The sequence below is a fragment of the Physella acuta genome, unplaced genomic scaffold (assembly GCF_028476545.2).
Source record: "Physella acuta isolate Inbredline_101_S28 unplaced genomic scaffold, ASM2847654v3 ptg002509l, whole genome shotgun sequence".
In the NCBI taxonomy this organism is placed as follows: Eukaryota; Metazoa; Mollusca; class Gastropoda; family Physidae; genus Physella; species Physella acuta.
This window is the reverse complement of record NW_026733980.1, coordinates 1-63,968: the sequence shown is the minus strand read 5'-3', so window position 1 is coordinate 63,968 and position 63,968 is coordinate 1. Positions and strand designations below refer to the sequence as shown.

At 35.2% G+C, this 63,968-nt stretch overlaps 4 protein-coding genes across 8 annotated transcripts; 1 reads left to right on the top strand and 3 right to left on the bottom strand.

Moving 5' to 3' along the window:
* Positions 1-23,441: 23,441 nt before the first annotated feature.
* Positions 23,442-30,257, bottom strand: LOC131933445 (RNA-binding protein 34). Of its 2 annotated transcripts, none has more exons than XM_059290215.1 (12): positions 30,239-30,257; positions 28,003-28,177; positions 27,607-27,779; positions 26,141-26,309; positions 25,863-25,922; positions 25,599-25,642; positions 25,350-25,433; positions 25,148-25,208; positions 24,992-25,034; positions 24,718-24,836; positions 24,114-24,248; positions 23,442-23,803 (listed from the first exon to the last, which is right to left on the bottom strand). In XM_059290215.1, exons 2-12 carry the CDS (start codon positions 28,156-28,158, stop codon positions 23,477-23,479), a joined length of 1,371 nt encoding a protein of 456 aa, XP_059146198.1. In that variant the 5' UTR covers positions 28,159-28,177; positions 30,239-30,257; the 3' UTR covers positions 23,442-23,476. The 2 variants fall into 2 exon arrangements, with proteins under 2 accessions (XP_059146198.1, XP_059146197.1); XM_059290214.1 differs by lacking the exon at positions 30,239-30,257 and adding an exon at positions 30,091-30,229.
* A 1,199-nt stretch (positions 30,258-31,456) lies between these two features.
* On the top strand, positions 31,457-45,786 carry LOC131933444 (fibrous sheath-interacting protein 1). 4 transcript variants are annotated; one of them, XM_059290210.1, is made up of 14 exons: positions 31,457-31,511; positions 33,128-33,229; positions 33,739-34,045; positions 34,617-34,705; positions 35,027-35,271; positions 35,446-35,555; positions 37,202-37,330; positions 38,006-38,130; positions 38,373-38,492; positions 40,169-40,342; positions 41,582-41,740; positions 42,661-42,770; positions 43,366-43,511; positions 44,293-45,786. In XM_059290210.1, exons 2-14 carry the CDS (start codon positions 33,191-33,193, stop codon positions 45,093-45,095), a joined length of 2,556 nt encoding a protein of 851 aa, XP_059146193.1. In that variant the 5' UTR covers positions 31,457-31,511; positions 33,128-33,190; the 3' UTR covers positions 45,096-45,786. The 4 variants fall into 4 exon arrangements, with proteins under 4 accessions (XP_059146193.1, XP_059146194.1, XP_059146196.1 ...); XM_059290211.1 differs by having other exon boundaries at positions 31,465-31,506; XM_059290213.1 differs by lacking the exon at positions 31,457-31,511 and adding an exon at positions 31,527-31,659.
* A 2,509-nt stretch (positions 45,787-48,295) lies between these two features.
* Positions 48,296-51,961, bottom strand: LOC131933442 (uncharacterized). The gene is made up of 2 exons (XM_059290207.1): positions 51,916-51,961; positions 48,296-50,237 (listed from the first exon to the last, which is right to left on the bottom strand). Exon 2 carries the CDS (start codon positions 50,218-50,220, stop codon positions 48,511-48,513), a length of 1,710 nt encoding a protein of 569 aa, XP_059146190.1. The 5' UTR covers positions 50,221-50,237; positions 51,916-51,961; the 3' UTR covers positions 48,296-48,510.
* A 3,302-nt stretch (positions 51,962-55,263) lies between these two features.
* LOC131933443 (uncharacterized) lies at positions 55,264-61,560 on the bottom strand. Its single transcript, XM_059290209.1, has 3 exons — positions 61,111-61,560; positions 58,677-58,778; positions 55,264-58,179 (listed from the first exon to the last, which is right to left on the bottom strand). The coding sequence occupies exons 1-3, from the start codon at positions 61,354-61,356 to the stop codon at positions 57,316-57,318; spliced, it is 1,212 nt and encodes a 403-aa protein (XP_059146192.1). The 5' UTR covers positions 61,357-61,560; the 3' UTR covers positions 55,264-57,315.
* Between the last annotated feature and the right edge of the window lie 2,408 nt (positions 61,561-63,968).

The window sequence follows — 63,968 nt, the reverse complement described above, 5'->3', positions numbered from 1 at the left end:
TTGTATTAGGTAGTCCAAACTGGCGAAAAAGTGCGTTTTAGGGTCAGTTTTTGCGGTTTTCAAAAAAAAAATTCACTACTTCTAGTTGTCCTATAAGAATAAAAATTATATGTCAATAAAGTTTAAGTCTTTATCTGTCGTAATCTGGTATTTTTATATCTGTAACACATGTTTGAATGTGTTTTATATTTGTTTGAAAAGTATTAGTTACGTCAACAAATTTCACCGTTTTGCGTGTACCGATCGACCCCACACTGTTTTATTTGGTCGCGGCTTCGCGACGAAGCATCGTAGAAGCATAATCTTAATGTCATTTTAAAGATCGAATTATAGGCTATCGTTTGATGTATAAATTGAAAAAATAACTTGTTTATTTCATTTAAAAAATACAGATTTTAAACTTTAAATGACGATATATACACGGAAACAAACTAATTCTGTTTCAATTTTTACACCGATGTAAAGTTCAGTTTTATAACTACTTTGTGTTGTAAATTCAAGTATTTCTGATTTACGGTCGCGAAGCCGTACCCCCAATAAATATATAACCCTCGAGTCGACTTTCAGCCCCGAGTAAGTTGCTCGCCGAACGGTTTTAAAGGTTGACGACCGATGATGCTAAACGGATTTTACCCTTGCTAGAGCCTTCAAACAAGTTGTAAGTATCATTTTTAAAGTTTCATTTCCATTTTAATAAATGAATTTTAAGTTTGAATGTCAGTTTGGTTTAATTAGTACACGTTATTAATGTAAATTTGAACGCTACAAGTCCACGGTTTTAGCGTGTGAACTACGCTTGTACACAGGGTGTGTTTAGACGTGAAGCTATTTAATTCAGGACATTCTAGGGACTTGAAATATGGATGCACTTAACTATTAGATGCTAGTGTTTACTAATTCTTTAAAATCTATTGACTGGGATTAATGATAGGGTCGTATTACTACAGTTTATCTGGACTATCACGTCAAAATTATGAATCGACAAATTCAAAATGGCCACCAGACTATCCTGGTTACTATGTGGACGAACTCAATTATTTACAGGGAACGAAGGTTAAATACTTATAAAATACTAATGAAACACAAAATAAATTTATAATTATAATAACTTTACATTTTTATCAATTTATTTAAAACAAAAGACACTAAATTTGAAGGACTAATGTGATTATTTTTTTTATTTTCTGTTGTGCACTCTGATTCTGATTCCCCTGCTGAATAATGTGAAATGGTCTGCGCCAGTCTCCTTAATAAAATGTACCAGATCAATTTTTAGATGGTTGTGCAATTTATTAAGATTGTACATGTTGTGACTTAGTTTTAAATGTTATATTAGTTGTAAGTGTAAGTAGTACTAGTAGTATTTCTCATTATTTATTTATTTTATATGCATATAATAGTAACAATGAAGGACAGTTAAGTTGTCCTATAGGATGTTGAGAACCACAGTATGGCATCTTCATCATTGGATATCTCAACCATTGTGGGACAAGCAACGATTATTTCAAATTTCATTCAGTAGAATTACTCTTAAAAATATATATAAAAAATATAAATTACTTTTAACAAAAAAGGTGTTTTCAGGCTTTTTCATATGTTTCCAGTTATAGTCATAGGACAAATAGTAGGCCTACACAATAGGCTAGTAGTAAATTTAATTATATTTTATTAATCACTAAATCAATTGTTCGTTCCATAGCTGGAGACATTTACGGTGGCCTATCCAGAACTTTCCTTACAAGGGAAGGGAAGAAGGCCAAGACCCCACTCCCCTCCTCCCCCCTACAATTCCCAAAACATATTACTTACTCTTGATGCTCCACAAGATCAAGGTTGAGGGAAACAAGACGTACAAAGATGTTCCCCCAAAACTGTTCCCCCAAAGCAGTTATCAGGTTTGAAAAGAAACCAAAGCATGTGGCATCAACTGCTGCATCACTTGTAGGCATCACGTCTTTATTAAACTACATTACATTACATTTACTTTACTAAATTTTGATTCTGTTTCTCCTGCACTAGATAACTGTGGTATTTTTTTAAATAATATTTTAACTCATGTGATTTTTTGAAAATAATTAACACATTTTTCCACGTCGATGTTACCAACACAATAATTTTAGAGTTATTCCAAAGCAAAAAAAAAAAATTGATTTTTTTTTTTTTTTATGAAAATAAAAGTGACCAAAACGCATTTTTGTCATTTTCAATTATTTTTTTACCTTAGAAAGACTCATTTTAGATGACTGAAAAAAATTGGGCATATATATTACAAACTTTGCAGCAACTTTACCAATTTCCACACTTCTATGTTAATTTAGTTTAAAAAATATGGGTTCTCAAAAATGGCACTTTTTGAAAATCAGTTTTTTACCAAATTTTGCTTTTTTAAAAATCGCATAACTTTTTTATTTATTGAGATATTTTTATAAAATTTGTGGCATAGACCTTACAATTAAAAGTTCTTTCATGACATACTCACTCCAGAAGTCTGCAATCAATAGTTAATTTCAGTTTGGACTACCTACTTGTATCACCTATCTGAATTATGCATTCGGGTCCAGACCAGATACAGTGGTTCTCAACTTTTTTGGAGGAACCGAACCTCAATTGGTTCACTATCGTCTAAGGCAGGGGTCTCCAAACTACGGCCCGCGGGCCGTATGCGGCCCGCGAGGTCCTCTCATCCGGCCCGCGGAGATTTTTTTGTCCACAGAAAACTTGTTTGTTGGAGGTGGCTGAGGAACTTTGCCCAGAAAATTCAAAACAATTTGAAAGTTTGGGTGCAAATTATACCATTGCCAGCCGTGTTGCAGACATGTGTGAAAACATTGTGACTCAAATAGTGAAAAATGCGTGCAAGTTTCGCCATTTTTCAATTGCAATGGATGAGTCGCTGAAATTTATATTTCTATATAATTTATATTTTGTTGGGGGGGGGGGAGAGAGAGGGGGGCATATGTTTTTTGGTGGGGAGGGGGGGAGAGGGGGTATATGTTTTTCGGTGGGGAGTGGGGGAGGGGCTCCGCCACCCCAAAGCGATGCCTGGAAGAAACTGGCCCCCGGACTGATATTTGATAGTTAATGCGGCCCTCGGGCTGAAAAGTTTGGAGACCCCTGCTAAGGGGTCGGCGTGGTCGAGTCGGTGAAGCGCATGGATGCTAAACCGGAAAGTCTCGAGTTCGAGCCCTCGGGCAGATGAGACAACTCCAAAATCAAACAACTGCTGCCTTGTAGTTTGTTCTTGGTTGGACAAAGGCTATGGAAGCAAATCCAAAAAGAAAAGCAGGCTGAAATCGGAGTCAATGATATCAATAGCGCATAACTAGTTGACACGTATACTTAATTGTGTAGGAAGGTATCCCTTCAAACGTTAAAATTAAGAACGAAGAAGAAGTTCTATCGTCTGCACTGACAAATCCGACTGTGAATCATATGAGTCTCCTGTGTGTCTTGACCTCTTCCGGACCCCTGGACTCGCCAAAACCCTAGGGGGTTCAACAACCCCAGGGTAAGAACCACTGCAGTAGTTCTTCCAAAGAGTCATGTTTCGTAGATAATTCTCGATAAACCCTCTAAATATTTTTTTTAAATAAAAAAAGCCTACAATTTATGCCCTACATATATTTATAATCAGACTGTTTCTAATTATTTCCGATAACTAGTCAAGTATAAAAAAAAAAAATAGAAATTCCGATTGATAATATTTTAACACTAGGATACTGTAATCTAAAGGGGCGATAAGCGAAATAACAAAGTCATGTATCTGATAGTTACACTATGCGCTAGGTTTGGTTATCTGTGACAGAAGTGTTGAAACTGGGGGGTGGGAATTTCTCGTGTTGAGAGTAGGGTGTTAGTGCTGGGGGGGGGGGGGATAGTGCTATGGGGGTGCTGGTCTAGGGCTAAAAAGGTACGCATTGGTACTAATGGAGGTACGGGTTTAGTGCTAATTAGGTTGCGGGTTTATAGGCTGAGGGCGGTTTTAGTGTTTAGTTGCGGGTTTATAGGCTGGGAGGGGGGGGGGGCGGTTTTCGTGTTTAGTTGCGGGTTTATAGGCTGGGAGGGGGGGGGCGGTTTTAGTGTTTAGTTGCGGGTTTATAAGCTGGTGGGCGGTTTTAGTGTTAAGTTGCGGGTTTATAAGCTGGGGGGGGGGGGGCAAGTTTAGGGCTAAGGGAGTTACGGGTATATGTCGGGGGGGGGGGGGGGGAGGGGCGGATTTAGTGCTACGGGAGGTGTGGATTTATGTCGGGGGGGGCAAGTTTAGGGCTAAGGGAGTTTCGGGTTTATGTAGGGTGAAGGGGCGGGTTTAGCGCTAATGGAGTTGAGAGTTTATAGCTGGGGGGTGCGGGTTTCAGGCTAAGGGAGGTGTGGTTTGGTGCTCTCTAACAGTGAAGGCGCGGACTAAGGGATACACTGACTAATGCTAAGGAAGGCGCGAAAATTCTTAAACATACAGATTTAAACTTGTGTGAGATAACTCATTGTCTCGGGGTTGCACGATTCGAAATCACATCTGCCCTTGATAAACTGCCTCAATATGGTATGTTCGCTGCTATTCCAAGAAACTTTAGTAAAGTTTTCATGGTCACGTTTCGTACTTTGAATGTCTTATAAATTGTTTATGCATGCAGGCTTTTGGGTTTGAGATTACGATTTGAAAATAAACCACTTGTCTTTGAACTGCTGCAATGCACAGGATCGCACAAAGGGAGACAAATCCGTGTAACAAACCCACAAGGATTGTCGTCCCTTATCTCATCCTCTGCCCATATAAACACGACATTGACAGACAGTGACAAAAACAGTGTGTGCTACGTCATTTCCTCTCATCAGCCGACGTTACAAGGCAACTTTTGCTCTAGTCACGTGGTTTAGGGTGTTTTGAGTCATGTGACCTGATTATAATTATAGACACTGCTGATTATGTATTTATGTTCAAACGTCGTAAAAATTGTTTCTAAGCTTTGTTTACGCATTGGGTACCGAGGGATAGCGCGTAATTATAAAATAACATGAGGGGGGTTGTTAGATTGGTGGGTCTATGGATCTTGTTACATTGTGTTTTTCTTTTCCTTCTTCGTTTTTTATTGTAAGATTGCAAGGGATTGCCTCCAACATAATGAAGTATTTCGTGTCAACATGGTATGAACCATATGGAATGTTGACTCCTAATTCAGTCTGTTTTGTTTTCCTTGATTAGCTTCCATAGTCCCTGCTAACAAGGCTCATCTACCACCGAGGGTCCGAACTCGGGACTTTTGTGTTAACGATCAGGCGCTCTCCCGCGTGACCATGTCACCTCCATTCCCCCCCCCCCCCCCACACACACACACACACATTTTTTTATATCAGGTAGTGTAACTTTAAATAACACTATCTTTGATTTTCTTCGTAAAACTAAAACTGTTTTCCCCGAATTTTTTATTAAATTTTCCGGGGAGGGGGGGGGGGGGGTGAACACTGTTAAAAGTATATATTTTCTTTATAAATTCCATTTCGTTCGGGGAAGGGGGGGGGGCAGTAGACTTACTTCGAGGAGATGGCATCTCTTCTTACCACGAAGAGATGCCAGGAAGACACTCTGCTTCCTAAGCCGACCCCCGTGACGCTTGTCCTTGGGTGGGGGGGGGGGGGGGGCAAAAATGAGGGTTTTTTTATAACTGGGGATTTTTCTGTAAAATGATTTCAGTTATGTATTTGAGAGACCAAATCGTTTCGTAGCCGGTGGGATAAGGTTGGATTGTTAGATATGTTATTTAATATGGGGAAGGGGGGGGGTCTAAGATAATTATATTCACGAGCCGACCCGCGGCATATCATACGCCGCTATTTAGTTGTTTTAATTTCTACTTTTCAGTAATTCATAATTTGTGAATTCGACAGTACCAATGCTGCCACTGAAAATATTTGCTTTAAAACACTAACCCCACTTTCCCCCAAACCCTACCCTACACCCCCCCCCCCCGTGAAAGCAGCCTCCTCTTAGTTACCTCCTCTTAAGTTTAAAATAGTTTCAAACTAAATTATCTGCCCCTAATAGCCGTCACTAAACCCGGATTGTAAGCATTTAGCGTGAACCACAGCTCACCAGACCATGTGGTGGTGGGGGCGGTAGTGATAGAGAGGAAGAGAGGGGACTGCAAGGCGCGCTTGCAGCTTGTTTTCTAACGTCTCCAAGAAGAGAATTATATATATATAGATTGTTATACTGTTGTAGGAGATATAGTATGTTACAATTATGTGTCCAAATTATATGTGCTATCTCTCCACCTCCCACGCACACTCCACTGGGGGGGGGGGGGGAGCTATCGAACAAAGTTCAATAAACGTTCTAATAGTTGTACTAGGCTTTTTATGTTATAATTATACCACACACACACATACACACGCTAGCGTATACACACACATACACAGACACTCACCCACATAAACTAGTCCCAAATTACCACGCCACGTAAGAAATTTAAACAAAAATAATTTCCTGTAAAAAAAAAAAAAAAAAATCCCAGTTCAGAAGGAGCGGTCACTTTGTTTAAAAAAATGTTACTGCTAGGACTACCATCTGACACAAGTCCACTCCCAGCCACGACATAACGCATACTTCAAAACGAAAGTAGCCTATTATTAGAACCAATCATTAGAAAGACTCCAGTACGTGATAACCGTTGGGGGAATAGACAAGAATCCGACAAGGAAGTTTTTTTTTTCCCAGACAGACGGATATATTTGGACTAGATTGCAACTATGTCGTATAAGTAATGTGTAACGGACATTTTTCGGACGTTTTCCCACGAAAGTCATTAATATTGCATACATTTTTTAATTAATCTTTTATTTTATGATGACTTTGTACAATGATGTATGCAGTTGTAGTTAATAACGATATGTTTTTCCCTGTCATAGGTTTTATGGTGTAAAGGATGGTGGTAGGTGTTGTGGTAATTAAGTGCTGGTTCGGTGGTGTCGCGTATAGATTAAGAGTGTAAGAAGCTAGAGAAAAACTATATACATTTTTGGATGAGGGAAGGCTTAATTTTGTGGTGATGTTTTAAATAGATTTCTCGATAAGGGGTAGATTATGTACACGGGCAGATATGTAGTTATGGGGCACATTGACTGGATTATTTGACCATGTAAGGGGCAGATTTGTTGGTATATTAGGCAGAGGAATGTAGAACGAAGAGCAGATTTTGTGGTGTGAATGGGAATATTTTTTATGTAACGATGACTAACAAGCAAGTAATGTATTATAAGGGGCAGATTAGGAGGGAACGGAGCATTACCCCCCGTCAATTAACCCCCCCCCCCCCGCGCGGACGTTTCCTCCCGGAGTAATTACCCCCTGTCAATTACCCCCCCCCCCCCCCCGGTTATAGCTTAAGGTTCAGCCAGGGTAAGAGCTAGGATTTGAGTTTGGGCTAGGTTTATGGTTAGCGCTAGGGTTACGGCTAGAATTAGGGTTAGGGCTAGGGTTACGGCTAGGGTTAGGGTTAAGTCTAGAGTTAGGGTTAGGGCTAGTGTTATGGTTAGTGTTAATGTTAGGATCGGGATTAGGCTTAAATCAATGTCTAGAGATGGCTTTGGTTTTGGGTTAATTTTAGGGTGAGGGGAATTCTTAGGTTTTTCGTCTTTCTCTTAAGGTTATGATTAAGGTAATTTATTGGTATAGAGTGGGAGTTTGAATCAGGATTCTATCTTAGTGGATGCATGGGGGGGGGGGGGGTAATTGACAGGGGGGGGGGTAAATACGGGGGGATGTCCGGGAGGGAATGTCCGGGAGGGGGGTATTGTCCTGTAGCCGTGTTAGGGGGAAAGATTAAAGAAAGACGTATCGTGTTGGCCTCTATGATAATTAATTAATGCATTCTTTTAATTAGTAATAAGCAATCCTTCATTAGACGTCAAACTTGACCTATAGAAAAAAAAACCGAAGGTATAATTTCATACGTGAAAGGCATATGTGAATGTTCTCTTATCATTTCCACACCCCCACGCATATACACACACTCTCACGCACACATACACACACCTTCGCTCAGGCACACACACATAAATACACTCTCATACACATACACACCCTCACTCATATACACACACTCGCATACACGCAAACACACGCTCTCACACGCATGCATCCTCACTCTCACACCTCACACTTTTATACATCTATACACACACATACCCTCATTCTCATTCTCACACATACAATATCATACCTATATACCCACACACTTTCACATACACATACACCTACTCTCATACACACACACACACACACACACACACACACACACATAAAGAGTAGCATAAAAAATCGGCCGCAAGATAACGAAACAAAAACAAACACATTAAAAAAACCAGAATGACAAGCCAATGTTAAAATATGACACTGTATTTTCTCTAATCAGACATGTGATTTCACATGTGATTTCATTGTCTCGTCAGGTCAGTGCTGGGAACACTGACAAGTTTTATCTCGATATACTCGTGTACTTTTGTTTTATTTATAGTTATTGAGTGGGGGGGGGGATGGGGGGGTTGTCTATAACATGTGTTTTGGTCTGAAAGTTGGATAAGGTAAAAAAAAAAAAAAGTAATAACCAAAAGTCTCGTACCGTAGCCTTCCTTCTGCTTCTTTGTTTCTCGTGAGGTAAGGGTCCAATGTGGTCACGTGATGTATCAGTGGAACTGTTTGTTGAAATCGGTGTTTTCCTAATTGTTAGGTTCTCGTCTCACTGGAGGGCCGGGGGGGGGGGGGGTCAGTTATTGAAGGTGGAGTGGGAGGGGGTTGTTTGATAATTATTGTGGGAGGGGTGGAAGGAGTATATTTGTTAAAGATGATGGGTGGGAAAAGCTCGATTATTGATGAAGGGTGGGGGGGTATTTTTAATTTGGGGTGGGGTAGGGGGGTCGGAAGGAGTTCATTTATCAAAGGTCAGGGTTGGAGGGAGTTCAATTATTTAAGTTGGAGTGGGGTGATGGGGTGTTCTATTTTTATTGTGGGGGCGGGGGTCGGGGAAGTTCAATCATTAAAAACGGCGTGGTGGGGGTTCGTTTATTAAATATTTTATATTAATATTTCATTTATCAAAAGGTGGGGGAGTTTAATTATTAGTGTGGGGGGGGGGGGGGGATCGGAAGGAGTTCAATTATCAAATGTGGGGGATGGGGCTATTCGAGACTTCAGAAATGCTTTTGAATCATTAACAAAACCTAGTAGCTGAACCAAATTGGAAAACTTGAAACTAAATTTAAACCTGACCTAAGATATAGGGGCCTATATGCGTCTAGTACAATGACCTTACTATATTTAAACAAATCATCATTTTTTCCCCGTTTGAGACGAAGATGAAGTAGAGTTCATCTGTTCAATGAAGGCATAGTGTGGTCAGCACAATTCCCAGCCGCCTTTCTTTCCCTAACATGAGTTAGGAACCCACTATGTAGAAAATTCCTCGCTGCGCCCAGTGTGGAGGTCCACGGCCCTGTCACTCCGGAGCAAAATTGGGATTTTCAACACGAATGTGAAGGCAGTGCTACTCTATGGCTCGGAGACCTGGAGGGTTACGAAGACTAATACTGATAGGCTACAGGCGTTCGTAAACAAATGCCTACGTCATATACTCAAAATAAGATGGCCAGACAAGATAACAAACAAAGACCTGTGGCAAATTTTAAAGCAACAACCAATAGAGAAAGATATTAAGGCCCGAAAATGGGGATTGATCGGACACACGTTAAGAAAAGAAAACGAAAACATGCATTGGACTGGGATCCCCAGGGGAAAAGGAGGGTGGGCCGGCCAAAGAAAACATGGAAGAGAACGATTGAGGAAGAGGCAAAAACAGCTGGGCTCTCATGGGCACAGATCAGAGGAGCAGCCCAAAACCGAGTCCGCTGGAGATGTGTGGTTGCAGCCCTTTGCTCCCCAGGGGCCATAAAGGAGTGATGATGATGATGTGGAAAATTCTACTAGTTAAAATGTTTCTCTTGTTAAAATTTTATGTCGCGATTTCTTTTTTTTTTTTTTTCAAATAAAATTTTAACAAGAGAAGCATTTTTAAACATTATTTAAAATATGCCAGCTATATTTGCTCAATGATTTTCTACTTATTTCTTCCAAAATCTAACATTCAATTTACTTTAGTAAACGTTTCAATCTTTTAAAATGGATTTCCATTGTTTAAATATCTAAATATAAGCATCTGGTTAAGGTGGAGTCATTAGAATGAATTGGGCTTAGCACAAAGAAGGTTGGAAACTACTAGTCTAAAAGCGACAGTATGTATATTAAGTATTCTGGTCGAAATTGGCAAAAGCAAACTTTAAATTTAATTAAATCGAACATTTTACTCAATAAAAGTGAAAAAAACTAATGTAAATTTAGTTTTTGTCTTTTAATGTTCATACTTTTAGTTTACATTGAGTATTTGTAGTAAAAATCCAATAATTTTTTTAAAATGGTTTTGGGTATAGGTTTCACATATTCATTCTCAAATAAAATACACAACTAAGGGGTCATCCATAAATGACGTCACACTCGTAGGGGGGAGGGGGGTCCGTAATTTTGTGACGATGTGTGATGAGGGGGGGGGGGGGGTTCAGATGTTGCGACGTCACATTTTTGCATTATAAAAAAGCAATGTTAGAAAACGAATTTTAGACGTTATTTCGCGTTTTAGATAACTGTTTTAATAAATTGTAATAGTTTAGACAAGATTTTGGAAAAATATCGATGTTTTAAAAAAATTCAACTGCAATTTTGAGGGGGGTTGTAGGTTGAGGTGTGACGTCATTTTAGGGGGGGGGTCGTCATTTATGGACGACCCCTAAGTCCACCAGTAATTAAAAATAAACTTCTTCACCGGCGCGTCTCCGCCTACCTTCAATTCTATGATGAAACACGATATTTCTATTTATATGCGCAGCAATTTTTAAGTAAACTTTCGGTTTTAGACGCACCGCTTTTAGTTTACGCTAAAGTAAACACTCTCGTATCCAAAGATCGCTGCTAGGGTCACGTGTTCTAAGTTTGATGTTTACACCTTTTTTTATATACCCGTAATTTGTGACGTAGTTGAATTCCTGGGTCTCGTCATAGCCGAAAATACAACACGTTCGCCATCCCATTTCAAATAGTATCCAGTGGCGTAACTAAGTCGGGTGTCGTTTGGTATGGTAAATTGGCGTGTCACCCCCACCCACACCAGCAATTTAGTTTTGTTGGTGGTATGTTTAAATAAATGATGGAGAGGTACAACATACCACCAACAAAACTAAATTCCCTGAATAAAACATTATTTGACTGTAAATTTTACGAATTTTCAATTAGGTATCACATCCCAAACGGTGTCACACCCAAAATGGTGTCACACGTCAAATGGTGTCACACCTCAAACGGTGTCACACCCCAAATAGGGTCACACCCCAAATGGTGTCACACCCCAAATGGTGTCACACCTCAAATGGTGTCACAACTCAAATGGTGTCACACCTCAAATGGTGTCACTCCCCAAATGGTGTCACACCTCAAATGGTGTCATCACACCTCAAATGGTGTCACACCTCAAATGGTGTCACGCCTCAAATGATGTCACACCTCAAATGATGTCACATCCCAAATGGTGTCACACCCCAAATGATGTCACACCCCAAATTGCGTCAGATCTCAAATAGGGTCACACCCCGAATGGGGTCACACCTTAAATTGCGTCACCATGTGCGGTCCGCACCCCCTGCCCCCTTTCTGATGACGCTACTGACACTAACTAGATCAGTACTTAAAATACATTTTCAATACAGCTTAGTTTTTTTTAAACTCTCTTCGGTCGAAAGCCCTTTATCCTACGATTAAGCTTATGATGTGTTTACAAATATTTCATTCCAATGGGAATCTTAATCTCGCTAAACTGGCCCTCAATTCGGGGCGTGTCAAGCCTACACCCAAAAAAGTGAGTTGGTTATTGAAAGGTTGACATTCCACGCTGCATGTTTAAATGGTTAGGTAATTTGTTTTCTATTAATAGCCTGCCTCGATTTAAAGACATTGTCAGAAACTTGTTCAATAATTACGTCAGGTAAATGGGAGGGGGGGGGGTTGAAAACATGGTTAATGACGCATAATATCATGTGTGTATGTATATTATGTTCATGTATATATATTTGTGTGTATGTGTTTATATATAAGAGAGAGAGAGAGACAAATATTACAACGTTTTTATACTTTAATTAATTTTTATGGTCAATTAAAAGGTGCGGATGGGGCGTCCGTGGCCATATAAAATAACCCGCGAATTAAAATCCTAGTACGAGGGCTCCGACAGTTGGTCTTCGGACACTAGGGTTCCCGATGTGACAATTGCTTGGATATATTTATTGGGCTTACCGTTTCACACCGTTCATCCGATCGCCATGAAACTTTGGGGTGTTGATGAATACTCCCGGGAGGGTATCTGGGGGGAGGGGGGGACGAGGGGGATTTAGTTTCGCAAGGTCGGCCCCGGCAGGATGCGATTTGGCACTCTGGTCTGCTCTGTGGCGACTACGTTCGTTCTAAACAGTGTGATAGACAATGGATAAGATGAGGCGCTACAGTCGCTCACGAAATTGAATCACGCGTGTCCCCCAAAGACTCACATGGGCCGCTGAGGTTTAGTTTTAAGGAGCCAGGGGACGTACGCCGTGCCTCTGGTGGCGGTAGTGTAATCGGGGGCTCCAGACTGCGCCGCTATACGTCACTGACACATGGGTGGTCACCGAAGTGTGTTCTACCTCATTATTTCTGTTAGTGACTAACGTACACTCAAGGTTTTCATGCGGTAGTGTAGGTAAACCCGTGTCCCGATATTTATGATCCAAGCGCAGGCATTGCTTACATTTAAATAACTCACTTTTAGAAAACAAGGTCACGCGTCTAAGAATATAGGATTGGTAAAGCATTGATGAAAACCTTCTTATATATTTCGACAGACTTTCTTCTATTCCCGTGGCAACGTGCGGGGACGGGTACGCTAGTTCTATAAATATTAAAAATACTAAAATAATACGAAGTGAGAACTGTGCTATGTTTTTATCACCTCAACGTCTTCTTTGTTAATTTTTTTTTTTTTTTTTTTTTTTTTTTTTTTTTTTGTTATGATAAAATAGTATTCGTGTACAACTGATATTAAATACAACGTATCAAGTTATTTAATTATTCTACTAGAAAACTAGCTCACACATATAAAACCAAGGTGTATTATTTACACTACACAGTATGCTGATATTGGAAGAAAGTCAAGGGAAGTAATTATTAATAATAGTTGTTTTTTTTTAATTATAGTTATATGAATTGTAATTTACAACTTTATAGCATAAATAATTGTATAATAATTACGTTGATTGCCTTTTTTTATCTAATTTGCTTAAAATAAATCTGTTAATGTTGATTTAAGTATTTTGTATGTAACATTTAAGACTTTTCCCACCACTTAACTTCTTCCAGTTTCTACCAGTACATATTATTCCAACTTTCTCCGTTTGCTAATGCGATTGGTGGGCTTTGTTCGGTGACAAGTTTTCAATAATACGTACATACTATTTCTTACTTGCCTGTATTCACATGATGTTTAAAATTGTCTCAATAGCAAATAGCCGCCATGTTTTTTTGTTATCAATGGGAATCCCGTTCACAACAATTGATTTAGTTCGAAAACTTTTATCTCTCCCTGGCTAATCAGACTCGAATTAACGCGAGAGAGAACGATAACTTAAGCTCAACTTACAAGCCCAATAGGGTCATCCATTTATGACGTCAACAAAAATTTGGGATTTTAGACCCCCCCCCCCCAACCCCCTGTCCACACGCGTCCATTTTCAACGAACCCTTTCCCTCCCCTCCCCCCATTGCAGTAGCATAACGAGGGGGGGGACATATGTCCCCGGGCGCCGACCTTAGGGGGCGCCAAAGTGGGTTGGAAAAATAGATTGAAAGGTTGAGGGGGGTGCAAATCGAAAGTTTGACGGGGGGTGCAAATCGAAATCTTGAAGGGGGGTGCAAATCGAAAAGTTTGTCCCGGGCGCCGGGAAGGGTCGCCACGCCTCTGCCCTATTGTGGACGTCCACAAAAATTTAGGTGACCTCTCACTACATGCTGCAAAATTACTAATTCATTTTCATGCAATGTGTACAGTAACTAATAATGTAATATAGGGATTTGATATTTTCGGTGACATCTATTACTAGGCCTAAATAATAATTGGGAGTTGGGAGTTAAACTTTTCTACGGCGAGTTAACTTACCATGTGAATGTGCTCAGTGGCGTAGGCAGGGGGGGGGGGGGTCATAACCCCCCCATAGACCCCTCGGTATATAGAAAAAGTATGAGTGGGGTGAAAATCGAAAGTTTGAGGGGGGTGCAAATCGAAAGTTTGACCCCGGGTAACCCCCCCCCCCCCCTTGAGACGATTCTGGCTACGCCACTGAATGTGCTAACACTATCTAAAATGTTCTTTATTGAAAGAATGACCGCGCATGGACGCTGTGTACCCTGCCTCTCGATTTTAAAGGCTTTTTTACTTTCTCGTATATACGTAGTATAGAGAAAGTATTGTAATCGTGCAAAAAAAAAAATCGAGATTTTTACAAATCTCGACGTTTTACACCTCACTGATACGGAAAAACATAATTTTGCAATCTTGTCCGTATGTCTGTGTGTGTGTGTGTCTGTGTGTCTGTCTGTCCGTGTGTAAACACGATAACTTGAGTACCGTTACAGCTAGGTTGATGAAATTTCATATATAAGTATTTTATCAAAATCGTAGATCCGTATCAACTTTTGAGCGATTTCCGATAACCGGAAGTGGTACTTTTCCTACTTTGAATTTTTCAAAAGCCTATAACTTGAGTACTATTTCAGAGAGATAAATGAAATTTCACATGTAAGTAAAAGATCTAATTCTCTACCTTCTGTTAAATTTTGAGTAATTTCCGTTGACTGGAAGTAGTAATTTACGCTACTTCCGATTTCTCAAAAAACTAATGTAAATTTTTAAAGTACTAATAATATTGCGCACTATTATACGCGTTTTTATTCGGCGTTTGCTTGGTGCGCAATGTTTTTTTTTATGAGATTCTATTCTATTTTTAAAAGTTTAAGTATTTAAAATGGATTAAAAATCATAACTATATCCCCAGTTACCATCCCCTGTTGTTTTATATAAGAATATTCGAGAAAGTTTAGGGGAGATCACTACCGGTTTATTTTTTTTACCCACTATTTGTTATAAAGAGTCAGAGATTTCAGGCAGTCATGCATCTATCTTTTTTACTTTCTCGTATATACGTAGTACAGAGAAAGTATTGTAATCGTGCAAAAAAAATCGAGATTTTTACAAATCTCGACGTTTTACACCTCACTGATACGGAAAAACATAATTTTGCAATCTTGTCCGTATGTCTGTGTGTGTGTGTGTGTGTGTGTCTGTGTGTCTGTGTGTAAACACGATAACTTGAGTACCGTTACAGCTAGGTTGATGAAATTTCATATATAAGTATTATATCAAAATCGTAGATCCGTATCAACTTTTGAGCGATTTCCGATAACCGGAAGTGGTACTTTTTCTACTTTGAATTTTTCAAAAGCCTATAACTTGAGTACTATTTCAGATAGATAAATGAAATTTCACATGTAAGTAAAAGATCTAATTCTCTACCTTCTGTTAAATTTTGAGTAATTTCCGTTGACCGGAAGTAGTAATTTACGCTACTTCCGATTTCTCAAAAAACTAATGTAAATTTTTAAAGTACTAATAATATTGCGCACTATTATGCACATTTTGTTTCGGCGTTTGTTTGGTGCGCAATGTTTTTTTCTATGAGATTCTATTCTATTTTTAAAAGTTTAAGTAATTAAAAATCATGTCTACATTCCAAGTTATATAAGAATATTCGAGAAAGTTTAGGGGAGATCACTCCCGGTTTATTTTAAATTGAAGATGCTGCAGACCGAACTTTTTACTGTCATTTGTGGCTGTCTAGCTATCAACGACTATATGGGTTCGGGTAAATTCGGCTGATCAACGTGAGGTCATTATGTTACTTTTACTCAACTTTACGCTGCACGTGTTTCCATAACAAACCGCCTCTCCCCCTTTTTTGTGATCACGCAAACCGTTAGCCCTACACACCTGACCAAACGAGCACATTAGGTGTACTACACGTTGAAGGATATTAGTGACAAAACAAAGATATAACTAAATAGCTAAAAATCCGACACTTTAATATAACAAAGGCTACCAATACTTAATAGAATTTTTTTTTTAAATTATATACATTATTAGTCAACACAGCACAATATTAAATGCACACACTGATTCAGTGACTTTAACGATTCTGTTGAAAACCCGACAGTTCCATGGTATTTTTGTTGTTTTTTAACCTATTTTTTATTTTTTCACCTTTGGCCTTTAAATTTCACAGCGTTACGTCTTGATAATTAGATCTATAGATCTAAATCAAATTTGAATGAAATAGTACATTTCTTCATAATCTAAAATTGGAAGATTTGGGAAGCGAATCTTATTATAGAAGACAATATTATTTTCGACATTCGATTTTTATTTTTATTTTTTATCCTACAACCAATTCCGCCATTAGTGTTGTGTACTTTCCGAAGTTTAAACTTTTTATTAACAGTGTTTCATCATATTTTTCTATTTCTTTCACATGACGTCAGTGGCGTCGCTATGTTGGGTGCGGCACTTCTTGGTGTCACCCCCTTCCCACCCCCACCCCCCCCCTATTTAACTTCAATTTAATCATTAATGTAACTGACAGAAAACATTTTTTTCCTGTACATTTTGTAATTTTTTGCCTTGGTGTTACCCCCTTAAATGGAGTCACCCAATGCGGTGACGTCATTCTTTTTTTGCATGTGACAGTTGTATTGCTACTTATATGTTCTCTAGATCGTTCTTTTCACAAAAACAAGCACTTCTTCTGTTGCTTAATGGACACGAGCGAGAAAAGTCTCAAAGGTATTTGAGAGGTGCATAAATTAATTTAAAAATCTTGCACGGCGTAGTTACAATTAATATGGTTATAAAATCCTGTCTTTCTGGTTATTTTTGGACTTTACTAAAGATTGGACGTATTTGATGTTTTTAATATTTTCGGTAACTAAATAAAATTTTAAAAAAAAGGAAAAACAATTTGGTTTTCACGTGTAATGGCGACATAAACAATGGCATCCTGCTATTGGATAGGCCGGCATAGATTTTATTGTACACATTGTAAGCTAAAAATAGAAAATTCGGTCATGGGGTTTTAAATTTGCATTGTTATTTAAAAACTTGATCTGCAAAGTTTTGTAAACAAATAGTTATCGATCACTAAGTTACTGTACAGCCAATCAATATTTGTCTTACGAAAGTGAAACATCCGGTTTAAACTTAGGCTTGATGAAAATAAATAGAGATGTAGCCTTAAACTCAACAAATTATTTTCAAGTTCTCTGGATTTGCAACTTTTATAGCATTTATTCTAAAAATATAAAATTTCTAAATTAATTTTAGGCTTAAGTTTTTATTTTTTATTTTTTTTTACGGTCTAAATCTAAAAAGCACGTTTTTACTCCATGTCAACAACATTATAGAAGGAATCTCGTCAACTCGCTGGCCTCCATTAAATAAGTGTTTCTGCATTCGAATAAGCTTTTATTTTTATTTTCCTTTTTACTTTCTCGTATATACGAAGTATAGATAGTCTTGTAATCGTGCAAAAAAAAATCGAGATTTTTACAAATCACGACGTTTTACACCTCACTGATACGGAAAAACATAATTTTGCAATCTTGTCCGTATGTCTGTGTGTCTGTCTGTGTGTCTGTCTGTCCGTGTGTAAACACGATAACTTAAGTACCGTTATAGCTAGGTTGATGAAATTTCATATATAAGTATTTTATCAAAATCGTAGATCCGTATCAACTTTTGAGCGATTTCCGATAACCGGAAGTGGTACTTTTCCTACTTTGAATTTTTCAAAAGCCTATAACTTGAGTACTATTTCAGACAGATAAATGAAATTTCACATGTAAGTGAAAGATCTAATTCTCTACCTTCTGTTAAATGTTGAGTAATTTCCGTTGACTGGAAGTAGTAATTTACGCTACTTCCGATTTCTCAAAAAACTAATGTAAATTTTAAAAGTACTAATAATATTGCGCACTATTATGCGCTTTTTTATTGGGCGTTCACTTAGTGTGCAATTAATTTGTCTACGAGATTTTATTCTATTTTTAAAACTTTAAGTATTTAAAATGGATTAAAAATCATGTCTATAGCCCGAGTTCCCATCCCCTGTTATTTTATATAAGAATATTCGAGAAAGTTTAGGGGAGATCACTCCCGGTTTTTTTTTTAATTTAGTTTATACATTTAATAGATCCAACATATTATTTTAAAGAACAGTGCGTATCTTTAAGTTTTCCATATTATATTGCTGAAGATACTGCTAGCCCCGGAAAATATGTCGCCTTTAATATATTAGGATTGTACATATTGTAAACGAATAATTCAAACAGCACATTGACTTGTGTACAATTGTAGACTCTTTTGGTTTTGCTTTAAGTCGGTAATTACCAAATGATGTTCATGTACTTAAAGCATTGAATAATTTTTTTTCTCGTAAATACAAAGTATACAGAAAGTCTTTTAACCGTGCTTAAAAAAATGAGATTTTTACAAATCTCGACGTTTTACAGCTCCTTGAGTCGGAAAAACATAGTTTTGCAATCTTGTCCGTATGTCTGTGTGTGTGTGTGTGTGTGTGTATGTGTGTGTCTGTGTGTCTGTAAACACGATAACGTGAGAACAGCTAGGTTGATGAAATTTCATATTTACGTATTATATTAAAATCGTAGATCCGAATCAACTTTTGAGCGATTTCCGATAACCGGAAGTGGTAACTTGAGTACTATTTCAGATAGATAAATGAAATTTCACATGTAAGTAAAATATCTAATTCTCTGCCTTTTGTAAAATTTTGAGTAATTTCCGTTGACCGGATGTAGTAATTTTCGCTATTTCCGATTTCTCAAAAACGCATGTGAATTTATAAAGTACTAATAATATTCCGTACTATTATGGACATTTTATTTGGAGTTCACTTGGTGTGCAATTGTTTTGTCTACGAGATTTTTTTCCTATTTTTTTAAAGTTTAAATATTTAAAATGGATTAAAAATCATGTCTATATCCCGAGTTGCCATCCCCTGTTGTTTTATATAAGATAATAATCATTAAAAAAGTTTTTAAAAACCCACGTTTTCTGATTGAACTAAAAAGTAGAAAATAAATGCTAGACATGACAATAATGCAAGCGATCACTCTACTATAAGCGATCAAAAACGTGGGGCGCCGAAGTAAAAGTTATATTACTATTGATTAGATAATACTATTGACTTTTATTAGGGAACTTGTAGAGAGTCAACAGTATTAGAAACTGTAAGAAAATCACGGCGCCCCACGTTTTTGATCGCTTATAGTAGAGTGATCGCTTGCATTATTGTAATGTATAGCATTTATTTTCTACTTTTTAGTTCAATCAGAAAACGTGGGTTTTTAAAAACTTTTTTAATGATTATTATTTTCTACTTTTTAGTCTTTGTCTGTTTGTTTGCATTAAAATCTCGTAAAAGTTGTATAGCATTAAAGTCTCGTAAAAAGACAACTCGTAAAAAACACGTTGTATGAATATGTTACTGACTAGAGCACATAGATTTGAACCCGTGTCGAGTGGGATAGCAATCGTGTGCCCAACCACTCGACCACATCGTCTCCCTCATACTGGCCACCAGTTGTTACGGTTGTTTGTACACAAACACCGCGTGAACACTACTCAGTAAGCAAAGAGGGAGAGTACCGAACCTTGTTTTCTTAAAATTACAGTCACTGGGTTATGTCCCTTTTTCCCCACGTTTTTTGTACAATTATATAGCGGTCTAAAATGATCAATAAAATGTTTCCATGGATCAATTTAGTAATAATAACAATTGAATATTCTATTGTCATCCAAAACAAAGCTTCCCTGAAAATTTCAGCGCGCTAGCTAACTGGGAAGTGCCAGAAATTTCGATCGCAAGATTTGATTGGAAAGACAAACAAACAGAGACGAAAGCAAGTTAAAGAAAACGTGGGAAAAATTCGAGAAAATTTAGGGAAATCACTCCCGGTTTAGTTTAAATTAAGTTTCGATTTCGAACCCACAAAATGAAAAATAAATGCCCCAGGTCTAATCGGGCATTTTATTTATTTATTTTCAACCCCAGCATTGTCAACAAATGATGTCACAAAAATGTCCCATCATGCCTTCTGCTCCACAGTTGCTAAAGTAAAATTGATTGGTTACGGGCCACAGTAAACAAACCTAATAATGGAATGCTTGTTGCGTGTATATGCATGTGTTAAAGTGCATGCCCGCGTGTAATTACAAGCAATAAATTCCGGAATTTTAAATATTGGCGGGCGTGACAACCACACCCTTGCAAAAATAACATACAGGATTGTTTCTTAAAATAGAACATGCTCTTCATTGGATATTGAGATAATATGTATATGTATGTGTGTGTATATATATATATATATATATATATATATATATATATATATATATATATATATATATATATATCAGGGGCGTAGCGAGGGGGGGGCGGGGGGTGCGGACCGCACCGGCTGACACCATTTAGGGGGGTGACACCAAGGCAAAAAATAGCAAAATACATAGAGAAAAACTTGAGGGGGGGTGCAAATCGAAAGTTCGAGGGGGGGGGGTGCAAATCGAAAACTTGAGGGTGGGTGCAAATCAAAAACTTGAGGGTGGGTGCAAATCGAAAGTTCGAGGGGGGGTGCAAATCGAAAACTTGAGGGGGGGGGGGGGTGCAAATCGAAAGTTTGAGGGGGGGGGTGCAAATCAAAAACTTGAGGGGGGGTGCAAATCGAAAGTTCGAGGGGGGGTGCAAATCGAAAACTTGAGGGTGGGTGCAAATCAAAAACTTGAGGGTGGGTGCAAATCGAAAGTTCGAGGGGGGGTGCAAATCGAAAACTTGAGGGGGGGTGCAAATCGAAAGTTTGAGGGGGGGGTGCAAATCAAAAACTTGAGGGGGGGTGCAAATCGAAAGTTCGAGGGGGGTGCAAATCGAAAACTTGAGGGGGGTGCAAATCGAAAGTTTGAGGGGGGGGTGCAAATCAAAAACTTGAGGGGGGTGCAAATCGAAAATTTGTCCCCGGGAAGGGTCGCTACGCCTCTGGGGGGGTGACACCATTAAGTGCCGCACCGGGTGACACCCGACCTCGCTACGCCACTGATATATATATATAGGTGATTGGTGATGAAGAAAGTCTGAAAATGTCTTGTTGCTTATTGTTTAAAGGTTGTTTTTTTTTCGTACTTCGGGGTTATTTATTTATTTGCATTTTAATTTAATGTTCGTTAAAAAAAGTTTATATTCAAAGCGAGACTACTCATGTAAAGTAATCGGCAAATTAAGTATTCTTTGGCTATTTCCCCTGGCATAAATTTTGATTTATTATTTGATGCATGAAAAGAGAAAGGGTTAATAAGAAAGTGAGAAATCACACTGTTCTATTTTAAAAGAGTGTTTTTTAAAACTGAATTTTTCGTATTTTCATGGGGTTTTGTTTACATTCAAATCTAACGTTCATCCGAAATGTGTTAAAATTTTCAAAACTTAATAATAGTGACCATTCAATTTCCATACAAAGGGAAGGTACTCAAGTAATATGTTAGCATTTTCATTTTATCTTTGTTATATCCCCTTTAAAAAAATTTTATTCATTTTACTAAGAGGGCAGGAGATCAGATACAAAAATAATCAAGACGTAAAAATCAAGGGAAGCAACTCAATTAATAAATTTGGCCTTCTGTTACAAACTTGGTTACATCCCTTTTACAAAAATGAAAATTTTGGGCGTATTTTCGGCTGAAGTGTGACATATTTTTAAGTGGATTAGGGGCAGTGTTTCTTCCAGACTTTTTTCTCCGGGGGTGGGGGGCACTTGAAATTTTCGGGCGGGGGGGGCGGTGGACTTTCTTCGGGGGGGGGGGTAATAAATGTGCTTTCTATGCGGTACGAGTAAGATCTTAAATGTCATGACTCGTGTTAAGAGTAGGTTGCATGCTGAGACCGTGAGCAGAAACTAAAGTGCTGCAGTAGCTTTAAGGGAGATGACATTTTTTGTAGGTTCACTACCTCTAGGATTCATAGTGAGCTCTCATCGTGTGTGTGATAATCTGTGTATTCCTTAATCTGGTGTGGCCAAGGGAACGGCTATGATATCATCATCTCTCTTGTAAGGACTTCAGTAGTTTGTGAACTCTAATCTCAGTACGCACATGTTTTTCTAGGAAGGGAGCCAGAGGCAAGCAGACTTTCATCGGAGATAGTGTTACATTCTCCCTTCTCTGGCTACGCCTCTGGACGGAGCGGTGCCATCTCCATCCTAGCGCGTCCATAGCTAGCGGGATAATGGGGTCGTCCAACAACTGGACAACTGTGAATAATCAATAAACAGTCGCGGACTAACTGGCACAAAACTTGACTTGCAGGGGACAAGGACATCTGCTTGTCTGGGGAGAGGGACTTAAAGGCAGGGGGGTCGTCCATAAATGACGTAACACTCGTAGGGGGGTGGGGGGAGGGGGTCCGTAATTTTGTGACGGAGTATGATGAGGGGGAGGGAGCTTAAATGGTGTGAAGTCGCTTTTTTGCATTGTTAGAAAACCAGTTTTAGCCTTTATTTCGTGACGTCATTTATGGATGACACCCCCCCCCCAGGTTAAACCCCCAAATTGAATATTATGTTAGGACTTTTTTGAGTGATGAAGTTGTAACTAACATAGAATATAATACAAAAAAATTGCAAAAAAAAAACAACTAAAAAGTGATTTTTTTTAAGTTATGGTTTTGAGAAAATATTTTCTAAAAAATAAAAGTGTTATTTTTGGGGCAAAATAACTCAAAATTACCTCTCATAACAATAACACAAGTTCTGTTTGTATATATCTATATATATCTATATATGTGTATATGTAGGCTATATGTATGTGAGAGTGTACATGTATTAATTTGTATGCATACATAGGCCTACATCTAAACATTTGTGTACTTTATACATATGAATTAAACAAAGTTTATTAATAGTTTTTTTCTCAATGAATTCAAATGTTTAGACCGATAAGTTAAGCTACTACTACCATTCACTTCTGGTGGTAACTGTGTTTGATTGATAAAAGATTTATCACAACAAACACGCAAGACAAAAGTAATGCGTGAGTGACAAAAGATTTCTATTCACAACAGACACAAAAAAATGCATAACAATAGTAATATTTGATGAACAAACCAAGTTCATATCTATATCTTAGCATAACAAACACACAAAATTCAACAAAAAAGTAAGATTTATTTGAAATAACGTTTAGTCTTCCCCCCCTTTTCCTTTTCCCTTGAATGAGCTCCCTTTCTGGTGCAGTTTTTTGTGTCCGCCTGTGGTCTTTTTAGATTTTTTTCCACTTCCTGTTTCACTTTTTGCCTTGTTAATTTTACTTTTGGTAGGGATGGGGGCAACTGGTCCAAATATTGATGTCAGACCATCAGATTTCTTGGAATTCTCCTTTTTTTTCTTGATTTTTCTGAATCTCTTGTCTTTTTTGGCCTGCATTTTAGCCTTAAATGTGACTTTAGAAATATTGCTAGGCGCAAAAGCAATCCTCTTTGGCTTGTCATCTGACTTCTGTTTCTTCACCTAGTTTTACAAATAGAAAAAAAATTTAAGTGATTTTTTAAATGTTTTTATTAAACATTTTTCACTTGAAAAAAAATAAATATTTTAGTACTTGTATTTAAAAAAAGAAGGTAAGAAACTTTACTTTAAAAATATTTTTTTTAAAAGTTGAGCATTTAATTAATTAAATAATGAATTTTAGCTAAGCAGTAAAACAAATTCTATTAACACAGACATGGAAATAGATTAAATCTACTTCACCTACTAATCTTTAGGGTATAATACAACAAATGCTTAATAAATACAATAAAAAAAATTTCTAAGCCTATACCTCCTGTCCCTCATCTTTCAAGACTTTCTTTGGCTTTTTTTTCTTTTCCTTGTTTGTGCACACCATCACCCTGATTGGTCTGCCCTGGAGTTCTGATTTGTTCAGCTTCAGCGCCAAGCTCACAGAATCTTTAGACTAGATAGAACAATATTTATTGGCACCATGCTCAGAAAATATTTTTAGATTATTGATGAGAAAAAAAATTCTAGCACAAGAAAATACCCTAAAAAATAAGGAAACTGAAAAACCTAAATTCAACACAGCCAAATTTTTAATTATTATTAAGAACTTCAGGAAATTTAGAAAATTATTTAGCGAAATGTTTCAATTTAAAATGCATTTTTTTTTTAATAATCGTATACAGCTAAAGGAAAAATAATTGTTTAATTAGTACAGGTTATTTAAAAGTTTCAGGTATTTTTTTCAGCAGCAGTTAGTCTGATTGTGTTTTTTCCTATTGGTGTTAAAATTTCAGGACTTTAAATATCCTTCATCTGATGAAACAATAGAGATCTCTGTTGCTCTTGTTAGGTTCATCCCAATTGAAGCTAACAAGTCTAACAAAATATTATACATACACATACATATACAAATATATTATTACCTCAAACTGTACATAGCAGATGCCTTTCCCCAAATTAGTTTGTCTGTCTCGTACAACTCTCACGTTGATGATTTCCCCACAGTCCTCAAAATGGTCTCTTAATTCTTCTTCAGTAATGGCTTCACAAGTGGAAAAATAACATGAAAATCATTTCAAACAGACAAAAATTATAATTTCCTTATCATGAATTCATCTTATGATTCAGGCGAACTCTTTCATTAACTAACTTCACTAATCTAAAATTGCAGCTAAAAGCTTAAGAATGAATACTCACTAAATGGCAAATTTCCGACAAATATTGATCTTTTTTTATCATGCTGAAAACATAATTTACAAGATTTAAAAAAAATCCCTTTTTTACAAAGAGGTTTAAAAAAAAATTAAATTAACTAGGAACTGTTCTATACAGGACAAATGAACTGAAACAAACCTTCTTAAACATGGCAGCTATATCAACTCGTAAGTGCAAACCATCCAGTACATAACCATTCCTGTGAACACATTATTAAACACATTTTTAAAAAGTTCTAAGTTTAATTAACAATTTTAAGAAAATAATTTTAACATACATTTTTTAAGAAAATATTTTTTTTAACTCTAAAGTAAAAATATAATTTATAAACTCTTACAACCTTTCCAATGCTTTTTTAGCAGAATCTTCTTCTTTGAAAACAACATATGCTACATAATTGTTGCACTTTTCATGGAAATTTTTCCTGCAATAAATTTAAGATGAAAACTTTGTCCTCCTCTGAGATACCAGTATAAAGTTATTACAAAAGTAAAAATTCAAACAACTAAAACACACAAAAAACTTTAATACAAACACCGAAAGAAAGAATTGACGTAAAGCTTATCCATAAACCAAATATATCTCTTACGTGATGACGATAGCTCTTCTGGGTAGATCTGGTTCTGCTGCAGGCTAAAATAATTTTTATTAGGTTAGATCAATTTATTTTTTTTTTTGAAAAATAGGTAATATTTATTAGTACAAATAATATGAAAAAAAACTATGCATAATATTGAAATGCTACTAGCAATCTTAATAAAAAATAAAAGATATAATCAATTTTAATTAAAACTACAACAGCAAACATTTACTTGCTTTGATTATTACTTTAAACATAATATAATTCACTTACTGCACATCGAAATCTAATTGTTTCTATATCTCCATATTCTTTAAATAATTTCTTCAGGACCTGACAAAAGGAAAAAAAAAGAAAAATTTAAATTTAGAAAAAAATTATTTTGGCCTTCCCAAACACATTGGTAATTAGATTAATCATTGTGTAAGTGATAGCCACAAAATCAAATATTAACACCTGCATTAAATCTAAGTACAAAAAGCCAGCAGTATAAAATAATTAACTATTTTCAACCTTATGAATGTAAATTAGTTGAACAACACCAAGTGTACCTTTTTATCAGCTGAGAGAGGACAATTTCCAACAAATATTGTCCGACTGTCAGCCATTTTGTCTCTTTTTCTGTCTCTCCTTGGACGTTTGCCTTCGAATTCATCGTCATCTGTTTTATCATTTTGAAGCTTGCGCTTTACTCCCACTCTGTTCCCTGCATTAGAATCCCTGAAATAAATGTGTCAAATATTTTAATGTCAGAATCCCTGAAATAAATGTGTCAAATATTTTAAATTCAAAATCTCTGGGATAAAACACACCATTTTTTTTTAAAGGTCATACTATTTGGACCTTTGTCCATCAACGAGCAAGTCAGACACCAGCAACCTCTACGAGAATAAACCTAGGTTAACAAAATCAGACGGTGTACATCATAAACTAAAAAACTGAAATGTGAAATATACACAAGTATTATCAATAATGGTCTAATGTACATCAAAATGAGGTTTTTTTCTCACTTTATTTACAAGGTTTACTCTCGAACTATATTATAAAATAGAAAATGAACCCATTTATTACCAGAAGTACTACCTATGACAACATGTAGTATAACTTTAAATTACTACTGTATCATCAATGACAACATCAAAGTTTATTAAATTATCATCAATGAAAAAATTAAACAGAAAGCTTACTACTATATCATCAATGACAATTTCAAACAGAACATTTACTACTATATCATCAATGGTATCATTAAACAGAAATTTTACTACTGTACATCAATGACAATATCAAACAAAACATATATACAGTATCATCAATGACAAAATCAAACAAAGTTTACTACTATATCATCAATGACAAAATCAAACAAAGTTTACTATATCATCAATGACAAAATCAAACAAAGTTACTACTTTATCATCAATGACAAAATCAAACAAAGTTTACTACTATATCATCAATGACAAAATCAAACAAAGTTTACTACTATATCATCGATGACAAAATCAAACAAAGTTTACTACTATATCATCAATGACAAAATCAAACAAAGTTTACTACTATATCATCAATGACAAAATCAAATAGAAAGTTCACTACTTTATCATCAATGACAAAATCAAACAGTTTACTACTATATCATCAATGACAACATCAAATAGAAAGTTCACTACTTTATCATAAATGACAAAATCAAACAAAGTTTACTAATATATCATCAATGACAACATCAAATAGAAAGTTCACTACTTTATCATCAATGACAAAATCAAACAAAGTTCACTACTTTATCATCAATGACAACATCAAACAGAAAGTTTACTACTATATCATCTATGACAACATCAAACAGAAAGTTTACTACTATATCATCTATGACAACATCAAACAGAAAGTTCACTACTATATCATCAATGACAACATCAAACAGAAAGTTCACTACTATATCATCTATGACAACATCAAACAGAAAGTTTACTACTATATCATCAATGACAACATCAAAAAGAATGATTACCTTTGCAGGATAGAAGCCTGATGTGTGCTGACAAATGGCACTGTAGTTGAGTTCATGGGAATACCCAAAGCTGCATTTGCTTTCTTCTTCTTTTTTAACTTTTTCTTTTTTACTGGTTTAGTTCCATTTTCTTTATTCAAATCTGCTTTGTCGGCTTTTGAAGAAGTTGCAGTCTGATTCAAAAAACAATTATATTCCAAATAAATTACTATAAATATAAACTGTTAATTATTATAACCAAAAGATTATTAAAATATTTAAAAATTAATAATAAAAATATCTATTTTTTTTTTTAACTTTACACATTTAACGTGATCACACACACAAAACATTTTATCATAATTTCATTATTTTAAATCTATGTAGATTTTTAACAAGTGTCTAAATACTACTTACAAAAGCTACAGAAGTAGTAGGTGAAGTCCCAGCAAGTATCTTGTTAGATTTTTTTGCTGCGAAGAGATTATCCAAAGTCTTGTTACGAGTCTCAGAAATTTTATTTTTTGAAAATAGTGTGGCAGAAACCAAACCAGGTTTGTATGAGGGATCCATATCTCATCAAGTTGGTTCGCTTTAAAGAGGAGGAAATAAATGTTAATTGTTATAAAAGTAGAAGTAAAATTTCCCAACAGTGATTTAGCACTACACATGTGTAAGTGATCTAGCACAAAATCTTTACTGAAGGCCCAGGTGCAAAATATGATAAGCCTGTATACACCAATTACAAGTTTAAATACAATACAAATATTTACTAATAACTAAGTATTCAATTCTTCTTTAATCAACAAGGATGAAATAAGTTGCTTATCAAATTTCTGCAATACCGTATATGAATGGTTTTCACTAATCACACATATTTTAATATAGTGTAAAACCACCAAATACGAAACATGATAGATTAAAAAAATCAAACTATGTCTGAGGCTTTGTCTTTTATGAAAAAACAAATGCCTGAACGGTTTGGGTTCATTTTTACCATTAATTGTAAACCTGGCTAAATTCAGCTGCATTCTTTACTAATTATTATTTATTTTATCACTACTTAAGACCTCATTTCATAATTTAAGAGTGGTTGAGGTTGTGGTGAGGGTTGGTTATGTTTATGTGTTAGGTGGTGGTGAGGGTTTATGTTTTAGTTTTTTTATGTGTTGGTGTTTGCTTTTGAGATTGTGTTTGAGGTTGAGTTTAAGTTCGAGTTTATGTTTGGTTGTGGTTAGGGTTAAGTTTAGAGTCAGAGTTAGGTTTAGAGTTATGTGTAATTTTCTAAAACATCCATATTTGCATATAGACATTTAATTAAAAAGTAATGTTTCCTAAACCCAGGTTTTTCACAGAGGCCAGTTCAGGGCCTGGCCGGGACAGCCAGTTATTTTATATGAATTTGTCAAGTGTTATATTGATTTAAATTTTTAGCGATTAAATTAAAGTAAATTATAAAAAGCAACAACCTTTTAAAAATAAATTGCATGGCTTTTAATATTTTAATGTTTATTATTTTACAGAAATTATCTTTAGAAACTGTTACACAAAAATTATTTTTAATCTGATAGGCTTTGTAGCTAGTCAGAATGAGCTAACTATTGATTACTATAGTCAATAACAGAAGGGTAGATAAATAGCCAGACGTGATCAGTTGAGCTGTGATTCACGAGAATGTTTACAATCGTAGAGCCGGTAGATCTAGCGAAGGCTAAGGGCAGATAATATAGTTTTTAAATGATTTGAAACTAAGGGGAGTAACAAGATCTACTTGATCTAGTAGCTGATGTCTGTAAACTGTCGTCACAGAGGGCTGCTTTCGCAGGGTAAGGGTGAGAAGAGGATAACTTAACCATCCCATCTTTCACAAGCTACTGATAGTTTTTTAAAGCTAATATTTTTAGTTGCAGCATTGGTAGATATAGATTATGAATTACTGAAAAAGTAGAAAATCAAACAAATTGAAATATAACAATAGCAAGCTTTTTTTAAATGCACTGAAAATAAGAAAATAAAACTAAAGTAATTTGCTTTCTTTCATAAAAGCTTTGGTGGCCAAAATAAATATGTAAAAGAGTAAAAGTCAGTTGAGTAAAAGATCTCATGAGTAACCAAAGCACAATTTTTTTTAAAGAAATGTATAAATGTAGGCCTAGATCTAACCCTTTGATTTGATGAATAACGGCACAAATGTATACTAATTTATAATTTATAGTATTTTAGAGTAGTGTGATTTTAAAAATAACAACCAAAGATTGATGAGACACCCTTTTTTTCACACTACTAGAGTAACTAGATTCTCTAGTTAACTCTAGTCTAGTCTAGATCTAAATCTAGTAGGTAGTACTGAGTAGAGTAGCCTCTGTGTCACTATCTCACTTTTCTTTTGGCTTTTGGATTGAACTCTCTGCCTTATTTGAACGGAATATTTCGGACTGTTAAACTTAAATTAAACAAATAAAAATAGACCCAAAGTTAGTGATAGACTTTTTTAAAATTATTTACCAAGGACTAGATCTAGATTCTAGGCCTAACTAAATATAACCTCTAGATCTAGATCCAGATCTAGATTCTTGCTAATGCTAGACTAGATCTCAGTCTAAAAATTTAACCAACACACTTTCACTTTTTTACAATAGTCGACTAGAGTTACCTATCCTGCTCATGCTTTCCGACTAATACACGATTTTCGAAATAACAGCTGAAAAACCTCAAACATCAGTGAAGTTGTCGATTTATCATATACAATTTTATTTAGTGCACGTTGGTATCTCAATATAAAATTTTGGACAATAAAATTTCTACTCAACGTTGAACAACTTTCTTTTGTTATTCTGTAATGGCATGCATGTGGATAGGTCCAGCCTAATTATTAACTTAGGGTTATCGGTTAAAGTGTAGAGGTTCTTGATTTTTTGACGATGTTCAACCAGAAGAAGGGACTGAGAGGGTTTTAAGAAATTTGAGCCTATTTAGATAATCTTTAGAAATCAGGAAGAAAAAAATTCTTAACATTGTTTTTATTTTAATAATTTATATTAGTTTAGGATGATAGTAGGAGGCAGTGGCGTGGGCATGATTATTATTTTTTATTTAAGGATGAGGAGGAGTTCAATCAATTATATATATATATATAATTCATACCATATTCATATAATGACCAACTCATATTAATTTTAACAACTTTAAGAAAGTAAAATTACTGTTTTTATGAAATAGGGGTCGTCCATAAATGACGTCACACTCGTAGGAGAGAGGGCGGGGTCCGTAATTTTGTGACGGTGTGTGATGAGGGGGAGGGGGGGTCAGATGGTGCGACGTCACACTTTTGTATTATAAAAAAGCAATGTTAGAAAACGATATTTAGACGTTATTTCGCGTTTTAGACAACTGTTTTAATAAATTGTAATAGGAATTGATTAAAAATACTCTATTTTGACAGAGTTCAGACAATATTTTGGAAAAATATCGATGTTTAAAAAAAAATTCAACTGCAATTTTGAGGGGGGGGTTTGTAGGCTGAGGTGTGACGTCATTTTAGGGGGGGGGGGGGTCTGACGTTTTGTGACGGAGGGGAGGGGGAGGTAAAAATCGTCCAAAAAAGCGTGACGTCATTTATGGATGACCCCATACAAAAACTGTATTTTGGTTTTTGGGGTCAAGGTTGTCGGCTAAAGTGTGATTTTGTTTTATGGAGGGGATCTGACCGCGTGCAACTATGGGAGAAAGAAAGGGGGTGAAAATAGCAAGGAAAAAGCTTGTCAGCGTTTATTTGATAACCACTGGCCTAGTAGGCCCGGCTAACGTCGATTTTACGTTCTCTGTCCTATCCAAAATTTTACAATACCTCTCCATTAAAAGAAATACATATAATGTTGAAGAATTTCAAAATGGCGGAAGCATCATGTTGCTAGGATAATTGTAATGTAACCGTCAGATTCTCTCGGTTACTGACAGGACTTGATCTAGATAGATATTAATCATTAATTTTTTGTTGTTGCTTTTGTTGAATAAAATTATAAGTAATATAGACTGCATTCTATCTAGCTTTCGAACAATGATAGGTTAGGTAGTGTTTGTTGACATTTGATTCAAATGATTTGAATCTTCAATCTTGAATATTAATTATTAATTATTCACATTGGTGATTGATTCTCATCTGAAATTCACTCTCAGAATCTGAGACTGATTATTGATTACTCAACCAGTAGAACTGACAGTACTCGGCACTCACTAAACTTGGTAGGGTCAAGACTAGTTTCAAGACTCTTTGAGAAGTCATTTTAGAAAATAAACCAATCAGCAGGATTTAGTGTGTGCAGGTAGATCTAGATTCTAGTTGTCAGAACTTTATGTAATTAAAATGATTAGGCCTATGTTATGTATAATTTAAAATAATTTTAATTAGGGCCTAAGCCAAATAAATAATAATTTAATATGACATGATGTATGTGTTTTTATCTTTAGGCCTTAGTCTTACATTACACTAATCACTAATTAGTACCTAGCCTAACGAAGTACATGGACTAGGTCATGCAACTACAGTGCTTACTACTATTCTCCCACTTTAGTGACTTTGGGTGGGGATATTTCTCTCATTTGCAATGCGAGCTAGCTAGCAAGCTGTCACGTATATGACAGTGTTTGGAATTTGTATATTTCTCGATCACAGGTGTTAGCTGACAGATTTTAAAAGACAAATTAAATAGATACAAAAATTACAAATCTTTTAAACTCTGTCTGGGCAAAACTTTGTGAATATCAAGTTGGTCCTAAGCCCTGTAAAGGAAGAGAGTCAACATCTCAATCATTATCTCAATTATTATCAAATTATCCCAATTAAACATTGCTAAAACTGTTTTATGAATTAAAAGTTAGTGAATCTTGAATACTGACAGCTGAGTTAAAAAAATCAGTCATGACAATGCCCTTGTGATTTTCTAAAGCATGTTCCATTATTCTGCCTAAGAAGGTATTGAAGGGGGTAGAGGAAAGCAGACATCCCTGCCTCACCCCAAACATTTTCCTATTCTGTTGCTGAATTAGACTAGTGATTCATTTGATCAAACCCAAGGAATTCTGTAACTCAGTCACAAGGTTAAGACACACACTTGACTCATACGATTCGCAATTGGATTTTGTCTTTGATTATGATAGAACTATTAAGAAGTGTTCTGTAAATGCACATATGAAACTGGTGGGGTTCACTTACCTCCAAAAAGGTTAAGAATCTCTGAGCTAGACTCATCATCATCAATTTTTTTCTTTTTCGTTCCTTGCTGAACATAGACCAATAGGGGATAAGCTAGACTAGTCATATAAGTTTCCACTGCATGGTATTGTTTTATGTATAGAAATTGTTCATAACTCGTGCTCATGGCATATTTTTTACTGTAAAACCTAAGTCTTTATTTCATGCTTTCAAGAAACAATTTAATCTAAAAAAATGTAACAAGTCAATTTTAGCACTAAACAAATATTTTATTTTTTTAATATACATGTTGCTCTCTTCATAATTCTTACACATTTCTACTTCACCCAGGCTTATTTTCTTTGTCTAAAGTAGACAAAATATCTAAATATTGTGTTACATTGCATACATTGAATGACCATCAGTATGGCTAAAGAATCAAAAAAGACAAAGGTATGTTAAGTATAGGGTTGTTAAAAAATGTATCTGTTAAATTTTTCTTTGTTTTTTTTTCTTCTTTCACTTTGATCTAAATTGTTATGTTGGAAGGGATATCCTCCAACACAGTTAAGTGTAATGTGCCAACTAGCTAGACGCTATATTGACTCCAATTTTTGCTTGCTTTTCTTTCTGGATTTGCTTCCATAGTCCTTTCCAATTAAGAACAAACTACAAGGCAGCAGTTGCTTGATTTTGGAGTTTTCACTCCTAGAAGGGTTGTTATCACTTTACGGTTAGGCAATCATGAGCTTCACTAACCTGAGCATCCTGACCCTCCTTTTTTTTTTTGTATAAAATGTGAAATTCATGGCAGTTTTTACTTTTTTGTTCTGATTTAGAATAAAAATATGGATGTAATCTACATAAATAATAATTGATACACTAGTAGGCAAGAAAAGTTATATTTGATACCGGATAACATTTTTTTGCTGGAGTTAAGTCTGTTTTTGTTTACTTTTTAGAGCATACTTTTGAATGCAGAGGAGCTCCAGGCAATGATAACAAGTAAACAGCAAGCGGGAGACATGGATGACTTTGAGCTGGACGACGATGATGATGATGAAGATGATGATGGAGAGGATTTCAATGATGAGGACTGTTACGATGTCGATAATACAGAGCTAAATGAGTTGGAACTTAAAGATCTAAATGAAGAAACTCTGTCCTTCCTTAACGCTGTTATATACAAACGTGAGAGTGGTGATAAAAATTTGGATCCCTCCCCAAAACAGAAAGAAGAGAACAGAAACAATTCATTAATCCCTTCAGGTAGGTTTTATAAACCTTTTGTTTTTCTCTGTAGTTCATTTTATTTTTTAACAAATCTATTTTTATATCATTGTGTGGGTGGAAAGTTGTGCCTTTGTGACAATGTGCTATGCAGAGGGGTAGTGTGTGTGTGCGGGGAGGGGGGGGGGGGGTAACAAAATATAGCTATACATTTTGAAGCTCAAAAAGAATAAAAAATCTTGATAACTTTTGTCAGATGTATAATTATTTGAGGAGAAATATCATTTTATGGTTGAGAGGTTCTGGCTTTTGTGATTTTGTGTGATTAGATTAAAAGTTGCGGGGGGGGGGGTGAAATCTGCTAAAATGTCTGAATTTCGCAGTTTGATAAATATATTTTCCTACTTGACATTTTTTTTTGCTGATATCTCTGTTAGGGTCACTGTTGGGGGAGGGGTTAGTGTAGCTTTGGAATCAGGTATAGAGTCTAGGCCTAGGTTCTTATGAGGCTTACACGGCAAACAATTAAGTGCTATGTGAACATTAAATCTAAAGTTAAAATTTTGTAATTACATACTTTTATATAATGCAGTTTTAATGCATTTTTTAGGAGCTGAGGCTAAGACAGAAGATTTTGAGATTGACAGTGATGAAGAAAAAAGTATGCTTAAAGAAATAAGAGATGAAATCAATAACAAGGTAAATAGAATAATTATATATTAAAAGACACAAACTTTTGAAAAAAAATAATTTTTAAGTAAATCTGATTTTTTAAAATTCTTCTATTTTTAATACAATTCAAGTATATTTGTGTGATAAAAAGTAGCATGAAGCTTAGTAAATAATCAAGTAAACATAATAAATTAATTCATATAATTAAATATATTTTCTGAATTTTGTTTCAAACTGTCTTATAAAATAGCTATTTATGTGTATAGGGGAAAAAATAAGTGCAACAAAAACCATTTTTGTTGAAAGTAAATTTGCTATGGGGAATAATTTTTCATTTATTATTTTTAGGTCAGAGTTGAAATGAAATCGGAACTGGAGGAATTTAGAGACCGGATGAAAGCGATGGAATCAGGCCAGTATTTGAAACAAGTGGATGCGACAAAAGAATCTGAAGACATTCTGGAAACTGATGAGAGTAGAGACCCAAGACTTAAGGAGGCCATCATTAAAATGAATAAGCTTGATGCTCTTTTAAAGAAGAAGATAAAGAGAGAGAAAGAAGTTAAAAGAGATAGGATTATGTTTGAGAGAAGGTTTTTAATTTTTATCACTTACATTTTAAATTAGCTAATCAGAACTAAATGATATAACTTCTTGTTAATTAAGTCGCTGGAATTTTGCATTATTTTTTTTTAAACGCTAGTACAAAATTCTTTTTCTGTGTCGCAAGTAAGCTATCATTATTATATTTAAATCCTATTTTTTAGGATGCGTCAAGAGATAGCTGAATTAGAAAAAGAAGGATCCAACTATGGTGAAATTAAAGTAAACACAGACAAGTTTTTGTCACTTGAATTACCTCCCTCTCATTCTGAAGGTAATCATATAGGCCTATTATTTAGTAATCAAGAAAGTTTGTGTGTATTCAACATAACCATCATAATTTCAAAACATTAAAAATTCAAATTCAAGAATGCGAAAAAAAATACATATATATATATATATATATATATATATATATATATATATATATATATATATATATATATTACAATTGTACCATATTGCTGAGAGTTAAACATGTGTTAAGTGAAATAATAATCATTAAAAAAGTTTTAAAAAACCCACGTTTTCTGATTGAACTAAAAAGTAGAAAATAAATACTATACATCACAATAATGCTAGCGATCACTCTACTATAAGCGATGAAAAACGTGGGGCGCCGAAGTAAAAGTTATATTACTATTGATTAGATAATACTATTGACTTTTATTAGGGAGCTTGTAGAGAGTCAACAGTATTAGAAACTGTAAGAAAATCACGGCGCCCCACGTTTTTCATTGCTTATAGTAGAGTGATCGCTTGCATTATTGTGATGTATAGTATTTATTTTCTACTTTTTAGTTCAATCAGAAAACGTGGGTTTTTTAAAACTTTTTTAATGATTATTATTTTCTACTTTTTAGTCTTTGTCTGTTTGTTTGCATTGAAATCTTGCTATCGATTTTATCTTTTCACTTTTTTTTGGGTAAACGAAGACAACTCGTAAAAAGACAACTCGTTAAAAGACAACTCGTAAAAAACACGTTGTGTGAATACGTTACTGACTAGAACACATAGATTTGAACCCGTGTCGAGTGGGATAGCAATCGTGTGCCCAACCACTCGACCATATCGTCTCCCCCAAACTGGCCACCAGCGGTAATAGTTACCTCCTGTAAGTTTAAAGTCGGTTAAAACTAAATTATCTGCCCCTAAGCCTGTCGTTCGCTAAGGGATCGTTCGCTTCACTGCGCGCGGCAAGAGAGAGGCTAGCTACGCATCACTGGTTTTTTTTCTAATGGCTTGCAGAGGAGAATTATATATATAGATTATATAGCGGTCTAAAATGCTCAATAAAATGTTTCCATTGATCAATTTAGTAATAATAACAATTGAATATTCTATGGTCATCCAAAAGAAAGCTTCCCTGAAAATTTCAGCGCGCTAGCTAACTGGGAAGTGCCAGAAATTTCGATCGCAAGATTTGATTGGAAAGACAAACAAACAGAGAAAGCAAGTTAAAGAAAACGTGGGAAAATGCACTACACTGGAATATACAACAGGCATCAAATTAAAGAAGAGAGATAGAAACTTTCTAGAAATGTTCAATTTGTCTATTAATAAAATTTTGTGACTGTTGAATACATTACAAGTATTATAACAAATTTTGCCCAAAAATCTACATCAATTTTTCAACTTAAAAGTTCCCTTTTCAAACCTGACGGTCTATGGGGCAAGTGAAGTAGAGTTCACCTGTTTCTGTGACCTTGGCATATGAAGAGATAGTGTGGTCAGCACTATGCCCAGCCGCCTTTACTTTCCCTAATGTGAGGTAGGTACCCATCAGAGTTGGGTGGACTCAGGGACAGTCTTCTGACTTGAACCCGGATTCGAACTCGAGACTTACGGGTTAGCAGTCCAGCTCTCTACAGCTAGACTACTCCGTCCCAATTTTTCAATTTACTGACTATTTATTTCCAGGTATTATTGTTGATGAGGAGGACAGTGACATCCCACCTGTATTTCAAACTCAGATTGATGACAGCCATGTTGCTAAAAGCAAAGAGAAAAAGCAAACAACATCAAAGGCCACATTAGGTGAAAGTGCCGGTAAATTATTGATTCCCTAATTAATTTTTTAGGTTTTTTTTTTTTGAGGAGAAAAATTAGAAAGTGTATTAGACCTAAAATGATGTACATGTGAGCTTATTGATGCTTCAAGTGTCGAAATGCTAACTCTTAAATTTAATGAGTTGTGGACCCTCAAGCAGATGAGACTCGTAACCTATGGACTACTAGAGAAAACTCCAAAATCAAACAACTGCTCTACAGATTATTCTTGGTTGGATGAAGAATATGGAAGCAAATCCAGAAAGAAAAACAGGCTGAAGTCAAAGTCAACATGCCATTGGTGTATAATAGGTTGACAAGTTACACTTAATTGTGTTGGAGGTTATCCCCCTCAATATTACAATTAAGAACCAAGATGAAGAAGTGTCAGATTTATAATATATTATTATGGAACTATGAAATCCAAATTAATTACAATGATTTGTAGTGTTTAACTGTAAACTGTAGCTGTTGTGTAGCATGATCTTTGACACATTTTATTTTACTGTGAAAAAAGAAGATAATTTTTGTCAAAACCTCAGAAAAGAATAATGGGTGGTAATTTTTAATTTACTTTGGTAGTTTGGTTCTTGCCACCAGAAAGGTGACACATCACTTTGCTTGCTGCAATAATGGTTACAGAACAAAATCAATCTTTTTTAAACTTTTCAACAGGAGATGAGTCTAGATCAACATCTGTCAACTCTGACATGGGAAAAAGTTCAAGTTCAAGGATGCATAACTCAAGGCTAGGACAGAGAGGATCCAAAACAAAAGATTTCATCAAAAGAAATAAAGAGGTCAGTAATATTTTTATCCTTGAGTAAAAGATTTTAAAAAGTTGTTTTAAAATTTTCATAAAATTCTTTTACTATCCTTTAATGTGTTAAGGTTGTAATTATCAATCGACTAACTGGGGTGTGGTTAACCCAATATATCATGTAAATAGAGTACATTTACTTTAGTAGGCCTACACTGTTATGTTAAATTTATTTTATTTTTTTCCTCGTTTTCTTTATTTTAATTTAATTCTGATTTACAGTTGGCCGCCAATGCAGGTCATGTGATAGCATTGACTGATGATGAGAAGAAAAGACTGGAAGAGCTGCTGCTTGGGGTGGATGAAATGCCTGAGTTAGAGAATGCTGCTGGCAGTGCTGAAGTATGTTTGTACCACTGTCTTTTTTAAGAACCTTTTAGTTGTCATCATCACTGCTTGTCACCCCTGCTGGGGTATGGGTCGTCAAACAGAGATCTCTTTCCTGTGCCATCTTCTCAACTTGGCTCCAAGTGTAGCCCACCTTTGTAGTTTCAGCTTCAAAGTTGTGTCATCTATTTTTAGCGCAATTTCCATATGGACAATTGCGATTATTAACTCGTCATTTCTGGATGGATGTATGAATGGATGGATGTGTGTCCGCAGCTTTAAGTCGTATCTCCTCCTCAACGAAGCAATATCGAGGACTAGTTCCAAAAGCAAATATGTTAAGCAAGTTCCGAGGATGATTGTGGGCCAAAAAATTCCCGGAATTCCTTCCTGGATTTCCCGGAAAAGCCAAAAAACCTCAAAAATATGCAGTTTTTTGCCCATATCTCGGCAACCAGACCACTTAGCAACTTGAAACATTTACCAATCGATTCCTGCCATAATTTAGAACAATATTGCCCAAGAAAGTTTTCAAAAATATCCTTTCGTTCGGTCACAAAAAAATATTTACTACTTTTTTAAACTGAGCATCATGTAGGCCTAGGGTGATACTACTTTTTTAAACTGAGCATTGTGTAGGCCTACTCGTTAAAATAAAACTATTTCCGTTGATATAGGTTAATATAGTTGTCTTTTTTTAGCGCAAAATTAACTTGTTTACTTATTAATTCAAACGTTATTTTTGTACCCTATTAATTTATTTATAATTTATTTGAGAGTGATAGGGAGTTACAATTACAAGGTTTTGTTTCGCTAGGCCTAATCATTTTTTCACATTTTTTAAAAACAAACTTGATCACTATCTATTTTTAGATAACATAAGGAAATTGCGCTTAAATTGTCACTAGACTTTTTATTAACTTGTTTCTTGGTTAAGCTTTTTGCGCTTTCCCTGCAGCCTTTTAGTTGTAGGCCTATATATTTCAATTCATAATTATAGATCAGCTTTAACAGATAAAGTAACTTATCAGTGTTTGTATGAGGAATATGTGTGGTGCCCTTTTAATCAATTTTGGTTTAACCATCTCATTTAGGATTTCAATAGATAACTTCTCATTACTTTTTTTTTTAAGTATCCTTTGACAAATGATGATGAGTAGATAGCTGAAATTGTTTATCATTTTTTTTGAGGTCACTGCATTTGAAGGTTGGCGTGGTCGGGTCGGTTAGGCTCATGGTTGCTGAGCCGAAAAGTCCTGAGTTTGAATCCCGGACACTCATCTAGGAGAGACAACTCCAAAATCAAACAACTGCTGCATTGTAGTTTGTTCTTGGTTGGACAAAGGCTATGGAAGCAAATCCAAAAAAAAGCAAAAGCAGGCTGAAATTGGAGTCAAATGCCTATATAATGCATAACAAGTTGACACATATACGTAATTGTGTTGTAGGGGAATCACTTCCATCACTAGAATTAAGAACAAAGAAGAAGAAGGAATTGTGTTTACTTTCGCTGACCTAAGTCAGATCTAAATTTACACTGGATTAACCCCCAGAAATGGCTTAAAAGTCTGATCCAAAAGAGAAATCACATACTTAAATGCTCAGCCACACCATTCCATAATCTAAATTCCGTAAACTAGAAAATATTTTACAACACTCATGTACATTTTTGTATGGGATTTTGTTTTCAGTTAGATGTGAACCAGTTCCAGCTGTCTGTTCATCCCGGGGAAGGATTTTGTCCCGATGCCATGGAGAAGACATGCCTGTCCAGTATCCATGAGCGGTTGAGAGAAATCATTCCCGAAGAGGATTACAAAGCAATCATGAACTCTAGCAAAACCTCGGACTCCAGCCCACCACAAGTATGTAAAAAGTAGAATCTGTATGTGGACTCACTTTAACATATGTTGAGTGGTTAATGGGTTCAAGTTTTTAATTATTTCTGACTGAGGTCACTATTTTCTAAATTACTTGTGCTAAAATTGTGCAGGACTTTGTTTATGTTTCGGGACAAGGTTAGAATTCACATTAGCATGTATTGTTTGTTCATAGTTTACTATCAGTGACCTAACACCCCTTTTTAAAAAGGTTTCATTATTGTGACATTGTTGGACATTGGTATAAAAGGTTCAAGGTTAGAATTTACATTACCATGTAATGTTTGTTCATAGTTTACTATCAGTAACCTAACACCCCTTTTTAAGAAGAATCCATTATTGTGACATTGTTGGATATTGGTATAAAACATACACCTTTAAAATTTAATCTTAAAAAGCCACACTAAAAGTTATACTAAATATTAAGCCCTGATGCAGGATATTTAAATGAAAATGACAACAAAAAGTATATATACTTATTCACCCCCACTAATTATTAGTTTTTTTAACATGTAATGGAAAAAAAGCTTCATTGATTTATTTTAAAGATCCATGTGCATTTCCAAACTGCATCAAAATATTCACTTAGTAGTTGTTTTATTTGGAAATTCAATTTTAAGATGAAGTTATGGTAATTTTTGTTTATAGCTTTTGTTCAAGTGACGAAAATTTGTGAATATTTTATAGATCACACTGCACATATTTTCATTTTTTCATAATGCAAGAAAAAAAGTTTTTATGATTGTTTTACATGTGTACATTTTAGGGGGGAGGTGTCATTTTTATTTTTCTTCATTTTCCTTTTCATATTTAGCTTGTCATTTTTTTTTTGTATTATAATGAAAATGCACTTTGAAATTCTGATTTGCTTTTATTTTTTTTTATTTTGAAATGAGATAACCTTTCTTTACAAAAAAAAAAACAAGAAAAATGTGCATACTCAGCTATTTAAATTGTTTTAAAGGAAATTTGTTGAACTGGTACCAAAGTAAATATACATTGATTTATAAGAGTTTTGATTTAAGAAAAACTAACATTTATATTTATCAAATTTGATGTAAAGTTGTTTTCTTTTTCCATTTAAATGTATATGATTTGTTTACTGCTAAACTACTGATTAAATGTTTTCTAATTGATGTTTCTCATTTTTTATTCACATATTTGTTCACCATGCACTTGTTTTTCATTTACACATTTTTGCTCACTTGCATCACTGAACATCAGGCTTTGTTCACCCGTGTGGGCTTGAATTCTGCTGGCCAGATACCCGAACATTTTGGTGAGCGAATTTTATTTGAGACCAAAGAGGAGCGGGAGCTCAATGCCAGGTTGCAATCAATAGAGAAAGAACTAGAAAAATATAAAGGTCCTCAAGACACTGAGGTATTAGATGTGGTCTGTCTTTAGCGTAATTTTAGCTTAATCACATTTTTCACTGCTTTTGTGGGTTTTTTTTAAAGTTTTTTTAGGGAAATTTTTAAAACTTTACTTAAAATATTCACACATTAGCATATTGTTGTTCTGATTATTTATGGTTATAGTTTAATATGACGAGTCATTTAGTTTAGAGGTTAAAGGTTGTAAAATGTTCTGCTTAGGATGACGAAGAGCGACACCTAACTGACCTGACTTAAAATATTCACACATTAGCACAGTGTTGTTCTGAGTATTTATGGTTATAGTTTAATATGACTAGGCATCTAGTTTAGAGGTTAAAGGTTGTAAAATGCTGTGCTTAGGATGACGAAGAGCCACAGCTAACAGACCTGACTTAAAATATTCACACATTAGCACATTGTTGTTCTGATTATTTATGTTTATAGTTTAATATGACTAGGCATCTAGTTTGGAGGTTAAAGGTTGTAAAATGCTGTGCTTAGGATGACGAAGAGCCACAGCTAACAGACCTGACTTAAAATATTCACACATTAGCACATTGTTGTTCTGAGTATTTATGGTTATAGTTTAATATGACTAGGCATCTAGTTTAGAGGTTAAAGGTTGTAAAATGCTGTGCTTAGGATGACGAAGAGCCACAGCTAACAGACCTGACTTAAAATATTCACACATTAGCACATTGTTGTTCTGATTATTTATGTTTATAGTTTAATATGACTAGGCATCTAGTTTGGAGGTTAAAGGTTGTAAAATGCTGTGCTTAGGATGACGAAGAGCCACAGCTAACAGACCTGACTTAAAATATTCACACATTAGCACATTGTTGTTCTGATTATTTATGGTTATAGTTTAATATGACTAGGCATCTAATTTGGAGGTTAAAGGTTGTAAAATGCTATGCTTAGGATGACGAAGAGCGCCACCTGACAGACGAGCAGCTGGACAGGCTTCTGGACGAGTGTTGCAGGAACATGTCTAGAACTTCTTTTCTGGAATCTCCAGACGTAACTCCCAGGTCATTTTTTTTTTCTTTTTGTGTTGGCTGATTTAAATTCTGAGGCTGGGAGTGGTGCACTAGTGACACCCTGTTCAGTCCACGGCCCCCACCCCATGATATTACTAAAGGTTGGGATGTTAAATGTTTAGTTTAAAATCTTTTAGACTTTATTAAGCTGAAGGTGCTCTGTGTTTTAAAAGGAGGGGGGTAACAACTACAGCTGAGGCCCCGGGTTGTAAGGATCTCAAAATGTTTTTGAATTCATGATACGTAAAGTGCTTGCAATAAAATAGTCTCAGCGTATGACGGTACATAAAATAAAATGGCCCTAGCTAGTACTGAAGTAATACAATAATTTATAACAAGTTATCGTTTTTTTTAAGTGGAAAGGCATGGCCAAGCAGTAGACTGCTAAGAAAGTCTTGAGTTGGATTTGGGTCCACCCAGCTCTAATGGGTACCTAACTCACATTTGGGAAAGTAAAAGCAATTGGACATAGTACTGACCACACTATCCCTTCATATGCTGAGGTTACAGAAATATGTGAACTCTACTTAATTTGCTCCATGGCCCATCAGGTTCAAAAAGGAACTTTAATTTTTTTTTTAAATAGGGCCCAGCTGTCATCTCGGCAATTAGTTATGGAAAATCCACCCAGACTATCAGAGGAACAGTTGCAGCAGCTCCTGTCAGAGGCTCATTTCCCTCTTAGTTCAACCCTGCTAGCACTGAGAGAAGATGATGAAAAACTTCTAGAAGGTAATCGTGACGTCTTTTTGTTTATTTCAGTTTTGCAGTTAGATGCAACTTTTCTTTTTTTTTTACACAAATTAGCTATTTTCTTATTGAAGAAAATTGTTTGCCAATATTTTTCACCAAACCGAATTAGGTTTTTAAATCGGAAATTCTTTTTTGTTGATTCATTCTCTATGTTATTTTGCAAAACTTATAAAGAATAAAGGAAATGTATTTAAACAATAATGCGCAGTTCTCATTTCATGAGACTCAACTTTGCTATTTGCGTAACACAAAACACCCCTAACTCTTTTCTCATGGTCATGCTGAATGTGACCACGAGAACAGTTGTGTCCAGGTGTATTAAATTCTGCCAGTGCTTTTTAAAATATTTCATCATAATGTGGTTATTTTTTTTTAATCTACATTATCTTAGGCAGTGTAAGTAAAAAGTAATAAGACCGATTGATAATATAATTAAACAACTTTTTTAATGCAGGAAAATTAGTTAACTAATTAAAATTGCTAGAGAGTTAACAAATTTATTTTACAAGCAAGTTTCAAAATAAATGTTGTAATATGATAATATTAAGCTATCACTTTATTTAAAGTGATGTTTAACACTTTCTTACATTACCTATGTTTGTATAAAAAGAAAATTAGTATTTGAAATGTACTCAACAAAAAAAAACTAATAACATCAAAAAACAAACTGCATGAAAATGTTAAGATTTGAATTTTAAAAATAACAGTTTATGTTATTTAACTTTCTCAAATTGTTTTCCTATTTTGTTTATAACTTCAGAAACTGGTATTGAGGAATCCATCAGGGCTGAGACATGGAAGGCTATAAAAGATGCCAAGATCGGGGAGGAGGATGCTGAACTGACAGATCTCCCCACCAGCGAAGACGCCAGCAGCATATTCAACACTCTAGAAGATTCAACATACAAAGACGTCGCCAGCCCCCCGGGCAACAAAAACATGTCCGCGAACAACGCCTCCGGAATCGACCAATCCTACAGTCCAGGTCTTTTTGAGAATGACAGTTTGCATAGTTCTATTGACTTTGCCTCCAGCCCTATTCTCTCCTCCACCGAACAGCAAAACAAAATTTTAAAGAAATCAAGATCTGCTAGTCATGATAAAAACCATTTTGAAATTTTTCCAAAAATTTCTAAACCATGGGTCGATTCTTTTGATGAGCATTCCAGGGACGGGGAGTTATCTCCCATGCTAGTAGACACCAGTGAAGCGGCTGCCTCTGTGAGGCTCCCTCACCTTTCAAGCAGTTCTTTTCTCATTCACGCTCAGCAAGGATTAAATAATGAAGAAACTGGTGATTACCTCCCATCTAGGCAACCTTTACAGATTGTGCGCAATAACTTGACCAAATATGGTGGAACAAGCATTACGGAAGAACAAAAAGGGGAGAGCATTCAGCGTTCTTCCAGCAGTTTAACGTTACAGTCTTGTAAGTCCTTCAGCTTCTCTGATGAGTCACAGAGTTGTTCCAGGAGCTCCACCCCTAGTCATAAGTCCTCCAAGGAAATTTCTATCAACCTCATCCCCAAACCTCCATCAAGAGCCAACACACCCAAATCTTAACCATTTCATTTTTCAATTTTAAAAAGGCTTGAAGAAAATATAAATTTTTTATTAGGATACTTTGTACTTTTTACCCATTAAGCAACTATGTTCTAACATACTTGTGGTTAAACACTCAACTGTTTTTTCCCCGCTTAACATGTCTATGGCTGGTATGTTTTTGGCAGGTAGTTTTTCCTATAAAGCTGTACCATTATTTATGCTGATATAATAAGGAAATATATCACTTTCATTATTTATTCTATGTAGATATACATAGTTGTGTCTGTCTTTAACAAAGTTTTAAAACTTTCCAAAACTGGTGCTACACAGAACTGTCATGTTGTGCTCATCTATACTAAACAGGGGTCATCCATAAATGACATCAGGCTTTTTTCCCTCCCCCTTGTCACAAAAAATACATTTTAAAATTGTATTCAGTAATAGTTTAAAAATTGTATACCAATGACACTACAATTTAATCTGTTTTTAAACTGAAATGTAACTTGTCTTCTGAGAACTATTTCAAGTGACAAGTAGCCTACCTTTTTAAATGGATTGACTGCCCATCTTTATAATTTCTTTTTAAACAGAGTACCTAGCAGTATTATGTTTTATAATGCCTGTACTGGTTAAAATATTGGTAGTTATTCCTTTTGTACAAAAAACTTGTGCTATGAAAACCTAACCTGTATCACTTAAAAAAGTTTGTTCCTTTCACTCTAAGTACCAAAAGGTAAGTATTTATTGTTATTTATTGAACTAGAGTGATTTTATATATTTGATTTTATTTTATAAGTTAGCATTTTTAAATGACAAATGACCATCCATTTATCATTGATACAGTTTTGTACACAATCCATAGTATTCATTTTTGTTTGATATATTTCAATTTATTTTATATTTTTATAATGTAACTTTACAATTTTTAATGAATAAAATGTATGTCAAAATTTTGTTGCTAATTTTTATGTCATTGGGTTTCTTTTTAATGTACATTATGAGCACAAAATAAACCAAATACTTAAGAATACGGTAAAACCTTAGTTTAGCGTCGGAAATTATCGGGTAATGTTTGTTGAGTTTCGGTAACTAGAGTTACGGTAAACCATGGTTTATTTGACCATTGAAATATAAATAAATTGAAAGTCGATTGTAGTAAATTGTTTTAATTTTTTTAAGTTTAATCAACAAAAGGAAACAAGAATAAATATAATAGTAGATTTAAATTAGATCTAAAAAAAAAAAAAAAAAAAAAAAAAAACATTAATATAAATAATGAAGTCAAATGTTATAATTTAATGTTTTTTGGCTTGCAGCGGATTTGCGACCATTAATTAATTAGATCTAGATCTAGCTAGATATCTAGCTGCTAGGCCAAGTAAAAAAAATCTAGAATACGAAAATAGTAAAAATGATTAAAAAATGTAAAAATGATTACAAAAATAAATCTATCCAAATTTTAAACATTCTGTATAAAAATAAAAGATGACGCCTAATAAAGTATGGTTTACAGTACTTCCGGTGAATTCCGGAAGTGTGTCACAGACTTTGGCATTGTTTTACTGTTTTTTACTGCTATACGATTCCTGAATAATAACCGACGCTAAACTAAGGTTTTACCAAGAATACTACTACAGCATTCTAAGACACACAATTCTAATGTAATACCTCTATTATGTCAAACATATCAACATTTAAATCAACAAGGTTTTAATATATTAATCATAAATTAAATTTTAAGAATTAAAACTGACAGAAATAAACCAAATATTTTACTTCTAACATGATTACCATTATAAATTAGGAGTTAATTTAAATATCAGATCTCCATATGAACAGCACTGTCATAGGTTACTAGATATTAAAATGTCTATATTTTAGACTCAACCTGAAAAGTGTATTACAAAAGTACATAATAACATAATTAAAATGAAACAAATGGCACAACTATTACTGTCATTGTAGTCATTTTACAACTAGTCTTTTCAAAATGTTTTAAAAAAACATTCTCATTTTCTCACATTCTATAACTGTTTCTGAAAACCCAAAAAAGTTACATTCAAGAAAAATGTACTGTTGTTATAACTTATACTTCCTGAGCAACCACACATCTCAAGCATAGCATACTACTATTAAACAACCACACACACCTCATATAGTTAAATATTCTAGAAAATGGTGTTTGACTAAAAAAAAAATGTTCTTATATCATTTATCTATTTGAATCATGCAACAAAAAATGATTTGATATCAACAAAGTATAGTAAATGCAGCAAACACTTCAATTCTAGGTAGTCTACAAAAATTCACATTCTTAAAGAAATTTATTTTAAAGAATAATCTCAGAATTAGTTTTGTATTTTATTTGACCTACAAGGAAAAAAAAAGAAAATGTTGCCTTTGTTTTACACCAATATTTTAACTTTCAACAGGTTCTGAGAAAACATTTTCAAAACATTTCAAAATGGTATACTAACCATACACTCATTACCCATTTGTAAATATTAAAATATCTTGACATAAGCATCATTCATAATTGGAGTCACACACTACGGGGGGGGGATGTTCTATCATCTTGTGACTACCTCCCATCTAGGCAACTGTTACAAATGTGGAAGAGACATTGCATAAGAACAAAAAGGGGAGAGCATTCAGCGTTCTAGCAGTTTAACATTTCAATCTTATTAGTCTTTCAGCTTCTCTTAAAATTCACAGAATTTTTCCAGGAGCTCCACCGGAAATGGGGGTTAAGAAATGTGATGTAACCTTCAACTTGTTAATTTATGTGAGAATATCTGTTGTAGCGGAAGCTGAACTTAGTAACATTAATTCAAAGGGGTTCTGACTTTTAATAAGAAGAGCGGGTGAATATCAGCTTAAATAGCTTTACGTAAAACTGATGACCACGTACTCCATTCACTTTAGACCTTGCATTGTGAAAAAATTATGTTGCCATGGTCATTTTTTATGAAGCCTCTATTATGTTAATCAATAAAGTGCCGTTTCTGGTCATATACTTTGAAACCTTACGGTCCATGGAGCAGATGAAGTAGAGTTTGCCTGATTCAGTGACCTCAGCATACAAAGGGATTGTATGGAAAGCACTATGCCCAACCACCTTTACTTTTCCTAGCATGAGTCAGGTACCCATCAGAGCTGGGATAGACTCAGGACGTTCTATAGTCTCCAGCCCGGGAATAGAACTCTAGACTTGACTTAGCAGTTGAGCGCGCTAACACACTGTCCCAAAAAAAAACAGTAATCTAAGACAATTTACTGGATTTCTGCCCACTCCTATGCTTTTATTTAAAAAATCATATATTTATGTAAGCATTATGCCTGTAGGCATGTATTTTATATAATTTATAAATATTTACAGTCTGAACATCAACACATTGGTTCACTTCTATAGTTATAGTTACAGAGAAGGAAATTACAAAAAGTGTCTGCTAATTTTTGATTCTGCTTTATTGTTGACCAAAATGACTCCATGAGGGAAGTTTATCTTTCTTCCTAGAGCTTCCTTATGATCTACTACAGCATCCCTGAAGTACAGAACAATTTTGTCTAAAGCATTTCTGATGCAACTAAAGCCTGATTTCACACACTTTAAGTCCGCTCCTAATACTTTCCTTGTGGAGTCACAAAAACTCCACAGTCTGTACTTAGGTTTACCATAGGGCTTATGGGCAAGTCTAAACTTCTCATACTTTAAATTAAAGTCTACTATTTTTGAGGATAATGTATTGAGGTAGCTACAAGCAATGGCTTGCTCACATCCAATATTTTTCTGGTTGATATCTAAATACGCTCTCGCCACCACAACCTCTTTGTTTAAATTTTCGATTTCCATTTTCCAGGAATTTAAAATTTCCAGAATTATTTTTTTCCCTCTGTTCTCAGGGATGGACTTGCTGGCTGGTGATAAGAGTTGAATTAAAGCAGGTTTTAACTGCAGAAAGATTTCTTCCACCGGTTCCGTAACTTTCTTTTTTTTGCTGTTGGGATTGGTTCGCCGAAGCTTGAAGTTTTTAAAACAAACAAAATACTCTATGTCTCCTGATATTAATAATGCATTATGTTTCTTCACAGATTTTTTTACTTTTGAAAAAAACGTTGAAAGCTTCCCTTGAAATTCTTGGAATCCTGATGAGATTGGCTCAGCGTGGGATTTGAACAGAGCTTTTTTTGATTCAGAAAATTTCCATTTAAGCGAACGTATATTTTCAGCTACCCGAATGTGTTGATATTCAGAATTCAGTGTAACCATTCTTGAAATTAATAACCTAAGACTGGTACAGCGATGTTGCAAGTTTTCTTTCTCACAGGTGTTTTGATACAAGCAGAACTCTTCATTTAAACAAAGTAACTGCGACTTAAAAGAAGTAAGTTTGTTCAAATAGAAAGAAACACTGGCACTTTCGCACAAATTTTGATCTTTGATATCAGAAAGCTCAAAAGAATAATCATCACTGTCTGTTAAATTAGGCTCTCTTCCTGGGTTTACTTCTCTGGCGACTTTTATGGTAGAGTCACAATCTTGAGTGACATCCCCTGATGCAGCTATACAGCTATGTTTTTTTATTTTATTTGCTGGGACCTCTAATATGTCATTAGGTTGAAAACTATTTTCTACACATGTAGGTGGATCTGAATTTCTTTTTTTCCTTTTCTTGCATTTTCTCTCTTTTAAATGTGTATTACAGTTTGCTTTAGTTGATTTAATGTTGAAAACTAAGTCTTCTTCAACTGCTATAATTTCTGAACCAATATTTCCTCCACTATCGTCAACAGTTTCTTTGGTGGTTGATGATGCATCACTGGCTTGAGGCAGCTTATTTAAGAAAACTATAGGTGGCATCGGGAATGGTGAACTGTCACTCTCTTCTCCCCAGTTGTGTGGTGAATTGGCATCGTCTTCATTAATTGTTCGTTTAGTTCTATTAAAGAACACAACAAAGTTTTCTTTTTTCAAAACTTCTGCAGCTGCTTTTAATTCAGCTTTTTTATAAGGTAGGAATTCATTATTTTCACTATATTCAGTTTCTCCCTCACTACTATCAGTATCATCAAATACTTTTCTGGTGTTGCTCCCAGGTGCATTTTTATCCAAATATATTCTAGTTTTCCTGAAGTTATTCATTGTATTTACAAATGTCTCTGAAAAATTAAATTTATAAAATTAACATCATAAAAATAAATGGGTTCATAATTTCTTGTACCAATCTAAGGGGTTCATCTACACCTGATACCGACCAATGAAACATGCAGGTTTTTTTTTATTATGGCACTGTGAGGGTGATGAAGATGTTACCCGAGCCTGGTCGGTATTGTGAAATCACCACACACAAGTCCAATTCAAAATATAATGTTCTTTATTTACATAACTCAATTTCCTATTTCTACCTAACTAGTCTATACTATATGCTGCCTACTAATACTACTAACTACTAAACTTTTTAAAAGTGAACGCCCAATAATCTGTATATAATAATGCGGAATATTATTAGTACGTAATAAATTCACATGCGCTTTTTGAGAAATCGGAAATAGCGTAAATTACTACTTCCGGTCAGCGGAAATTAGATTGCAGGTTTTGTAACTTGGTATACTTACCATTCATTTATTGATTTTAAAAGCATAGCATGCTGATTGTGTACAAATATAGTCATAAAACACAGAAATATAAAGTTATAATTGCGATGTGCCACACCCGGGCCACACCCCCTCAAGAAAGCATGTGTTTATAATTTATTAAGCTGTTTATCTCATTTTACAACAGTAATTAAGATTAATTTTCAAATTTTTATTACTTTTTGAGTTAGATAAAACACATGTTTACTAATAATTAAAATTAAATTCTGTTTTAATGAAGGTCACAAGTCAAATATTTTTTTCCTTTCGTCAAGTTCAGTGGAGGGTGCCACAATACATGCGGTAATCTATCGTTTTAGGTACGTAAAATCGCCCGCGGCTAGTAATGTACGAAAAAGTTACCGCATTGTCAAGGCTTTAATAGAAGTATATTGTGATATATTTGTGTCAAATATTATAGATAAATAGAGTGGCTTCCCCTTGAATCTCGCGCTATAAGTTTACAATTTAAAAAAATAAACAAGATGGCTGCTATAGTAAATGAGCATGGTTGCATCTGTTGGAAACATCGCTAGTCTTCATTTATTACTGAAAAGTTTTAATTCAAATGTTTAAAAACACGTACATAAATGAAACAAGGAAACATTTTTGTATTTTTCAAAACATAAATCCTCCTCAAAATGTGAAATAATTATTAAAATTTAAGGAATCACCTGTTTTTCACATTACTAGTCGCGGCCGATTTTACGTACCTAAAACGATAGATTACCAGATCTACATGCTGACCTAACTTTGGAATTTTTTTCAGTAATAATGACTTTGCACAGAAAGCTAAACTATGCTAAATTGGCTTAGTTTAGTGCCAGCTATACTATTATTATTTATTATATTTATATTGATACATTTTTAATTTAAAAAATCATTCTGAAATTCTCATAAAAATGCCTATATATTATATTAGGGGCAGATAATTTTTAGTTTTTAAACGATTTAAAACTAAGGGGAGATAACAAGTTCTGCTTGATATTCTTTAAAATTTTATTGTCGTCTGTAAACTTGTAACGGCTGCCTTCACTGGGCGGGATGGGGGAGGGGGTGGAGGCAGGGCAGTGGGGTAGTGTCGAATTCACAAATTATGAATTGTTGATAAGTAGAAAATAAAACAACTAGATAGCGGCGTCTGCTTCGTCGCGGGTCAGCTCGTTTATCTATATTAAAATTTATTAGGCCTAGATCTACTTACTTGACAACCTGAGTTAACTCATTAACTGTTATACACAAGGTCTAACACTTGCCCCTAATACTGCGAACAGTCACTAACAGTCCAGAAATCAACATTCTAATCTAAATCTGGATCCCTTTATATTCGAATTTCGCATTAAAAGAAAATACTTAAAAATTTAAATTGAGCAGGGCTAAATACCATTACCACCATATTTATTCATTATGTAGAATATAGATCTAGATCCATAATATGATAACATATTATAGACCTAGACTAGCCCTAATAATCAAAAAGAGAATCTATGTATTTTGTAGATCTAGATCTATACTGAAATTATTTATCATGGGCACCCAAAACCTTTTTAGATCTTTAGAATATAAAAATTAGATCTAGATCTAGATCTAGATCTAGATCTACGTGTTATCTATAGATCTATATATAATTCTCTTCTGGGAGCCGTTAGAAAACAAGCTGCAAGCGTGCGCCTTGCAGTCCCCTCTCTTCCTCTCTACCGCTACCCCCACCCCCCAGCATTGGTACTGTCGAATTCACAAATTATGAATTGCTGAAAAGTAGAAAAAACAACTAAATAGCGGCGTATGATACACCGCGGGTCGGCTCGTAGTAAATAAAACACAAAGAACGTGTTTCTAGATCTATTACTATATTATTGGATCGTGCACATAGCTTAGATTGTAGTTGATCTATCCGTCTCAAAAGGGGCCTGGGGTATGTTTTACCACGGTTGATATATATATATATATATATATATATATATATATATATATATATATATATATATATATATATATATAGGCATATATATATATATATATATATATATATATATATATATATATATATATATATATATATATATATATATATATATATATATATATAATCAACCGTGGTAAAACAAACCCCATATATATATATATATATATATATATATATATATATATATATATATATATATATATATATATATATGGGCAATTATGCTAATGTGGGAGCTAAGTAGCGGTCAGATGAAAGCTGTAGTAACACAGAAAGGACATTGATTTATCAATAATATAAATATATATAAATGAAAGTATGTGGGTTTGTTTATCCTTTCATTCGATCGCCATGAAACTTTAATGAGAATACTCAAGGGGGGTTTCTGCCAAAAAAAATATTCAATTTCGGCCCGGTTCTTTATAATAAAAATGAGGAATAGGCCTATTGAATTTTGAATAATCAGAGGAATAATATTAACTTGGTTGTTTCCCTTTGTCCACAAAAAAATATTCTATGGGGGTCATCCAAAAATGACGTCACGTTTTTTTTTACGATTTTTACCCCCCCCCCCCTCCTACGTCACACATTGTCACAAAAATCGCTACCCCCCCCCCCCCCTAAAATTACGTCACACTTCAGCCTACAACCCCCCCCCCCCCCCCTCAACATTGCAGTTGAATTTTCCTTAAAACATCGATATTTTTCCAAAATCTTGTCTGAACTCTGTCAAAATAGAGTCTTTTAATCAATACCTATTGAAATTTATTAAAACAGTTTTCTAAAACGCGAAATAACGTCTAAAATTCATTTTCTAACTTTGCTTTTTTTTTAATGCAAAAGTGTGACGTCGCACCATCTGAACCCCTCCCCCTCATCACACACCGTCACAAAATTACGGACACCCCCCCCCCCCTCCGCGGAAATATAAGAAAGTCCGATGAAATATATAAGAAGGGTTTTATCCATGCGATACCAATCCTATATTCTTAGACGCGTGACCTTGTTTTCTAAAAGTGAGTTATTTAAATGTAAACAATGCCTGCGCTTGGATCATAAATATCGGGACACGGGTTTACCTATACTACCGCATGAAAACCTTGAGTGTACATTAATGACTCACCGAAATAATGAGGTAGAACACACTTCGGTGACCGCCCATGTGTCAGGGACGTAGAGGGGTTCTCAGGAGCCCCCTCCCCCATCCCATTACACTACCGCAGGGGTCGGTAACCTTTTGAAGCGGAAGAGCCAAAAGTTACAATTTTCAAAATTTCCCTGGTTTTAAAGAGCCACTAACATTTTTTAAATTTTAAATATTTTATTTTTTTATTAAGATTATTAGTGTTTGTGCAAGGAGCTGGAGAGCCGCATCTTGATATCAAAAGAACCGCATGCGGCTCGCGAGCCGCAGGTTGCCGACCCCTGCACTACCGCATAGACGCCGCTTACGGCCCCTGGCTCCTTAAAACTAACAGGCGCTGTAATGCTCATGGGATAACCCAGAGTGCCAAATAGCTTCCTCTTAACAATGATGCAGATTGCGTCATTCGCTGAAGTGACACAAATGAACAGGATTTTTTCTTTAACACGTAAAAAAATTATTTGATGTGTTTTAAACATCAGTGTGACTGATGCAATGTTAGCGTTACTAATGGTCTATTATTAGAAGCTCGATCTCAATTTCTGATTGGAATGTCTAAAAATAGATGGTAATTGCATCATTCGCAAAGTGAAGAAACTGTTTGGATTTTTTTACGGACAAAAAGAAACATCCCAGTTTATAATCTAACCTTGGTTAATTTTTCTGATTATTAAAATAAAACGTATTACATGGCCCTCAACGGCCCATGTGAGTCTTTGTGGACCTAAACTGAAAGTTGCTCCATACCAGGGCGCCGGCGGACACGCTTGATTCAATTTAGTGAGCGTTTGTAATGCCCCATCTTATCTATTGTCTATCACACTGTTTAGACCGACCGTAGTATCCATAGCGCTCACTGGAAAGACCAGGGCGCCAAATCGCATATTGCCGGGGGCCGCCCATGTAAAATTAAATCCCCTCTCCCACCACCGCCCATCAATCACAACCCCCCCCCCCCCCCACACACACACACAAACCTTCTCGGGGTTATTCATCAACTCCCTAAGTTTTATGGCACTCGGGTAAACTGTTTCGAACCACAATAGTCTTTTATTTTTATGTACCGTATATAGAGAAAAATAAAAAAATTCAAATTTTAAAATATTTGTTTCCCCTTTTAGTTGAATCTGGTATATTATGCCTAACAACCAATGTAGGTTTTGTCACTTTTCAGTATTTAGCCCATTTTAGATGCCAGATTATATTCCTGCTAACAGGCAATGTAGACTTAATTTGATTTTGATGGTGTGAAAATGTCACATTACAGTAGCCAGATTTTAATCTAGAGCAGACTAAACGGAAAAGTAAGCTATTACTTACGTTTTTTTTTTATTTACTATCTACAACAAATTATTTCCTTGCATAAAGCCAACTCACCATCAATGACAAGAACAAACATACTTTCAATACTTTTATACTAACATTAAAAATGACAATGAATACAAGATAATGTGCTGTTTATTAAGCAACATACTTGACAAAAAGAATTAGAAAAATTATTAATATGGCAAATTACAAATCAGATAAATTGATGATTGCTTTTGTGCAGGATATGATTGAATTTATTTTAAAAGAAAATTACCATGCATACATTACTTGTATGCTGCAATATTTCCAAAAAAATAAGAATAAACAGGAAAATAAGCTTTAATGATATTTTATTTTTACTGCCTGGTTGTAATCAAGGGTAACCATTACATAATGATGTGTTTAACAAAACATTTTAAAATAGTTCTATACAAAGCAAAAACCATTTTAAAATCTTTGTTAGAGCTCAACTATATAAAACAGTAGCAAAATTTGAACTCATTTAAAAAATGCATTTTTAAAGATAGGTTATTTAAGCTTAAAGCTAACTCCATTTAACTATAACCTTACAATATTATAATAAGCAAACATTAAAAAGAAAAAGCTAAATTGAATGTAAAAATAGCCAACAAATAGCCTTTAAGTTAAAAATGTTAAACACATAGTAATTCATAGTATGGTTGATTACAACTCCTGGTTGAATGGTTTACCCTTACTTTTTCACCCAGCTCATTAGTACATATTAAACTCATTATCAAGAACAGATAAGCAGAAGACAAAGCTGATACCAAAAATAAATCTAAAGGGGCTATGAAATAATTTAACAAATATTAACTGCCAGGATTTGATAAATTTAATACATTTTATTTGAATTGATTTTTGTGAGCTTTTTTTAAAAATATTTTTGCTTAAATATTCCCATTTACTTTTTTGATGATAGGAAGCTTACTAAATGTATTAGATATGTAAGATTGCCTAAGTTTGTTATATTGATCTATCTAGTTTAAATGTTTGTATTGGTATTTAAAATCTGTTATTAAACAAGCACATGTTAGGATGCATAGAAATAAAAGAAACTAAAGAATACACTCACATTCTGTACTATTTAAAGCAATAAAATGTCATACTTTCATATTTCATACTTTTTAAATTTAAAAATGTGACTATGTAATAAGCATCATATTACACATTATAAAAATACATGCTAAAATATAAAAAAAGGGTAATTTAAAATTTATAAAAAACAAATTCAAGGTACATTAGCTAATTTGTAGCAATATTGGTAAAACATTTTACAGCGTATATATCTTTTAAGGGGGAAAACAGCAAATTACCCAAACAAATTCAGTATTGCTTGTTAAACATAAATTTTACTAAGACAATTTCTACAGTTATTCTTTGAAAAGAGATTAAGTTGGTGTTACTATTAAGTGTCATTCACGCCAAGTGTTGCGCATAGGAAGCAACATATTTAACAATATAATATGTCACATTACCAAAGTCGTAGTTAGGTAGGAGCAGTAGACTTTACTAAAAAGTACACAAAGTAAAGAAGATAGACTACTAGTTGGCTTTACAGACTTATTTAACTGGTTTCTACAACAACTGTGTGACACCAAAATAAAAACTATTAAGGGACAGTGACTGTTAAAAAAGCGCCTGACCTTTTGGAATTGGGAGAGGGATAAGCGCTTTTTAACAAAAATATAAATTGGAGGGGGGGAGGGGGAATAGTTTTTTGCGCCAGAAGGGGGTCGCTACACTTAGTTGCTGGATTCTAACAGCATGTCCGGTAATCACAGATGTGCAAAAAATTATCAGGGGAAAAGTTTCATATCAAAGTGATCAGCACCATTTATAAATCTAGCACTGGCTTTTTTAAAATAGCTAAAGGTATTTCGTTTATAATTAATTCTAATTTACTTGCTGGTAGATTATTTTAGTTTATTGCTCCGAAATGACTAAACAAAGTTGCAATTTAAATGTACACTCAGCTAAATTTAAAAAATATATTTACAATATTTAGCTCAATTTTTATATACTTTTTTTTTTAAATTACACATTTATTTCAAATTATGTAGTATTTATAACAAATGCTTTCTCAACCAACAGAGATCAGATCTTTGTATAATTTTACAAACATGCTTTAAATTTGCAATACGGGGTAGCAAGCATGATTTGCTTATTTACTTGACAGAAACAGGCATGACTTGTTCGGCCGGGGCCACATTGTACTTGAGAGATGGAGACATTAACTTGCGAGGGTTGTTTTCTATCTCTGGACGCTTCTGGAAACAACTCTCAGCTGTGGTTTGATTCAAATTTAAAGTCACTAAATTAGCATTGGTAGACGGGTCGAGGATAAACTTTTCATCACAGTTCTTGTTGCCATTTGCATCATTTGTAAATCCTACTTCAGAGGCAGCATTGCAGTGTCCATTGTTGAAATTTATGTTATTGCACGATTCCATATTAACGCTAAAGACAGATTCCGAGCTCACATTCCACCAAGGAGAGATTCTAGTTTCATCTTTACAAGTTGGGGCACTACAAAGATTAAGGGGAGATGGACCATCCTGATTCATTAAAGGCTTAGACAAAGGCTTAAAGGTTTTAAAAGCGTTACTATTTAAATTTTTTTCAATACTTTGATTTTTATTCCCTGGGATTAACAAAACAGGGGGGTTATCCTGGTTAGGTGGATTAACAGACACAGGATTTGGATTTGAAAATAAAGGAACGGGTAATCTTTTAAAAGGATCTATGTTTAATTTTTTCATAGAATTAGGGTTGAAAGGAGGGTGATGGTTATAATCTAACTGGGCCACATAAGCAGGACAAGCACTCAGTGTGTTCTTGTTAGGCGTCTTCTCAACACTATTTTCATAGCTAAGTGGTGTAATGGGACACGAGCCTCCAGCAGCTCCCATGGGTTCTGGCATGGGGACTGAATGTCCTCGCAAAAGCTGTCTTGCATCTTCGGTTTTTTTCTCTAGGGCTTCGACAAGTTTATGCAGTCTTTTGTTCTCAGCTTCCAGCTGCATGAGTTGCTGAAAAAAAAAGTTACAAATTACAAGTTATTACATCATTATGTATGTCCCTTAAAACAAATTAAACATCTGCACATTTACTCTAATTAAATATTGTTCATATTTTTGCTTAAATGTCGTCCATAAATTGTGTCACATCTTTTTTAGTATCCCACATTTTAATATTTTAAAAACCCAGCCCTGCAGCTCCAAAATGACATCAAAAATATCTACACCCCCCCCAACCATAGCTAAATATAAAGAAAAATATACAAAGCCATATTTCCTTAACCTCTCCCTCAGCAATTGTCATAAAAGTTTGAAGATATATTCATGCCTCACCGAGTCCACCCAGCTCTGATGGGTACCTAACTAACAAAGGCATAGTGGTGACCGCACTATTCCTTCATATGCCAGATCACAGAAACAGGCAAACTCCTTTGTCCCTTCGACCATCGGGTTCAAAAAGGGAACTTTATCTTACTGATGGTACATTTATTTCTTTAATCCAGTCTTACCTGCTGTTCTTTAACATTTTGATATCTTCGCCTCTGTCTGTACGCTTGGGCAGAAAGTTTATTTCTTTCACGTCGTCGCTCTTTTCTTTTAATTTGCACTTCCTGAAAATAAATTTAAGTATTCAATAACCTATAAAAGTACTGATATAAATCAAGTGTTTGGATATATCTATTTTAAAGATAAAATTCTTAGAGATAGTCTCAGATAGAATGATCATTGGTTAGGCCAGTGGCGTAGCGAGGTCGGGTGTCACCCGGTGCGGGACTTAATGGTGCCACCCCCCCCCCCAGGCGTAGCGACCCTTCCCGGGGACAAACTTTCAAATTTTCGATTTGCACCCCCCTCAAGTTTTTCTCTTTATATTTTGCTATTTTTTGCCTTGGTGTCACCCCCCCTAAATGGTGTCACCCGGTGTGGTCCACACCCCCCGCCCCCCCCCCCTCGCTACGCCCCTGGATTAGGCTATACCTTTAAAAAAAAACACAGCCCTCAGGGTCATATCAGACTACTTGGCAAGTTTAACAATGTTATGTTTAAAGACGGAGTAAAGAAAAACTTGGTACTTTTAGGTTGGATTTTAATATCTTGAATACACAAAAGCAATAACCACAGCAGATTTAATCATTGACCTAGCTCTTAACACAACTGAACACACTACATCCATCAATGTTATCACTGGCTTTAAGCCTTAAAGTTTAAGGTAATAAAACTCAATGTCATTTTGTTTAATTGTTATCTAAAGTAGGTTTACATTACACGTCCACTTAATTTATAACAGAAGGTTATCCTATTCTGTAGGGACGGCGTGCCCCTAAGGTAGAGCACTAGACTGTCTCGAAAGTCTAGAGTTCAAATCTGGGTTCAAGTCATTAAGATGTCCCTTCGTCCACCCAGCTCTGTTAGGTACCTAACTCACATTAGAGAAAATAAAAGCAGCTGGGCATAGTGCTGACCACACTATCCCTTCATATACAGAGGTTGCTAGATATAACAGATGAACTCTTCTTTATCTGCCAAATGTATCTTGGGCATGAATGGGAAAAGATTATGATGATCCCGTTCTGCAGTTTGAATTGACAGACGACAGACATTTACTTTAGCATTTGCTTGTTTCACATTTTTCTACAAATATGTAAATTATAAGTATATTTAGTTAGGCCGAAACTTAACTAGGAAAACCTAATTAATTAAGCTAGTCAAAGGATAAAAAAAATTATTAGTAGGCCTAAGCATGCATTGTTTGTTGTAGTTGACTTAGATCTAGTGCTAGTAGTGGGCTACCAATTCAATAAGCTACAGCATTGTCATGTTATGACAGGCTTGTAGACTATAAATATGATCTTTTAGATATACAGACATGTTCATTGTATTTAAAATAATGTTCTAAATACTAAATAGTCTCTATAGCTGTTTTCTTTAAGACAATTTCTGTTTGGGGGGGGGGGAGTAAGAAGTATACTAGTAAAAAGGCAAAGTATATATAGATATAATTAAATTATAGATCTCTATATAGATCTAGAATCTAGATTCTATCTAAATCTACACTACTAATCTAGGGCTCATAATACTCATATTATTATAATATTATAAGCTTTACGCTAATAATTAGTTCATTTTAATTTATTTTTTAACTTTGTAATTTTAGTTTTTGAAAAAAATTATTAATTAAATAGACTTTATAATAAAAACATCCAGATCTAGATTTTCTAGACCTAAGAATATCTAAATTATCTCTGCCCAGACATTTCGCAATTAGCTTCGGTTACATGTTGAAAGCGCAATCGCGGCTATGTATCACGTAGATCTAGATCCGTGGCCTTCAAGCCGGGCTATCGAGAACGTAGGCCTGAAGGGGGACAAAGGAAGGAGGGGCTATGCTTTCTACAGTCAATTTTAATACGGCTAAAATAAGTTAATTTATGCAAGATTGTCTTTGCATAGTTTGAGAGGTAAAAAAATGCAGAAAATATCCTCCAAGTATACTTCTTAAATTGCAAAAGTATGTCATACTTTTATATAAGGATACTTTAATATAAAAGAAAGAAAAATTTAAATGTATTATTAGTTTAAATTGGGTAAATTTGAAAGTTTTGTTAGTTACTTTTAAAATGTGGGCGGGGCTCAGATCAGCTGGGACCAGGATGACTTCCCCTGATGACCTCAATCAGCTGGGCTTTGCAAAGAGTTTTTTAAATGTATTTAAATGTATATCAAAATATAAGATGGGAAAATGCTTTCTTTATGTTTATTTGAAGTGCTAAAAAGCAATACAATTTGAGGTTAATGCAAAACAGCAGACAAGCGAAGTATAAAGGCTGGAAAAAATCTACAATGTTGTGACGTAGTACGAGCATGCAGCCGATCAGCACCTGGACAGCTGATCACCAGCAGCTGAGTAATAAAAGTAGGTCATGAAATAAAATAAATGCTTACCGATTTTTCAGCGTTTTCATTTCCATTAATATCGTTACTTGTTTCACCACCCTCAGATACAAGAGTGTCATCCAATTCCGAATCCCAAAATGAATCACTTGACGATTCGTATTCAGAAATTTCAAAACGTTTACGGCCTAAAGAAGAGAGGGCTGCATTGGCTCTTTCCGCAAGATCTCTGTCCGTTTCACCAGAGCTATGTCGGCTTCTGGGTGGACTAAAATTTTGACTAACGACACGAACCATTTTAAAAACTATTGTCTAATGTGGCAAAAACACAAACGTGCCGGCTGGTATACCGAATGATGAAATAACTTCACGCCGAGTAAAGAAATAAGTAAGAATCCAAAAGTACACCGGCAGAAAGTCTGAAATGAAAATACGCTACAGCTGAGCCTGCGCCGTTGTATAAACTCAAAACACCGGTCGCTAACCAATCAGCAATCAGCTTTCTAACCTTGACGAAGCTATCTCATGAATATGCAATGGTTGATCATACACCGACTTCGAGATTTTGCTATGCTGACGAAATTGCTCGTTTGCTCTATTTATGAAGTACACGTCACCCGGCTGACGTAATCTTTTACAAGGTCGTCAAGTAAAGCCTGGTCGTATGGTTATATCTTGTATCACATTTTCACTGTAAATTAGTGACATGTAATTTGTATTATTAAATTAATTAAATACCTTCAGTTTTAAAAAGGCATACTTTTTTTTTTTTGCAGACGAGACGAGTAGGGCCTACATAAGTAGCTAGAATCTAGTGGGTTTTTTTTAAAATGCTAATTAAATATGAAGCCTCTGGGCTTATCCGGTATATGACAGTTGGTCTTTATGATTCTGCTAAAAATAGCCTCAACAGTAAATTGAAAGTTGGACTAATTTTTCAAAAGAACTGTTGCGTTGGAGGGACGACACCACCAGTGTTAGGCTTAGTGTTACAGTTAGGTCTAATTAATGTTTGCGATATTCTTTACGCAACTGTAGCCTATAAGTATAAAGTAACCCTAAGCTATAAAATAACCATATAGATAGATTTAGTATGATATCGTTTATTACAGCTAACCAATTCAACATAAGGCCTTTTTTTTTTAAATTACGGATTTATAATTCGATTGCCTCTTAATCTTATTTCAAGGTGTTATAAATAGACCCTAACTTAACCTACTGCGGAATGGGAACGTGAACGTTTCGGTGAAACGACATTTCATTGCGTCAGGTTTCAAATATTTGTCAGGGATTTAAATAGCTTATGGGGCCGTCCATTAATGACGTCACTTAACATAAGGCGACATTACCCCCCCCCCCTCGCCGACCCGCTCATACACGCACATTGCTCACAAATAAGTCACATGAAAAATTCCGCGTCTCCCAGTTAAAAAAACAACCAAAACATCAGTTTACAGACAACTTAACGTGTTTCTTGTCATTAGCGTTATGTTTATTCGTGTTATGTATGCGTGGCTGTGATTTATCATCCTGGTTATGTGTTGCAATAGTACATGGGGTGATATTGGCCAACAGTTCCTTTCAAGCATTCTTCAGAGCCCCCCCCCCCCCAACGAAATATAATTTATATAGAAAATATAAATATATACTTTTACCAGATTCCCCCCCCCCCCCCGAAATAAATTTCAAGTGCGCCCCCTCCCCACGGAGAAAGAAACTCGGAAAGAAACACTCTCTTTTTATTTATTTGTTACACGTTTAATTATCATTGCTCCAATTAAGTTATGCCGGAACTGCACATTAAAACGTGCAGAGTTTCTTTCAGGCATCTCTTCGGGGGGGGGGGGGGAAGAACGACATGGAATTTATATAGAAAACATACTTTTAACCAGTGTTCGCCTCCCCTCCCTGGAAAAAATCTTGCCCCCCTCCCCCCCCCCCCCCCGCGAAAAAAAGTCTGGAAGAAACACTGAAAACGTGTAGACCTACGCGGTTTTGGGCGATTTCACAGTTGGGTCCACGACATTCCTGCTGATTCTGCTTCACTGACAACCGACCGTCTCTAGAAATTAAAATATATTACACATTATTTTATAACAGTAAAAATCTGGAATGCAGTGGAGACTCACTAAATGACGTCAGCCTCCTCTCAAAACCACAACAGCATGCCCAGTCCAAGATAAGTAAACTCAGCGAAGAAATGCTTAAGACAGGCTTAAAGATTATTTGAAAAAAAAAACATGAGCTCCCTCTTAGAATACAAGAAATGGCTATTTCTGAGGTGGATCGCTTCACATAACTACACTTTAGGAAGTGTAGTTAGCAAGGATGGGAGAACAGATGCGGACATCAAAAGCCACATCAGACTTCCATTAACGGTTGCCTCCGCTTCATATTGAACTTTAGGTGGCCTGAAAAAAATTACCAAAGTTGAACTTAAGAGAAAACCTGGGTAAGGCATTAGTTGTAAAGAAATACAAAAGCGCAAATGGGGATGGATTGGACACAGTAGCATACATAAACCAACCAGCAACATCACTAGACAGGCTCCAGATTGGATTTCAGTCCAATCAAGAACAAACTACAAGGCAGCAGTTGTTTGATTTTGGAGTAGTTACTCCTAGAAGAGTGGTTGTCCCCAGCTAATGAGCCTCATCTGCCCGAGGGTTTCGAACTCGAGACTTTTTCGGTTTAGCAAACATAAGCTTTACCCAGAGGCGTAGCGACCCTTCCCGGCGCCCGGGGACAAACTTTCGATTTGCACCCCCCTCAAACTTTCAATTTGTTTTTCCAACCCATTTTGGCGCCCCCTAAGGTCGGCGCCCGGGGACATATGTCCCCCCCGCCCCTCCCCTCGCTACGCCTCTGGCTTTACCGACTGGACTCGACCACGCCGAAACAGAAGCAGC

Bases quoted from the DNA above. Each gene is read 5' to 3' on its own strand.
- LOC131933443 (XM_059290209.1), bottom strand. From the start codon at position 61,356: ATGGTTCGTGTCGTTAGTCAAAATTTTAGTCCACCCAGAAGCCGACAT. The intron at 58,779-61,110 runs GTAAGCATTTAT...ATTTATTTTCAG, and splicing joins ATGAAAACGCTGAAAAATCG to GAAGTGCAAATTAAAAGAAA. The intron at 58,180-58,676 runs GTAAGACTGGAT...TTTTTTTTTCAG, and splicing joins AAAATGTTAAAGAACAGCAG to CAACTCATGCAGCTGGAAGC.
- LOC131933444 (XM_059290210.1), top strand. From the start codon at position 33,191: ATGACCATCAGTATGGCTAAAGAATCAAAAAAGACAAAG. The intron at 34,706-35,026 runs GTAAATAGAATA...TATTATTTTTAG, and splicing joins GAGATGAAATCAATAACAAG to GTCAGAGTTGAAATGAAATC. The intron at 43,512-44,292 runs GTAATCGTGACG...TTATAACTTCAG, and splicing joins TGATGAAAAACTTCTAGAAG to AAACTGGTATTGAGGAATCC.
- LOC131933442 (XM_059290207.1), bottom strand. From the start codon at position 50,220: ATGAATAACTTCAGGAAAACTAGAATATATTTGGATAAAAATGCACCT.
- LOC131933445 (XM_059290215.1), bottom strand. From the start codon at position 28,158: ATGGATCCCTCATACAAACCTGGTTTGGTTTCTGCCACACTATTTTCA. The intron at 25,209-25,349 runs GTTGTAAGAGTT...ATGTGTTCACAG, and splicing joins GCTAAAAAAGCATTGGAAAG to GAATGGTTATGTACTGGATG. The intron at 24,249-24,717 runs GTAATAATATAT...TGTTCTATCTAG, and splicing joins TCTGCTATGTACAGTTTGAG to TCTAAAGATTCTGTGAGCTT.